The following is a 60,948-nucleotide window of genomic DNA, read 5'->3' as shown; positions in this document are numbered from 1 at the left end:
CAACCCGTAGAAATTAATATAAAAGTAAAAGAGTTGACTCATGGTTTTTTTCTCGATGAAAATGAAAGTAGCTTTCCATCAAATAATCTTATTGGCTCCCCGCTTCACGAAAGTTAAGAAAAAATGAAACTATTAATATGACAAAATATACCTTTTAGATACTTTAAGATTCTAAAGGATCCTAAAATTCTCAAAGATTCTGTATAAATATATAATTTGTTTGTTTGAACCTTTATCTGCATCAGTCGGGCGATAATACAGACTGAGATAATATGACAAAACCAATTTTTAGACCGTTATCCGTTCAAGTTATACTACAAGTTATGTCACTGTGTCTTTTGTATGGTATGTATTAGATAACATTTTCCTCCTCCAGCTAATATCTATTTTATTATTCCTTACTTAACATTCCACGTTAACTCATGTTTTAAAAAACTAACGTTAGGCATTTACTATCGTTATTTTGGTGAACATTTATAGGTCTCGTTTTATGTTAATTTGTTGCTAAAATCTATTTTTTTCAAATTGTTACGGCCTTTAGGCTTAGATCTTTATGAATGTCGGGAAAAAACCTACGAAATACGAGCGCTAGGCAAGGAAAGTGGAAAATTTTTGAGAAAATTCAAATTAATAAATTGGAGTATCTTTACATGAAAATTAAAGAATTTCTATGATTTTTTCATATACAATATTTTTTTCTATATCACGAAAAGTTATTAACTCTTTGAAAATTTTCGAGAGATGTACGTATGACCAATTTTGATTATCGAAACAATTAAATTAAAAAAATATTCGGTTACAAGTTTGAATAGAGAGCTAATATGATCAACGTCGTATTTCAGTCTGTTCGTTTCGAAAACCCTGTGGTTAAAGGGAATAATAAATACAAAAATTTAGAATTTACAACAAAAATCTTTAAGTTTGATAAGTCATGCATGTACTAGTGTATACATTTTATCCGGAGAAACCCGAATCGTATAGTGTTATGTCAAACTGATCATAAAAAACATTTTTGATCTTTTGTGTGCCTCTATAAAAGCTATCACCAAAGCAATACTAGTACTTCACACATGCATCTTTCACTAATTATAATTAATTAACAATTTTCAATTGCCAATGAGTACATGACTAATTAATTAGTGAAAGACACCTGTATACATCACCGTTCATCATTTAGAATTCTCCATGCACGCTGTTTATAAATGCACTTTTTAATGGCAGTTGTTTATCTCTGATTATTTTGGTATATTGCAAATGGAAGCAGATTGAACAAATTCTATCAAATGAAAATTTACATCCAGTGAATATTTTCTCCTTAAAATCATATTCCTACGAAATCCACTTTATTTTTAAAAACAATTTATTAATGTTAATTTTCTAGGAGGTATGAACGATTTTTCAAGGGCTTTCGTTTGCAATACGTTTTTCCATCAATTACATTTAGGCATACCAAGACAATCATACAACGGACCTATAGAAAGCAATTTCAGCTTGTGATGGCAGAGCCAAATATATTTTTATTTCGGGTGAGGGTGGGGACGGCACTTCCTTGATAAGAAAAAAAAAGTCATTAGACTTCATATAGTGTACATGTAGCTATGTTTTCTATAGTATTCTATATATCGGCAAAGCCCTCCCTATAACTAAATAGTTTTTATTTAAAATTCTCAGAAGCTGAAAAAGGGGGGGGGGGTTAAACCATCCATTCGTCGGGTACCTGTAATAACATGTACTTTCCTTCGTTGCAGTGTCTGTTGGTCAGGGCTTTGTAATTTCTTCAACTTCCTCTAGAGCGGAATTAACGGAAAATTATGAAATGACGTCACTTCCCCCTCAGCCAAAGGATAACACCAGTGTCATGGAAAATAACAACAAAAGAAATCCAAACATATCAACATCAGTATCAAACAGCAGCATACCTACTCAGGTTAGAACAAGTCAAATAAACAATGGCGATCTTCATCCGGATCAAAAGCCTCTTAAAATTCTAACAACGGAAGTACAAAATGTACAAGTTCAAAATATCCATAAAATCTTACTTCATCTGAATTTGATGTACGAAATTGTCCAGAATATACTTAATGCGAGCTATATTGAAAAACAAAATACGAGACCGGGTGAGGATGTTTTAGAATTCGAAAGAAATGACGTAATATCCAGCACTATTTCCAATGAAACGCGAATAGCTGACGACCCACAAGAAGACAAAGAAAGGCGGGTTATTAGATCTACGTCGCATGTACACGAATCAATACTATTCCCTTCTGTGACACCAACTTCCACGAGTAATTTTTCGTCAATGGAAAGTAGTGGAACACTAGAAAACTTAAAACCTATTCAAAATTCCAACTTATCATCACTTAGATCTGATGACATTTCTGCTCAAACTGTGACGGAAGTACACTCTACTTCCGAAAACCATTTAGATTTGAGGACAAACAGAACAGAAGACCTGCGGTCCAATCCAACTGCTGCGACGAATGTTACTAATTCGCAGACGGATAATTTTGGCCTTTGTCATCTGCTAACTTTGGCTACACTATCCAATTTTAAAAATGAAAGTGAAACTAGGATTTATGGTTTGAAAGCTAATTCGTGTCATCCCAGAGTCTTAGACCAAGCCTATTTGAATGATTCAATCCAACGTCTACTAGAAAGTCTAATTGACATTGAATATCAAGCTGATATTTTACGAAAAAATATAGTAAGTATTATGTGTAGTCTTTTATAACAATCTCTAATTGGTAAACTTAATATTATTCTAAACTGGCAAAGTTTGATACATATGTACATATAACTGCACATCAACACTTAAAACTAAACAGTCCAAGCATTCCAAAGCATGATAGCTCAATTACTGCGTAATGTAAATCAAATTAAAAAAAAATTCAATGATTTTCTTTATTGATGAATTTAAATTTCTATATATATATTTACAGGTTGACAAGCATAAATTGGACACAGATTCTGCATTATTGAATTATGTCAATGATCATGGCTGTGTATCGAAGTTTCCACTAGATAGCGAGGTAATTTCAACATCATTACTACTACAATGTATCGAGAACTATTTTCTGTGTGCAATCTTTCAAACCCACTGGCGGATCTCCCGCCGCTTTTGTGTCCAAAATATACATAAGATTTAAGAAATTAATTTTTTTGGTAAAGCGAAAATCTGTCCCTCTAAAATAATCATATGCCAATTGAGTTTCGCTTATTTTATTGGATGCATTCAATGACAATTTAATTTGAAACGAAAGTGAATATTTTTTTTTCTATTTTGGTTGAAGGACTTCTTTTTGTTGTATAATTTAATTCTTTTATTCTATATAACATTCCATATTTCACTGGGTTTTTTTTTCTCCACAGTAATTAATGTTTCATCACATGCATTTAATGTTTCTTTTTTTACCCTTTCCAGATAACCGCTGAAAATGGAACCCAGGAAATATACGAGTCTCTTGTCCAAATTTATGCACTTCTCGACATGACAAGCAAAGAATTCGAAGATATTGCAAATGGCGTCCAATCCATACAATTTAAGGATGTACAAAAAGAGATTGAAAAGTTACAGCAGCAGATACTGAAAGCACTTTGTAATGCAGATTTACTGTTGAGAAGCAAGGGCGTTCCCATGCCGGATTTTCCAATATATATAAAAAGAGAAGGGAGTAGCATGTTTAATTCAAGATTATTTTTTGAGATGAATTTATACGCGAACTTGAATAGAATACACGATTATTTACAAGAAGTCAAAGTCGCAGGGACACAGACTCTGTCATCACTTTTAATTGATTTTTAATTTTGAGCAGTGATTGTTGAATTATAACGGGTTGGCGTGAATTGTATTTTGGATGTGATTAATTTTTTTGGCATTATTTTATTAAGCAATGTTAGACGCTTTATATATATCATAAATTTTGTCTCAGGGATGAATATGATGTTGGCATTATTTTATGCATTTTTCTCGTAAAATTTAAAATGGCATTATTTTTTCAGCTTTTTTCTCACAGACTAGTACATAGTGCTAAGTTGTAATTTTTTTTTATTTTATGTTATAAGATTTAATATAACACCTTTACATGTTAGTTATATAAATATATTTTGTACAAGTTTTTTTTACAAAGAGAATTAAATCATTTATGATGTGCATGCTAGTGAAATTGATATCTAGATTGTTTTAAATAATTGTTTTAATTGCCTGAAAGACCTGTTCAGTTGATAATATTATCAGAACAAATATTGATTTTATTTTTTATCTGAACATGCCTGAATAATCATATTGTTTATATTGATTTCATTTTTGCATTTGATCATGCATGAATATACATATTGTTTATATCTGATAATGAATATTTATATTATTTACATGTATATCTGATTAGGAACCTTTATTTTTTTTTACGAGATCAGTCATCATCATGAGTCTATTTTGAAAGATTTTTTTTGATACGTATATATTTTTTTAATACTTTTTAACTCATTATATCGCTCGTCTTTTTTGACGGCAAACAAGTGAAACATGCAGGTAGCTTTATACAGATTATTTTTTATGCCTTTGTATTTTTATAAAATGATTTTTAAATAAATTTTTATGCATTAATACTCTTTCCTAATACTTTACAATTGTAAAAAACACCAACTTTCAAAACCAGGCGATGCCTATTATAGTTACAGATCAATGTAATTAATTAATTAGACCTTTTCTCGTGAAAGTAGCGACAAGTCATTACAAAGAGCGAGATGAAAGGTTTCATTTTAATAAGATTGAGTGACAAATTTACCGTTTCAGAAGAGAAAAAAAACCTATTTAGAGACTTTCTTCTCAATTTCTTAACTTTTGTCATATACTGTTTCTCACAATATGTTTAAAATTGTGTTATGATGGCCGCGCTTGATTTGTCTACACCATACTACACCCGATGTACACGATTTACACCTTATAATCAAGTGAAATTGGGTGAAGTGTAGCAAATTCAACATGGACATCAACATTTCAACCAGCTGAGGGGATCCTATTTGCAGAAGATTTTTTAATAAAATATTTGTCGCGATTGTGAACATTTTTTAAAATCCATTTAAAAACAAAATTTATGAAAAGACAAATATTTTTTTATAAAACATTTTCTGAGGCTCACAGCTACCCATAATTACCCCTATATCTAAATAACTAGCTTTATTAAAAAAATATGTAGAGACTTTATCACCCAAACTTGCTTATTCTTTTATTTTACAAATTATGAAATTTTTCATTTTCTATAAAATGCACAAAATACGGTCCACTAAACTACTAAAAACAATTCATCACAATCAACCTATATCACATACTTGATAGTAAACTCAAATACAGAAAAAGAAATTCAGCAGTTTTACCGTCTCGGTATCTGTCAAACATATTGAATTTTCGGTGCAATTCCCTACACATGCACTACACAGGGTGTAGATGGTGTACACCTAAAGTGTACACTTTTGCACTTGATTATGGAAAAGTGTACACCGGGTGTAAGGTGTAGACAAATCAAGCGCGCAATAAAGAACTGCGAACGATAGTATTGTTCTCCCGCCTTCCTCCATGTCAAATTTCAAAAGTTAACATACTTGATGAATTTTTGATATTTTTTATACATAATTATATGGATTTTCAGAAAACATTACTTATCAGGGGCGGATACAGGATTTGTGGTTAGGGGGGGGGGGGGGGCATGAATCTTTTTAAAAGTGGTCCGAATGTTTGAATAATAACTGTATTGAATGTTTCTCAATTCTCATTGTATTGTAACAGATGCCACTACAATAAACGATTTAATTACTCACTAATATGGTATTTTCATAAAACATTACTTATTAAAAGAGTAAAACCAGGCAGAATAAAATGTGGCATTATAAATATTAGTTTTATTTGGCAAAACAAAGAGAGATAACTCTAACATTTTGGTAAAACTTGTGTTTTTCACTATAGAAATCAACGGAAAACGGAAAATATTTTTAAAACATCTTCCCCCCGTGTCACAAAAATTCCTTTTTACAGGTTATATGGTATGATATTTCGCAAATTCATACCAAAGCTTTTTGTGTGACACGAGGGGAACAAATGATTATTGACAAAAAACGATAAAAATGTTTATTTTCCACCAATTTCAAAGCGATTTACAACTGAAACATTATATTTCATTGATATATTCATGTTTTATTTATTTGCCTAAGACAAAAGAAAAGATATAAGGAACATTTAATCATATCCAAGACTATTTCAAAATATGGTGATGCCTGAAACTCCGATTTCAATGGAAAATACCGTCTACCCCCCCCCCTTTTTTTTCAAGAGCTGGAATTATGGATAATTTACTGTTTAGCGCTGGTATTAAGACAATTCATCAATTACCATTGAACTGTTCTTTGTATTAAGCAAAGATTGTACGGCCAAACTGCTATTCATTTTGAATTAAATGGTTCCAAAATGTAGGCGGGAATCGAGAGTTAGCGTGCGTATTTCTTTACGAGGGACACTCACAAGTTAAATACAGTACTGATCTATTTTATGAAGGGGATTTCCAAGTCTTATTAAATCTTTTGATTTATTTTTGAATTTATTTAAAACAATTTATCCCGCGAGAAAGGAGGAAAAAAATCTAGAACAGTTGATCAATGAAATGAGGGGCGCTTAATTTGATTTATTTTTAAATTAGAACATTTTACTTTGAGAGAAAGGGAAAAAAAGAACATTTGATCAACGATATGTATGGCGCTTTGATTTGTTTTTAGATTAGAACATTTTACTCTGTGAGAAAGGAAGAAAAAAATCTAGAACAATTGATTAATGAAATGTAGGGCGGTTTAATTTATTTTTAAATTAGAAACATTTAATCTGTGAAAAAGGAAGAAAAAAATCTAGAACATTTGATCAACGATATGTATGGCGCTTGTTTATATATGCACTTAAAATCCCTGATTATGAACTTTGAAGAAAAATATTTATAACATCTTTACAGGGCATTTAAGTCTTGAGTTAGTTAAGAGGATTAAGGGGCAAATTAATGTACTAAATACCTCGAGTGTTGGTCTAAGGAGTATTTATAAATACACGTATATATTTCTTTGTAGAGCAAAACATTTAAAAGGCCGGGATAGAGGTCGGGCTTTTAATATTGAGTATATAATTCAGAACATGTGTCGGTACGGAAAACGATAAGGTTACAGCAAAAAATGGCCAATCATTTAAGGCCTCTTTAGTGACGTAATTTTATAAAATTGTTTAAATATGTTAAAGAGAAATATGTGTGTATCAAAATAATTTATGAATCGGTGATTTGTTGACTTCTTCAAACGCAAAGCAATTTCTTCCGTTGGTAAAAAAAAATACGGGATATATTTTTCTTTCTAATTAAACAACTATTTGATAAGGGAAAAAAATTATCCATAGTTTGAAAACATGAGCAGCAAAGAATATCAATGCATGGATCCGGCATACAGACACTTGGTGAAATTACAGGGGATGGCGAAAAAAGAACAGGTTTCACAGGAACTGAAGGCGGAAATTGATAAAATCATTAAATTATTGGAGGTAAGTACGTATCTGTGTTGTGTGAAAAAAAATAATGTAATAAAATGAAAATAAAAGACAACAGCAAAAAAAAAAATAATAATGCATAAAAAAGCAACAAAATCTGAAGTTCCAGAATTTACAAATTTTGAAGCAACCCGTACCGGCCTTAAATATTAATTCTACCACGATTATTGAAAACATCAAAGGAAACCGCCGGACATTATTCTCCAATAAATCACGAACGTCATCAAAAAATTATCAGATCAGAAACACGTATCAAATTAAAACAATTCAAATGCATGCTTGGCTGTAGAATGAAATACTTGTTTAGACCGCATCGATGTGTCGTCTTTGTGAGAAATAAACACTGTAAATTTCATAAAGTTGCTGATGAAGTCTGTTTTTATAGCTAAGCGGGGCTATTCCACGGACCTCCCTACACATTAAACAACGTGATTTTAGCAGTAACACAGGAACATGATTTTGTTATTGTATATTCGTTTTAACTGATCAATACATATAACGAACAAATTTGTAATTTAAAAAAGGCTATTTTTAATGTAACGAAAGCTCAGATCGTCTGCATTCCATACACAGGTAAGCAAACAAATTTTACCTCTAGTGTTAAATGGAACAGCGTAATCGAGACATGGTGACCTAATTCGTTTCTCTATAGAGGAAACGATCAGCCGTATTTATCGATCTTGGTAGAATAGAAATAAAGTCCTTGTTGTCGTGAATGATGCAGAATAACCTCCTCGGTCTCGAAATGTTGTTTGAATATATAAAAGCCTCGGCTAACACCTCGGCTTTTATCTTTCAAACAACATTTCTCGACCTCGGAGGTTATTCTGCAACATTCACGAAAACGCGGACTTTATTTCTTAAACAATGTCCAATTCATAAAAATACATTACTTCATTAAGTCCCTAAGTCGTTGAAATAATTTTATTTGAATTTTCAGGCACGCATGGACTATTGTGAAAGCCAAACTTCACCAGCGAGCGAGGAGCTTCAATATTTGATAAACAAGACAAAAAGTCATCCGTGGAATAAAGCTTATCTCCAAGGGCAGGTATCCTACCAACCCAGTACAGCAATGCTTTCTGGAAATTTAGAAGGTACCTGTACTAGTATCTGTTATGTATGCGTGTATGTACTTTGTTTTTCAATCCGAATGCCTTATCTTGTTCTGATATGTTCAAAATTAAATACAGTCTTTATAGAACAATAAACTTGTAGACAAGATTAAATTATTTTGAAGTAGTTCTTGGCCTTATAGAGGACGTTCTTACAGAGACATGGCTTTTCTACATGACCAAAAAAAACATAAACATCATGAAACAAATTTTAATATTGTAACTTTTACACACACAAAATGAAGATAAGAAAAGACATTTTTTATCTGTGAGAATATAGAAAGGACTTTTAAAAGTGACTATAAATAAATTTAATTGTCAGTTGCCTTCATTGCAATTTTTCTGTTCGTATTGTCGATCTTTTTAATGCTCCCTCATGACAATTAATGGCAAAATTTACTCAAATGCAAGTCATTCTCCAAGGTCAAGGTCAAAAGATCAAAATTATTGTCACCAAAGGAAAGGATTTCACTCAATATGTGAAATGGAGAAGCTTTTGTATTAATTGTTCAAAAGTATTATAAAAGTGGGTCAAACTATAAGGCCAAGGTAAAAAATATTCATACCCAAGGAAAAGTCTTATCACAATTACTACAACAATGTGAAATATGGAAACCCTAGCACCAGTATTTTAAAAATTATAGCTGGGGTTAAGGTTTGGTCATGTTTAGAAAAAAGTAGGTCAAACTTTCAGAAAGGTCAAGAGGTATTTTTGTCACAAGGAATACACATGTGAAATATGAAAGTCATAGCTCCAAGCAAACAAAATCTGTGGACAAGGTTGAAGTATCTTGGACAAACAGCTAGATAGACGGACGGGGAAAAACTGTAAATTATGAACCTTGAATCTTCCATCACGGGGGGGGGGGGGTGTTAAAAAGGTGCAACAGCATGAAGCTTCGAAAATTATTAATTTATTACTTTGAGCTCTATTCGGTATTTCTTTTAAAGATGCAGATGGGAGGGGACTAGCTAAGTTTTTGGAACTTGTGTCCAATCCCTTTCACATATGTTGTCAATAAAATATGTTCAAAACAAAGATGCAGATACAATTGCAATGTATATACATGTACATGTATACATATAAGCGATTATAAACTTTTGAAAGCTCTAAATCTCGATCACTTCAGTTGATACCTGATATATCCAATCTTGGCCCATTCGATTTATGTTTATTTCTGTTTATTTCATGGGATAAATTCTAACTGTCCGAAACAGTGCATACAAAATTTGAGAGAAATGTGAAAATGCCACAATACGTGGAAATGTAAATACAGTGTACACAAATTTTAGACAAGGTGAACAACGACTACTGGTTGTTTCAGTTGAGATTTTCCACTTCATTTTGGGAATTGGGCATGGGCTCATGAAATTAACATTTATCAGTAATGTGATGAAAGGCCTTGCAACTTTATTGCAAAGGAGTAGTATATACTGGTACACATGCATGTAATTATTACATGTAGTAAGTGCTCATGAATCCGAGATAAGAATCGATAATACAACAGGTCACTCGCTTGAAACTGGAAATATATATCAAAAATGGTTTCCATATGCTTAGCATTTTTCTTGACAATGTGTTTGTCAAAAAGTCTCGCACACACCGAGATTGAAACTGAATTAAGTGAAATATGGAAAGAAATTCGCGAGCTGCAAAGGCAAAACCGAGAACTGGGAAGTATTGCAAGGCGCCAAGAAAATGATGTTTGCGAGCTACGAAAGGAAAACCAAGAATTGGGAACTATGTTAACACGCCAGGAAAATGAGATTCACCAACTACGAATTGAGAATCAATCCTTGAGAGATGACTTGGACAAACTGAAAGCATCTAATCAGCAGAAATTGAGCGGTAAAATTTCATCTATTCTTTACAGATTTAGAAGTAATGCCTATTTGTGCGCATAGGAAATATATCGAATAATAACAGTAAAATTTTCTTATGCAAAAATTTGAATTAAATATAATTACTTAGTTATATATCATTATATTTTTGTAGAACCGTCATACGTTTACAACTTTGAGACAAGAAGAATGATCGGTACTAACACAGTGGCATTCTACGCTTACATGGCGAAATCAGAACGAAATCCAAGCAATCACCATATGATCATCTTTGATGTCATCAAGACGAACCTTGGTGGGGGATTTAACGGAAACAGTGGGATGTTCATAGCTCCTACTGCCGGTGTGTACGTATTCACATTGACTATCTATACGGGCGACCATGGTAGATGTAAATTTGGTATTTACGTCAACAGCGAAATGATGAGTTACACTTTTGGAGAAACAGATGATGTTGCTGGGGATTATGATTCAGATTCGGGGACAATGGTTGCAGTTTTAAATGCCCATGATAATGTTTATATCCGGACGCTCATGGCTTGCACTACATATGTAATTAGCAATGACTACACATTAACTACGTTTGCTGGCTGGAAACTCGATTAATACTGTTATCTGTGATAAGAAACAAAAAGTATCCTATGTTTAAAAACAATAGCAATACAACAGTACACTTTATTTCGATCCGTATATAGACGGGCTTTTACATGTAACACATAAATTTTGATAAATATGTTGTAACTAGAAAAATAAGGACTGAAAATAAGAGTAAGACATATAAATTTAAAAATACTACACATTTTCAAATTATACATGCATAGTACGCTCGCGTATATTTGTAGCTGGCAACAGTCCATTCATGTACATAAATACGTCAATAGAGAAGGAAGCATGACTTTTCAGTGTTAAAATTTTATATTAAATTTTATATTAACAAGTACTTGAACTATATAAATTTTACATGAAGTAAAAAATTCGAATGCAGTTGTAATAAAAATATAATAATTTACCTTAATTTGAAAAACATTTTGATGGTTTGGTTTCGTTTTGTTTTGGTATGTTTCGTTTTGATTCGTTCGTTTCGTTTCGTTTTTATTTCGTTTCATTTCGATAGATTTTGTTTCGTCTCAGTTCGTTTCTATTTCGTTTCGCATTTTACAGGTACCCTATTTGCTAGCGCTAGCAACTACGTTAGTCCACGCATGCTCGGCTTCACGGTTGTGCATTCTGGGAAAACTATGAAAACTACTATAGATAGACCGTACGATAACAATTTCATTGTACATATCATTAAATAATTTTGTTTATTTGTTGTATATCTTACACTTTAAAAATAACTACATAATTGTAATACTTCAAATTTTCCCTTTTTTTGACGGAAAAGTCCGAGTCATTATCTGATTGTTCTAAACAAAGACAAGGGAGGTTTTATTTACGTCTAAGCACAAGATGGACTCTACACGTGTATTTTCAAGACCTTACCACAGTAAAAATATATTCTATAAGCTCGCAATCATGACAATGTAGGCCAAGCAAAAAATTCCATAAACAAGGATTTACACTAAAAATTACGAACAAATCCATTATTTATTTAAAAAAAAAAAAAAAAAAAAAATCTGTGTATGGCTTTTAACCTAACAGTTCTTGACAAAGATGATCCAAAGGGCCAAGCTACTTCACTTATGATTATGATTCAGATTCGGGGACAATGGTTGCAGTTTTAAATGCCCATGATAATGTTTATATCCGGACGCTCATGGCTTGCACTACATATGTAATTAGCAATGACTACACATTAACTACGTTTGCTGGCTGGAAACTCGATTTATACTGTTATCTGTGATAAGAAACAAAAAGTATCCTATGTTTAAAAACAATAGCAATACAACAGTACACTTTATTTCGATCCGTATATAGACGGGCTTTTACATGTAACACATAAATTTTGATAAATATGTTGTAACTAGAAAAATAAGGACTGAAAATAAGAGTTATAAATTTAAAAATACTACACATTTTCAAATTATACATGCATAGTACGCTCGCGTATATTTGTAGCTGGCAACAGTCCATTCATGTACATAAATACGTCAATAGAGAAGGAAGCATGACTTTTCAGTGTTAAAATTTTATATTAAATTTTATATTAACAAGTACTTGAACTATATAAATTTTACATGAAGTAAAAAATTCGAATGCAGTTGTAATAAAAATATAATAATTTACCTTAATTTGAAAAACATTTTGATGGTTTGGTTTCGTTTTGTTTTGGTATGTTTCGTTTTGATTCGATCGTTTCGTTTCGTTTTTATTTCGTTTCGTTTCGATAGATTTTGTTTCGTCTCAGTTCGTTTCTATTTCGTTTCGCATTTTACAGGTACCCTATTTGCTAGCGCTAGCAACTACGTTAGTCCACGCATGCTCGGCTTCACGGTTGTGCATTCTGGGAAAACTATGAAAACTACTATAGATAGACCGTACGATAACAATTTCATTGTACATATCATTAAATAATTTTGTTTATTTATTGTATATCTTACACTTTAAAAATAACTACATAATTGTAATACTTCAAATTTTCCCTTTTTTTGACGGAAAAGTCCGAGTCATTATCTGATTGTTCTAAACAAAGACAAGGGAGGTTTTATTTACGTCTAAGCACAAGATGGATTCTACACGTGTATTTTCAAGACCTTACCACAGTAAAAATATATTCTATAAGCTCGCAATCATGACAATGTAGGCCAAGCAAAAAATTCCATAAACAAGGATTTACACTAAAAATTACGAACAAATCTATTATTTATTTAAAAAAAAAAAAAAAAAAAATCTGTGTATGGCTTTTAACCTAACAGTTCTTGACAAAGATGATCCAAAGGGCGAAGCTACTTCACTTCTCCTCATTCGGAACTTTCTGGAAACTCCAATGTGTCAACACAAAAATTTCACTCCCCCCCCCCCCTCGTTCCTTTACCTACGTGTCTGTAAAATACATATCACAAAAAAATATAACTTTATCACACCCCAGCCTCAATAAACATTAAAAAATTCGGCAAAATAAATCACTTGATCACGGACCCTCCTTTTTGTGTTTAAAAATTGCAACGGAGCTAGCTCACCTATCTTTTTTAAAATATACTATATCGCTAAACTACGGCGCCGCTGGAGGGCCAGGTAAAAAATATTTTTATTTGTTCGGACAAATTAGAAAATCGTTCGGACGAATTAGTTATTTGTTCGGACGAATTAGATATTTGTTCGGACAAATAAGTTATTTGTTCGGACAAATTAGATATTTGTTCGGACGAATTAGAAATTCGTTCGGACGAATTAGTTATTTGTTCGGACAAATTAGAACAAATAAGTTATTTGTTCGGACAAATTAGATATTTGTTCGGACGAATTAGATATTCGCGTTTACAAAAGAACTTACGACTACAAATTAAAAACTTGCATTAATTTAATTATAAAATTTTGGCAAAATTAATGAAATCTGTTTAATGACTCGCATAAAAATATTTTCACGAATTATTGTGAACAACTATCAGGACACCGCGAATAATGTGCGGTTTGCACCAAGACGTTTCATTTTATTTTGATTCTTTGCAAAATAACTTTAATGAACAACATTTCAATATATTTTGAAGATAAGTCGTTTTTATGTTGATCTCTTTCTTATGATTTTTATGTACATATTCATTATCAATCATGACATGTGAATGATTTTTGAAATACATTTCTGATACATATGTCGCCGATTTGTAGCTGAAATATTGCCGATTTTTTCAATCAATCTGGTACATATGCGGTGTATAAAAATTAAAAGGTCCTCATTGAGTTTTTAATTAAATATTCCTGTTTGTGAATTTAGAAAACTTCACAAAAATGAACCTGTTCGCCCAGGTTGTTCATATGACTCGCGAATGGTCAACCGATCATTGGTATATTCCCTAGATTGATTTTCATAATTATAGCCCCCTCCCGTTATTGGAGAGGTACATGTAGTCCAACAAACTATTTAATTTCACTTTCAGCATTTCTTAATTTTGTTTATACGCTTTTACAGTTGCCCAAAGTTGACAGTCCTATTTCGTGGGGTGGGGGTGGGGGGGGGCTTACTTTTTCAATGCCAATTTTTTCCCGTACCAATTGCCTGCAGTAAAAACCTTAAGTGGATCTCATCTTTTCAAAGAAGCGGTAACTGACCACTGGAACCCCAGTGTTAGTCAGAAAAAAATATACTTTCAGAATGGCAGACTTTATATAGATCCATTATTTCCGAATATTTACAATCAACATACCCGACTTTAACATCACACACTGTGTATGTCATGGTCCAAAGAGCTATTTATGTATTAAAAAAAGGATAAATCCTCCTGAATAGATAAAGTGTATATCTCTCTTTACAGGATAATTTGTGCAAACATCTAATTTGCCCGACAATTTGTCCGAACGAATATCTAATTCGTCCGAACAAATAACTAATTCGTCCGAACGAATTTCTAATTCGTCCGTACAAATAACTAATTTGTCCGAACAGATATCTAATTTGTCCGAACAAATAACTTATTTGTCCGAACAAATTTCTAATTCGTCCGAACGAATTTCTAATTTGTCCGAACGAATTTCTAATTCGTCCGAATGTCTTTTCCCGAACAAATAACTAATTCGTCCGAACGAATAAAATTCGTCCGAACGAATATCTAAGTCCCACACTTTTACATTTCTAATTTGTAAAGGATTTCTAATTTGTCTGAATTTCTAATTTGTCCGAACGAATTTCTAATTTGTCCGAACGAATTTCTAATTTGTCCGATCCACAAATAACAATTTGTCCGACAATATAGTCCGAGATAACTAATTCGTCCGAACGAATTTCTAATTCGTCCGAACGAATTTCTAATTCGTCCGAACGAATTTCTTATTTGTCCGAACAAATAAAAATATTTTTTTACCTGGCCCTCCAGCGGCGCCGTACTAAACAACCGACGTCATAAAATCTCGAACACGGGGACCCACGCGTTTACGAAAGAACTTACGACTACGACCAAAAACTTGCATTAATTAATTATAAAATTTGGCAAAATTAATGAATCTGTTTAATGGCTCGCATAAAAATATTTCACGACATTCTATACTCTATCTTATCATACAGATTTAATATTAATGCACTCAGTCTATATTAATCAGAATGATTTAAGTTGACTTTGATTCATTTTTTTTAGTTTGCAAAAAAAAGTGTAAACCAGGTACGCTTTCTTTAATGGTGTATTCAGAATTTTATTTAGATAAAAAATATTTTTAAAAACCCGGATTTTTAGCCTAGTGGCGATGACAGGCCGTTATTTCGGATAAAATAATGCGAGAAAAAAATCATTCATTACACACTCTTGTGGGATAGTAAAATTCCACCCCGTGGACAAGCAGAGCCTCGTCTTAGTTCGTGAATCTTTTCCCCTTGGTGGAATTTCATTATCCCACACTTTTACATTGTAAAGGATTCTATTAATTTCGCGGGTTCTATTATCCACACATGACATATAGGAGATAAAACTGCTTCCGTCGGGTGATATAACTGTTTCCGGTGTGATGTTTTGTGTTTATATATATATATATATATATATATATATATATATATATATATATATATATATATATATATATATATATACCTTTTATTTTATTTTTTACTTGCATAATTCTTGTACTGTCCTCCGTGATGAAACCTGTGGTTAAGCTCAGTAAAATTCCGCTACAGTCGAACACCAAACCGAATGCAAATTAGATTTAGATCAGCCCAATTTGTGATCTAAGTGGTCTAACATCTAATCGACAGATAATTAAAAAAAATATGTTTGTTTATTTTAAAAGTCTATGTCCCTGTCTGTCCTCCTTAATATATTATTACTTTCTTTGTTATTGTCTGTTTTTTCCACTCATTTTCATTTTAATTGTACCATACTTGGTATTGTATATATAGCTTTTGCACCTCTGACCAGTTTGTTTGAAATGTATATATGTTATTAATGTACTTCATGTATCAACATTTTGGTTTGGGAGAATAAACTGAACTTGAACTTGGGTATTACCAATACTGACTTTTTGGCATTGACCTTGAAATTTAGGCTTCTTGTAAAAACCCTTTGTCATAACCTTTGAATACTTAAATTTCCTGACTTGGAGTTTGACTTGCAATTAAAAAAAAATACATTGTAATCTTTGCCATGATGTGCCATACGGAGACATCGGTGTTTCACAAACACATCTTGTTTTTAGCCCAGTTTCTGAAATCTCTGGTGAGCATTGGAAACATAAGTCGTGTTCTGGAGTTGGGACTTTTTACCGGATGTTCGGCCTTGGCACTTGCGGAAGCACTTCCGGAAGGCGGGAAGGTTGTTTCTTGTGAAGTGGACCCGTATATTGCAGAACTTGCAGGATCACTTTTGGGAAAATCATCTGCGGGAAAGAAAGTAGATATAATGCTTGGTGAGAATTTTAAGACTCCACAGAACTAATAATTTTCTATCATAATAACAATATAGTACCATTAAAGTGATATTCAAGTGCCAAAGGGATCAGTTTTGTTTACACACTTTATGTGATCAACATGGTTTTTTTAAATGCGTGTGTGTGTGTGGGGGGGGGGGGGTTCCGCCGCATGCTAACTTAATCTATACATTTATGAGAAAATGCATTAATTTATCGCACTTTAACTGCAGAATTGTAGCTACATGTATATGCTTTAAATCCGAAGATTTAAAACAGACCTTTATCTGTCAAACTTTTTACAAGCAGAGAGCTACAGTTCTGTAGCTCAACCGCACTTAAGCATACAACTGAGACAAGGGGTTAAAAAACTTTAAATAAATAAGATTCTATAAACCCCATGACTAAAAACTGTTCCATATTAGTACTTAAAGATGTATCTGAATAAATAAATCATTTTTACTACAGGCCCTGCGAAGGATTCTTTGAAGAAACTTTGTGACAAAAATATGGAGTTTGATTTGATTTTCCTAGATGCTGACAAATCCAGCAACAGTACATATTACAAGGTTTGTAAAGTTATTGTGAAATGCTTCATTAATTATAAAAGCTTGACATGGGGAAACGAACTTAGTCTATGACACGTCTTTCATTAAGAGATATTTTCATGAAATACATAATTATACAAGTACTACTTTAATAGAAAACACATTTTTCACCCTATGATGGCACCTTATCATTGAACAAAGTATTTATCCGCGACATCACGGATTTTTGTCAATCCACTTTTAGATATGTTTTGTTAATCCACTTTTAGATATGTTTTGTTAATCCTCTTTTAGATATGTTTTGTTAATCCACTTTTAGATATGTTTTGTTAATCCACTTTTAGATATGTTTTGTTAATCCTCTTTTAGATATGTTTTTTAAATCCTCTTTTAGATATGTTTTGTTAATCCTCTTTTAAATATGTTTTGTTTATCCACTTTTAGATATGTTTTGTTAATCCTCTTTTAGATATGTTTTGTTAATCCTCTTTTGCAGCTGATTTTCGAATACGGGCTTCTAGCTGAAAGTGGAACCATACTAGTGGACAATAGTCTTTTCTTTGGAGATCCCTACTCTAACGAGGATTATATGGGGAGAGGCCATGGCACGGGTCAATTCAATGAAATGGTCAAACAGGATGAAAAAGTCCACCAGGTAAAATACATGTACTAGTATGCTCAAAAGGCACGTAGCAACGATTTTAGATTTAGGTGCTGCGACGGTTTCTAATGTGGGTGAATGCAACTAACCATCCATTCTTTCCGAAATAAATAAAACGTAGACTATCCAAACTCCAAAATAGTAATTCGTACGGGGAAGGGGATAAGACACCTCTCTGGCTATAAATTCTGCCTGTGTTCGACCGTACAAAAAGGGAGGGGGCCTGAAACTTTTGAAAGCTTATATTAATTACACTGTAAATGAAAATTAAAGGTCGTGCTGTTTGTCGTAATCTTACTATGTAAAAACTGAATTTTGGACTTGTTAACATTTACCTTCAAAAGGTATAATTTAGCCAGAGATTATCAGGTAGGTTGTCAATTACATGTATCGGCTATCATTTGCATGTATCATATGATAAAGCATTATTAATAATATTGACAGTACTATTGCTTTGGTATATTTTTTTTCTTCTAAAAATTGAAACTTCGTGAAAAAGCCTGCAAATAGTTATAGATATTTCGCACTATATTAAAATGTTGAATGTCTTACATATGACGATGATATAACTTTGTACTGAATAGGTTTTGCTGCCGATACGAGACGGTCTTCTCTTAATCAGGAGAAAAGATGACATGCAAGCATCAGGGGGACGCAGGGGGACAAAGGGAGACACCACGGGGAGACACCACGGAAACGAACCATTAGCCATGGTCTGTTCGTAATATTAATTGTGATTCCTCTGGATAACGGGAAGCTAAATACTGTTGTTATTGAAATATACATTATATGTATCCGTGTCATCCCTTTATTACCTGCCGTGAGTTCGTTCTCGAATATCCTCGAATGGCTCGTACCTCGCAAACTAAGTGAACGGTGTTCCGCCATTTTGCAGATGCAGTAATGCGATCTTATTTGAATTTCCCCTAAATATCATAATTTTGAAATCTAAGTTACTTTGTGGCTCACCAAATAGTATGAATTTGCTATCAAAGACTACTACATGTATATAACATATGGTTGTAATTAAAACCAATATATATACAATGAAAAATTAGACACGTTTTAAAAAAACCTCAAGAACTTTATGCAGAGTGATATATCTGAAATGAGTGACAAGACAACCATGCAACCGGCGCAACCATGTATTCTTCCACCTACCATATCCGAGGTTTGAATGGAGCAGCTAAGAATTGATGATTGATGATTGTGTAGTCATATACTTTTTGCTTTTAAATTACTCTTTTTGTATATTTAATATTGACTTTTTTTATAAAAAAAAAATCATCATAAACTACACCAGCCTTTTTGTTTATACATGTACATTTAATCGTTTAATAATCAATGTTGATTTGAATGTGACTCAAAATGTAAACTAAATACACATGTTCTGTTGTTCAATATCTGTTTGAGTAATAAACATGATTAAACAATTAAGATATCAAAGTGGCTATGATATTGATGTTCAATTCTGATGTAGATAAAGATTTTTTTTTATGTTATTTTATTTAACATTTTATGCTTTGCTAAAAGAGATAAATACACAATTTTTTAAAAAAAGATACAAAGAGGCCTATGGGCTACAACGCTCACCTAAGGACTTTGGCCCTGCAATTCACCAATTCCCCCTTGCAATACAGTCATACATTTGATATACCCATATAATTGTTGTCCTGCCCTACCCCTGGGGGTTATGGTTTGAATAATTAAGAATATCTACACTACCCCAGGACGCCCCCACATTAATTGATTCCCTTTTTTGTGGTCAGTCTCAACCCCTGGGGTCATTATTTGAACAATTTAAAATCTACACTACCCCAGGATGCTTCGGTTTTTCTGACAAAATGGTTTTTGAGAGGATGATTTTTAAAGATTTCTTTCCTAATTAGATATATTTCGATTTAAAACTTGGATACCCTTTTATAATTTAATTTCTTTTGTATTCTAGCCTCTCATTGGTTGATATCCTAAAAGGCACGCAAGTTATACTGTATACTTGTAATCTGATTTGGCATGGGGACATACCCCCTTGACAAACAGCTGAATTATTTGTATACATGCAATCCCCTCATTTATAGTCCCTGGGATCCATAGAAAATTCCAGATTTAATAAATGTACTTTTAACTTCAAACAGTAGCTTGATTTTACCTCATGTAAACAAACATCATGGCTGCTAGGTCTGCGTATCTATTATTACCTCCCTTTGCTTCCCATCACTTCCGTTAGTGTGGTTGTATTATTGAGCGGTAAATTTGACCTCATAAAAAGCAACACAATTTTACATTGACAGTTGTTTAATTATTCAAAAATTAAATTATAAGGAATTACGCTTATTCTTGGCCAAATTATCGAGTATAATTTGGTTTGGGTCAGTTTACGCTATATAATCCGCAAAGAATTATTCATTCATTTAGTGATCCCGCCTCAACCCTGATGGTCACGATTTGAACAATTAAGATTCTTCACTACCCCAGGATGCTTCCACATAAGTTTCAGCTTTTCTGACTCTGAGTTAGTGGTTCTTGACAAGAAGATTAGCTAATTACTTCAACCTAATTTTTGTCTTTTCTTGATTACTAGTATCTCCCCCGTACGTATAAGGGGGATTGGTCTTTCATTTTAACAATTTAAATTACCCAAAGATGCATTGTATCAATTATGGTTAAAATTGGTCCATTTGTTCTTTAAAAGAAGATGAAAATGAAAAAGTTTACAGACAGACGGAATACGGATGGTTAGAAAAGTGCACTTGAGAGCTTCATGAGCTTTCAGCTCAAGTGAGCTAAAAATTGATTTGAATTCGTCTTTTCACGTAATTGCTTTTCTTGGGCATTTTAATCAGCCTTGCTGTTCTAAAGGAGAAATGCTCGTACACTATACAGTAATCAAAATTAAAACCTATGTAAAATATAATTGACAAGTTATAAACTGACTTTTTATCAAACTTCAGGTCAGATTCAAGACTTTTATAGAAACCTAAACACTGAATTAGTTTAAAATCCATACCCCATATAAATTACAAGCAGGTTACATGTTGCATCGTTTAATTAAAAGTGGACAGTAAGAGGGGGAAAATTCAATTTAAGAAACAGTAATATCTGACAAAAAATTGACCAAAAAAAGGACACAAAAATTCTATTTTGGGGCTGGGGGATACGTCCTGATAAGTCTTTGTTTAAAAAAATTCTATATAGGTAGTTGGCAATAAAAAAAATTCTTAAGTTGAGTGAGGAAGCCAAGCTGAAAAATGTAAAGGGGGGTGGTACTGTGTTTATGTAAGAGTTAAGTTCTCTTGATATTCTAAAAATATATATCGCACGGATGTGACAGAGTCATAATCTTCAGCATGTCCGGAAAGCCAGATGAGGATAATTTGAACCACAATTATGACCCCGCATACCGACACCTCGTAAAAGCAAGAGAAATCGCCCAAAAAGAAAATGTATCATCGGAGTTGCGGTCGGAAATTAACAGAGCAATCGAGCTGTATCAAGTAAGTCACAAAGGATAAATCCTTTCAGACCTTTAATTTGTAAACAATCTAGGGCAAAATATCGACCTTATGGTGAACTGTTTGGGTATCTTATCCTCTCTGTATATCGATAAAAATTAAATATCAAGGCATTACAGTATGGTCCGCGACTGTGCTCTAAATTAGTTTAAAAAATCTCGCCTTGAATTACATTTATTTACGGAGTGTACAATGTAAGGAAATTAAACATATTAGCCAAGACTGTCTCAAAAGTAATTAATGATCATTCAAGGATTGCAAACAAAAAATACATGATAAATGGTCGAAAAAGTATGCAATATGGCTGACATAACTTACATAAGGAAACTTCGGAGGAATTTATTTGACAAGAGAGTGTTTTTGGATAACGATAATATTTAATAGTAGAAGGCGGCGTCATATTTTGTACATTTGTAAAATTAGCAGTTTCTCGTAACGATTGAATTCGATCACAACCGCCAATTCAAAGAATGTAGGAGCTGAAGTATGGATAATACCCCTCCCCCCCTCATTTTTAATGAAAAAAAATGTATGCCTCAAACACATCATATGCAAGCAGATTGCAAAAATGATTTAAAAGAAAAAGTACAATTTAAGTTTGTGTTTGATTTTATATTTTTGATATTATACTCTTACATTTTTTTTCATTAAAAAAAAGGGGGGGGGGGGGGGGGTATTATCCATACTTCAGGTGCCTGTGGTAGGAGCTGAGATGCCTATCAGTGCAAAAATGATTTAAAAGCTTTAAGTTTGATAAATACTTATTGTCAACGCTGAATACATATTACATGTACAGCATGATGCACGTGTTTTGGAAACACGTTCCCCATGTGACAACTCTTAATAGATTTGCTGGACCAAGATTGAATTAAAGTTTCTTAAATGCAAGTCAAGGTCACAAGTCAAGGTTTAAAGACCGAAAATGTTGGTACATGTACCCACAGTGACGTAGCATCGTTTTTGAAAGTGTGGGGGGGGGGCAGCCAGAGAAAAAAGGTAATTTACCTGAAAAAACAAAACAAAAACTAAATATTGCCTAAACTCAAAAATCACATATCGGGGGGGGGGGGGGGGGGGGGGGGCTAATTTATTCTTCAGTGTCAATTTTTTCAGTATCAATTTTTTTAACAAACAAAAACTATATTACCCTAATTTCATTTTACTGTTGCAAAAACTGAGGGGACCTTCCAATGAACAGCGTCAATAGTAAAAGTTATGTTTGGAAAAAAGTGCCCCCCTTGCTACGTGGCTTTGTTCAATAAGGGGTTTAATCTGTTACAAGGTAAAAAACGTCTGATAGATGAGAGCCCTAACATAAATCAGAGTAAAATTATGTCCAAGGTCAAAGATTGTCACAAGCAGGTCAATTATCAAGGTCAAAGGAGAACTCAACGTATTGTAACTATTAATTATGAAAGCCTGTGCACCGGTCGTTCAAAAGTTAAAGCCAATGTTAAAGTTTATTTTACTGCAAGTCAAACGCCTAAGGTCAAGGTCAAGAGGTCATAAATATACTCAACAAAAAAAGAAACGCATATTCAGATTAAACATGATAATCTATGTTTTCAGTTTAATCCTATTTTTTTAAAAGTGATTTTAGAGGGTTTTAATAAAAATTAAACATATCCTGTGTTGTAAGTAGAAAAGTGAAGTTTTTGTCATTGTCGACGCCTCCAAATTCAAGGGGCATAACGCCTTAACCAATTCATATATCCTTTGCGACGTCTGAGCGCTGGTGTATTTCCAATGTACGGATGTCGTGCACGAATACCAGCTCCTTTCAGTCTCTTGCGAACAATTTGTGCACTTTTACGCTGATTTTTTCATTCAGCAATTGTAGCAGCAGTTTTTACAGCAAGTTATGAATCGCGTGAGGTGCTGAAAGGGGGGGGGGGGTCTGACGGTCTTGCCTGGGTGTGGTTACCTGAGGACGGCCAATTCTTGGTCTTCCGACGTTAGTTTAACGGTTGCAAAGCCCATTCATGTATTCCAAATGCAGTTGCAACTTTCTGTTGCGTAGCTCCATTTAGTATCATCGTTAGCCTGGTTGTGTTCATCTTTGTTTCGGCGTGGCATTGCAGCATCAACACTGCAATCAAATCTTAAATATGGGTTTAATAGGAGTGTTAATGGTTTCTCTAAATCCAAAATATCAACGTAGAAATCCGATTTAGAAGAAATCTTGAAAAACACTACTTTTATAAACACGTTTAATCAAGGGAGATAATTCAACACTTGGGTTTTAAAACCGCATGTTGTCCTTTAATAAGGTCACAGGTATCCAATGATGTACAAAATAGTTGTTCCATATATATTTTAAAAATTTCTTTGACGAGTAAATCAATATGCGTTTCTTTTTTTGTTGAGTATATTTGTATTCAAGGTAAAGTTCAAGGAATTCACATTTAAAAAATACATGTACAAAACTTTCAAATGAATGGAATTCCAACAGTTAAGAAATAATTATGGTTAGGTAAATTAAAGTTACATGTACATTAAACTTCAAGGTCAAAAGTGTTTAATAAAGAAAATGCTGGTACTCAAATGAAGGTAATGTCACTGGAAATGCACGTTTAAAATGAAACCTTTCTATTATCACCGTATTTACAAATGTTTAGCCAAGCTACAAGTTCGAGATACAAGTTTTTCAAAAGTGGACCAAACTTCAAGTTCAAAAAGTCAAATTTGGTATTACTCAAAGAAAATATTTGCCACAAGATAAAAAGAGACAAATTAAAGCTCACAGATAGTCGGACAAACATATCAGAAACTATGTTACATGTATGTCCTCACTTTTTTTTGCCCCTGTATTATGCGGGGGCATAAAACAGACATAATGTACCACTGATTTATTGGTCTATATCAATGCACTTATACACAGAACAGCAGAAAAAATCACTGTGTACATTCAGCTTTTCTTGTAGCAAAGACATACTTACTGCGAAAATCAAACAACTCAGCCCAGTCCTGCCCTGGATACCCTGATCAATGAAACCCTCTGTTATTCATGGAGGGACACCCATGAAAGGGGAGAGATTTCTTATGTGGCAACTCCTAGGATGCTTTCGGGCAATAAGGAGGGTAAATTTAAACAAAAAGTTTTGTTTATCACGCTTATTGACTTAAATTGTATCATTCATTTTGATAATTAAATGTTTTATTGTATATATCATTATAACGCCCTCAATTTGATCACATGACCGACTTTATGTCATACCTCAATGAAACTCTAAAAATGATCTTAATTGTACACTGTAGTTCAGCTGATAAAATCCATAACCAGTGCGAGCAAGGCCCGCATGGCTTTAGAAATCGGCCTATTTACCGGATGTGCGTCACTTGGGATGGCGGAGGCGCTTCAGAAGGACGGTAGAGTGGTCTCGCTTGAGATTGACAAAGGCATTGGAGATCTGGCCAGGTCCTTCCTTGACAAATCACCAGCAGGGCATAAAGTAGAAATAATTGTAGGTCTGTAAACAAAAAACTTTCTTATATTTATATCCCAAACCATTTGGTTGTACGTACGAAAAAGGATACTCTCAACGAAAAGGGGTACTTTCAACATTCATGAAGTGTCTCATACAGAAATAACTGATGGCACTCCAGCCCTTTATTTGGGCTTATTTCTTCCATTTTTACTATGCCTTCCTTTTTGACCATCTTGAACCCTGTTTCCATTTTCTAGATAAGCTGTTATACCATGTATACATGTATATATAGTTAATGCATTCGGTTAAGGAGGGTAGGGTGTCAAGAAATTGACCATCAGATATAATATCTTCTAATTTTTTTAGTTGTGATGTATACATGTATCTGTAGCTATTAACTCTCATTTGGCAAAGAAAAAATTCATACATTCTATTCTTCAAATTTGATCATTTTTGTACATCTTTATATGAAGCTCTTCTTTTAAAGGAGATCAAAATGGTTTAAAAATGACCACAGCCAACCAACCCTATTAATGAAAAAGTAAAAAGAAGGCGTAGAGCTAGGAATTTTGGTACCTTAGTGTCACCCCAATGGGCCCAGAACATTTGTAAATCTTAGCATGTGACATACCTATACTATCTTCAGCATAGCCTTCTAGTTGCGAGGTTTATAGTGCAAGCTTAGACATAAGACTTGCGGTATACATTGTACCTAACATGAAACTTTAAAATTTGAAAAATGAATCGTAATGAAGGAATATAATCATCTTTAATCCATTATATCTATATTAATTTAAAGATCTACATTCACTGTGTTTGTATTCATAGTATATAAAATTATTAATTATTTTGCATCTCCTGTTCATTTTCATCGTACATGTACATTTAGGGCCTGCTTTAGAGAGTATGGGAAAGTTAGCGGAGAAGAAAATGAAGTTTGACATTATTTTCATGGACGCCAACAAAGATGGCTACGTTTCTTACTATAAGGTCGGTTATTGCTTTATTTGTTATTGATGCTTGAAACCCTCATAAAAAAATGATATATTAATATTTTTTGTAATTACCTTGATTTATAATTATTAGTACATATATATACACTTTATAGATTACTAGTTACTCCGTTTTTCATTTCAAATGAATATATTTGATAAAAACACAAAATAACCAATGAAAACGATTCATCAATAATTTCAATTAAAAAAAAATCAATATTAATATTTAAGTTTTACGAGGAATTATTAATTAAAATTGAATCAACGTGTCGACACGTCATTCATATTCAAAAAATTATAATACGTTACGCATGGAAGTGATTTGGATATTTTGCAGACTATTTTTGAAAAGGATTTGTTGGCTTCCGGTGGAACTCTTATTGTTGACAACGTTCTAAAAAGCGGCGATCCATACTCAGGGGAGAAATATGAATCGAATTCCTGGGCAATATCAGAGTTTAATGAAGTGGTTCTCCAAGACGATCGAGTACATAAGGTAAATAACTAGTCGGGGAAAGGGGGGGGGGGGTAGGTCATAAATGGGGGTTGGGGTGGAGTTTGGCGGTTCGAGCGTTTTTCTTGAAAATGTAGGCATAATGCATTTAAATCTTCCTCTAAAAAAGATTTAAGCCATGATTAATGTTGCTGATATGTGAGTATTCTTAGATAGTGGCAATTCAATTTTTATCAACCATGGCCCCCTGAGGTAGGGCAGTGATTACAATAAGAGATCATTACAAATATAAGGAAAATTGAAAGTAAGTATTTAATCATAGCAATATACGTATAAATATTGATTTATTTAGTTGCATTGATTCTTTTTTTCTACATTTTGCATCCATGGGCTAAGATGGAACTTAAAATCTTGAAAAATCTTTGAAACATTTTTCTCTGGAGAACAGTAGGGGCTATCTGCTTTGGTGAACATGGGCCTCTCGTTTACAAGAACTTCGAACGATAGTATATTTGTTCTGATGTCGACTTCCAAGTCAACTTTCAAAAGTTCACCATATATATACAAATATGATTTAATAGTATAGATAACTATGTAATAAACATTTCAATTTACATTTTGTATATGTGAAAAAAAGAGAGCTTACTCAATAGTTTTGAAAAATAATTCAAAAACGTGTGATTTTCATCATGAAAGTGATCGGGAAATCGAAATTACTTCTAAAACGCACCGGGTATTTTGGATTTTTATCACCAATTCATACCAAATTTGTAACTAAGAGCATTTAATTTCTTGACTTTTCTTTTGAAATTATTAATCAATTATAACTATAAATGAATCATCTGATAGTTTGCATTCATACATGTTTTAAAGGCAAAATTGTCATGTACATGTAATGGCATGCGTATTTAACAGAATGAGTATCAAACATGGGCGGGAATATAGCGCTAGCGTGGATCATAGTTCTTTACACATGTATCATGGATATTGTTGCTTTTTAAGGTGATGCTACCTGTGAGAGACGGTATTTATCTGATCAGAAGAAAAGAGGACACAGGGGCTTGACTACCTTAATACCATACCAAGGCCTGACTTATCCTAATACCATAGCAGCTTCATTACATTACTACAAATAAATGCCATTCAAATTTACTCAGTTTTTCAGATTTGTGGTTTTTTTTATTCCATTATATTCTAGCACTTCCTCAAACAATAACCCCCAACAAATATTTTCGCGTTGCAGTAGGTGTTGGCAAAAAAAGATTCCTCATTGCTTAATGGTCCTGAGTGCCGAACGTAGGTCAACACTTACAGCCATTCACCATGTGCAGCAAAAGTGGCGTCTCCATATTAGTGAAAAATTCCCGAGGGACGTTAAACAATAAACAAAACATATTTTTTCAACAACAAAAAATTAATAAATATAGGACTTGGAGACATTTTTTGCAGTATCACATGGCCTCATTTTGAACTCGCAAACAACTAAAAGTCTGAATCCCATGGGAGAATGGTGCGATATTTTTACTTTTAGTCTTAACAATTATTCCACCGTTCTCCAGTGGAAGATAAGTGTCAGATGGGATATTTTCTCCCATCGGAATTTTTTTCTCCTACAAATTTATTCGAATCCCACGGATACGGACCTGTGAGACATTTTCTTTCATACACTGTCAAACGTGTAATATTTCTCATACATTATACTTTTATGTAAATTAGTTGAATCTCATTCGTCGAGATGCATTTGTTAAAAAATTCTATTACCCGCTGAATTATAGAGACACGCCCTCCAGCGTAGCAACGGTCAACATTGCTTGACGACGGGTAATATTTCAGAATTTATATTACGCTCAAGGTTTACTGTTATATATGCATTTGTGTATAATAATTACAATTATTAAAGTATATTGTCTGTTGTTGAGAATGGTTTTCTTGGGGTGAAAATGTTCAATGTTACACTTAAACTACAGGCAATATTTGTATGAGATTATGATTCTGTTATCCCCCTCATCAGAATCAATGTGATATTATATCCCATGTTTAACAATGTGTGGAAGAAAATGTCCCACTGGTCAATATCGTGGGATTTATCCATTTGAAAAAAAAATTGTAGGGAGAAAAAAATCCCAGAGCGAGTATCCCATCTTTCGGTTTAAGAAAACGCGGTGATTCTTGATCTTGTTTTAGACCATCAAATAAAATGTGATAAATTGAGTGAGTGTGTATTATTAAAGTTCCTGTCATTTTATGAAAAGTTTTGAATATATAAATATCTCTATTTGTAAGGATGATAAACCAAGATAAATTTAGCAACAAGGAAAACCCAAGGGGCTAACACCAAAAAGTAATAGGGATTGGGTCAAAATGAAAGAATCTTTTCATTTTATCGTCGTGTTAATTAATTACATTAGCGGATTCTGGCAGAAAAATGCGTGAGCTGGCGTTAAGTCCTTCCGGCTACACAAATAAGACGCCATCTTGATAATGAGTAACTAGAGGTCAAAGGTCACACCACACTTTATATAAAACTTCCAATTTATTAATTTTTTGATACCAAAATTACCACATGAAATAAAAAAAAAAAGATTATTAAATAAAATGAACTGGCTACAAATACTAGATATGCAACTGTAAAATTTATTTTGATGAAATTTTTCTTACGCTCATGTTTTACGTCTCTGTTATAAATGGCGGACCTCGGGGGCACGGGGTGATTAGTAGCTCCTATACTTCAAATGAACTCTATGTATCTTTTTGTTGTTACAGAAGGTAATATTCATTAAAAGGAGCATACACTCGGTAAGACTTTGATATTATTTTTTTATGAATTATTTAATATAACTTTTTTAAGGTATCTAACATTAAATTTATTTTGAAATTATAAGATAAGAACCTGCAAAAAGAGTTTATGAAAAATCGAAAGCTAAATAAAAAATTATTATACGTTTACATTTTAACAAAAATGATAAATAGTATAGAATAGTGTGTGTGTGTGTGTGTGTGTGTGTGTAAATATGTATTATATTTTTGTTTTAGAATCATAGCTTTAAGCGTTTTAACACCTAAAAATTCAAAAATCCACACGAAGAAATCGAAAGACACAAAAAATTTCATCCAATTGCGGGTTTATTCGAAAGTATGCATCTTCCAGTTCATTTTAATCTTGGTAGCAGACATAACCTATCATATTGATCGTGTTTTGGCTTAAATGTTCCATGCCAAATATTAGGCCATTGTTTCAAATTACCGGTAGTTTTTACTTAAGCCATCGTAAAAATAATTTTTGTTTGCCCTTTCCCGACACGGAGCGCAAAATTTTGTGCGCAATAAATATACAGTATTTTTAGTGGGTGGTACTGTAGCTTTCCGGTCTGTCAAAAACCTTCAACATGTATGTTGACAAAATTTAGAGAGAGGGGTAAAAATAATATAAAAATCGTTTATAAATCTATAGGGGGTTATAGCCTGTCAGTCGGGAGAGGGCAAACAATTCTTTTTTTTTAAATATGGCCTTTTATACGGATAACTCCGATTACTGATCAATACAAGGTGGGGGAGGAGGATGTCAATCAGCAAGGAATGCTTACTTCTCCTATGCACCTTACCCCCTCCAGATTTCCGGGTCACATTTTTTTAAAAATCAGGGGCCAGTTTCACAAAGCTGTCTTATGACTAAGATCTGTCTTAAGACCGAAAATTATCTTAAGATTGCACCATAGCTGTTTCACAAAACTGTCATATCTTATGATAATCTTAAGATCTTTCAAAATCTTAAGACAACTAGATACATGTCTTAAGTCTAAAGTATAACTGGTGACAGTATATATTTTGGCTAAAAGCCTAAGGATATTTAAAGATAAACGGTTTTTAGTGATAGAACAATCCTTTGGACTATATTAGGCCAGACGGAACGATGACCCCCCCCCCCCCCTCCGCAAAAATAATTTGTCAATAAATAAACTATAGAAAACCTAAAATGTACTACATAAATGTTTTTCTATTTCATTCATTTCAATGCATTTTTTTCGCTTGTGTCCCCTCCCAACTGAAATCGCTACCCCCCCCCCCCCCCCATGCTTCTTAAGGCCATGCATGTACATTTATGTAAATACCGTACTCTGACATATATAACTTTATTCAAAATTGTTCATTTGAATTCCATACGCCGCACGAATATCACAATAAATGATACCCCCCGCCTCCCATATGGTTATAACTGGTGAAAAAGTCCATGTTTTCCTGTGGCCGGGAAACCCAAAATATGTGTCGGATCAAAAAGTAAAATAGGAGGTGCACAATGGCAATGTGTAATATTCTGTGAAAGTTGCATCAAATTTCATGCAGTGGTATGAGAGGAGTTGCGGATAAGAGATGGGTACCCCAAAGCGTAACAGACGGACGGACGGACAGACAGACGTACAGACGGACGGAATTAACGATTACTATATACCCTCCCGCTTTTCAAGCTGGGGGTATAATAACTATGACCAAGGATTGCTAATTTAAGCAGTTTTCAAAATGACGAAAGTAATTCCAGCTCCTGTGTTCGAGATTCGTGTAGTTTATTTATTGACAAGGTACCCTAATGTCTTTTTAGTAAACAGAAATACGAAGTATACGCATTTCTAGGGATTAGATAAGTCCATGAAAGTAAAGAAAATACTTATATATAACTACACTTCATTTTTAGACGTTTTACTTTATTTTGTAAATGTAACACTATGGTGATTTTTTTTTAGAAATTAGAAAGTAAACATTTCTTTCAGTCGTGCAAAATTAGATAAAATCAATAATCAAATTTATTCTTGGGGTATCCCTCATTAATCTACCGGAATGTGTAATGTGTATGAAAATCATGCTGTAACATTTGATGCTGTATGTACATGCTTTCTTCCTTCTTTTTTTAATCGTATTGAAATTATAAAATTTTGATTGGAAAATGTTTTTTTTGTTTCTTTTCTTCATCTGTTAGCAATAATATTTTGTTGCAGTAGTTGAAGCGTTTTAAAGACACCTACATCGAATTTTATGAACGAACTTTTATCACGATTTTGTGTTTCAAGAGGATTCATTGCCATAATCATTCATTAATTGCAAAGGTTCGGATACTCTAGTAGCTTTAAATAAAAAAGCATCTCATAAATTTCGTCAGTAACTACAGTGTACTATTTTTTGAGCAAGAAGACAATTAAACATATCATATTCAATTATTTTTTAAGGTGATGAAACTAATTCAAATTTAATTTTTTGACCCAACCCCCGACATACACAAACATACCCTGATTACATTAAAGTTGATGCAATAAAATGTTTATGTCTTTTTTCCTAGGGTTTATCTGCAAAATTAAGGAAAGGCATCTGAACTTCGTGCATACATATATTTAACAAAAAATCCCTGTGAAATTGAGGAATGAAATTCGTCTTAAGATTTGTCATAAGATTTCTAATACTTAAGATAGTTTTGTGAAACAGCAGTGACAAATCTTATGATTGTCATAAGTCAGATCTTAAGATGATCGTAAGATCTATCTTAGGACAAATCTTACGATAGTTTTGTGAAACCCAGCCCAGATCACGAAGATCGCTACACATCTGATTTTTTAAACAGATTGTCCCCGGTCCTTGTTTTTGCAGATGCACTATTTAACGATTTTTTTTCCACAGGTATATTTATATTCTCCATTTTATTTCATGTATATTTAATTACATTACGCTAAAATATTTGACTTATTAGTAGATTTATTGCTAAATAGAATGTAAAATTTAAGGACTGGTCATTTTGATCATCAGATGAATCAAACAATAAAATAAACGCCTGAATTGGTATATACATTTATACATTTGAACCCATGAACCGGTAGGTTATACATGATGCATGCGAAAAATAATTTAGACTATTAAAATATTGGATGTTCAGGTTCTAACTTTCTAACCATCCTTATTAATTTTTACAACTTTTGAGGTCATACGCAGTTTGTAATTTGAACTTTATTGGATTCTTCCCTGGAGTTGAAGTGTTCCACTAAATGAAGGACCTATGTGCAATACTTTTAATGTCTATATATGGATTTGTACACATCTTCCAAAACAGTTTTTGATAATAAAAAGATATGTTATTTATGTTTTATGATTTTTGTAAATTTTTCTTAGAATAATGCAAAATTTTTCACAATTTGATACCTTTTCAAAACCCCTGGTAACGCATGCTGATTTTTTGTCTAGGAACATGTAATGGTATTATAAGTTTGAATATGAATATATTGAAAAATTATCAGTAGGTACCTTGCGTATGTCCTTAAGGACTTTAAATCCCAATACTCTGAATGAAAATATATGCGGTAAAACATCTTCAATTAATTGATATAAAATTACTAAAATAAGATTTGTTATTTTCAGGATTTTAAATAAATGCATACATGTATTTTTGTCATCTGTCCTTAAACAATTCCTTAAATATTTTTCATAGATTCTCATATTTGTCATCTTTTACAAGTGAAATTCACTCATAATTTTTACTAACTTTGCTTTTCCTTCCAGATCACCACACAAAATGCACAGAGTGTTGTGTCTCCTGGCCATTTTTACTCTGGCTTACTGCGCTGACAACTGGACTCCGCCCCCAGGTACCTCTCTCTCTCTCTCACGATAAAGGAATGAAATTTTAAATGGAATTCAGTATAATTAATAATTTTACAATTGCTGTACGTGCTGTAGTATCAGGTCTGGGGGCCATAAAACTTAGACGAGCTCACTTTTGATCTCAGTCTCTCTTTTCCACTATATATTCCTTTAGAAAAAATGAGACTGAGATCAAAAGTGAGCTCGTCTAAGTTTTATGGCCCCCAGGCCAGGACTAACTATATGTACATGTAGTAAGCCTTTTGGGTACATGTAAGCAGTTAAGGTAGGTCCGTACTTTCAGAATTTTCTGTCAAACTGTTTATTTTTTGATTTGAAAATCTTGATTAAGTCATAATCTAACTAAAATATCCATAAAAAACATATCTTTGCAGGTTAATTTTCATGCAACATGTCTCGGAGTATACACCTCTAAAAATTCAACAGCCAAAATTCAACATATAGAAGTGTAACATCATATTTTATTTAGCTATGTACCAAATCACATCCAATTATTGTAAAAACAAAGGAAAATCATAAATATTCATTTGTCAAGAAAATATTTGAAACTTCTATTTGAAAACACTAAAAATTAATGTTGATGGTGTCAAAATCTTTCATAGAAAAAAGCTCAAAATATCTTTATTTTAAATATTTCTCAAAATCTTTTATGTTTATATGCTATTTTTTCTTCACAATTATTTAGAATTATATCTTAGGTTAGCAGAAAAACATACTTTATTATGGTTGACCAGAAAATTTTTACAAAAGAGACTTTTGAACACCTATACCCCCATTTTTTGGAATATCTATTTTTTCAATCGTTCTTCGCAAAACTTATAAAAAAGTAAATTTAAAAAGATGATATAGGCTAAAAATTAAAGATAAATAGATCTCAAGTTAGTTTGTTTAAAAAAAATTAAAAGCTTTAGGTCCATAACGGCAATTAAGAATTCTCTGTCTGTATATGTACTAAATTACATATAGATCCTATGGACAGAGTGCAAAGTGGTTATTCCTATAAATAATGTACATTAAATGCTTTTATGTGCACAATGACACTATAATAAACAAATATATACTTGCTAAATCATTTTTAATCATCTAAAAAGATTTTATTTCAATAGACAAGGATAATCAAAATTTTATATCGGTGTGTAAAATTAAAACCGGATCCGTAAAAGGGTGGACCTGCCTTAAGGTAGGTCCGTACTTTCAGAATTTTCTGTCAAACTGTTTATTTTTTGATTTGAAAATCTTGATTAAGTCATAATCTAACTAAAATATCCATAAAAAACATATCTTTGCAGGTTAATTTTCATGCAACATGTCTCGGAGTATACACCTCTAAAAATTCAACAGCCAAAATTCAACATATAGAAGTGTAACATCATATTTTATTTAGCTATGTACCAAATCACATCCAATTATTGTAAAAACAAAGGAAAATCATAAATATTCATTTGTCAAGAAAATATTTGAAACTTCTATTTGAAAACACTAAAAATTAATGTTGATGGTGTCAAAATCTTTCATAGAAAAAAGCTCAAAATATCTTTATTTTAAATATTTCTCAAAATCTTTTATGTTTATATACTATTTTTTCTTCACAATTATTTATAATTATATCTTAGGTTAGCAGAAAAACATACTTTATTATGGTTGACCAGAAAATTTTTACAAAAGAGACTTTTGAACACCTATACCCCCATTTTTTGGAATATCTATTTTTTCAATCGTTCTTCGCAAAACTTATAAAAAAGTAAATTTAAAAAGATGATATAGGCTAAAAATTAAAGATAAATAGATCTCAAGTTAGTTTGTTTAAAAAAAATTAAAAGCTTTAGGTCCATAACGGCAATTAAGAATTCTCTGTCTGTGTATGTACTAAATTACATATAGATCCTATGGACAGAGTGCAAAGTGGTTATTCCTATAAATAATGTACATTAAATGCTTTGTGTGCACAATGACACTATAATAAACAAATATATACTTGCTAAATCATTTTTAATCATCTAAAAAGATTTTATTTCAATAGACAAGGATAATCAAAATTTTATATCGGTGTGTAAAATTAAAACCGGATCCGTAAAAGGGTGGACCTGCCTTAAGTTGACGCCTTGTTAAGTACTTTAAAAGTAGTTTTATTTTGCGGGTGCTAATCCAGTATCTTTGCGGGGGGAAGGGGGGGTATTACATTATAGAAATGTAAAACCAAAACGTAAAAAAAAAAAATTAAGCGGTCAATGACATATACTGTATTAGCGCAGATATTTCTTGATGCGAGAAATTTATATTGCTATTAATTGTGTCTGTAGAATTATCAATTGATGGTAAATCATTCTCTTCTTTTATCATTTTTATTTTGTTAAAAGATATTAATGAAAAGAGAATTTAGTATTAAAATAGTCGATCTTTATTTATAACTAAATAAATTTTCGACTACCGATCCAAGTAACAAACATGTAACAATAAATGCAATGGTTAAGTCATTATAAATGATACATAAATATACTTTCATTGCAGTATGCTTACTTCCAAAGCAACGAGGACCGTGCTCTGCGCAGATTAATAACTTCTTTTATAACCCCGTTTCCGGGCGATGCGACAGTTTTATGTTCTCCGGATGTGGCGGTAACGAGAATCGTTTCCGGACGGAAGAATCCTGTAATCGGCACTGTGTTTGCCATATTCCACCGGAAGCCGGTCCCTGTCGATCAGCAATGGAGAAATGGTTCTATAACCCTACCACTGGTTGCTGCGAACAATTTACTTATGGCGGTTGCCAGGGAAACAGCAACAACTTTCAAACTTATGAGGAATGTCGCTCCACATGCGTTGGATCCGCACCTGGAATGGTAAAACCACGAGGGAGTAACTGGGGTAGCGGAAGTGAAATTCACTTTGAAACGAATAATTTTTACAATCCGCAAAAATATGGAAATAAGTTCACCGGATCGAAGTCATTGTGGATCCATGGGGAACGCAATAATGTCATGAGAGGGACCCAACAAGCAAACCAGATTTTACGATTCGTAACACCTGACCTTCGTAAGAAAGAGCATTGGCATTTCGTCGCAAAGCAAGGCACAAAAGACAATTTTCCACAAAGACTTCAAATCACAGGCTTATCCTCAAATAGTCAAACAATACCAGTCGGCGGATCCAGAATGGTATTATCCGGAAGTAGTTCGATGCCAAGTGGATCAGCTGGTGGACAGTTCATATCCTCCGGAGGGAGTTTCTCAGAAAGCGTTCCAGTGGGTGGATCCCAGTTGGTAATGAGTGGAAAAACTTCCATTCCCACGGGCTCAGCTAGAACTTCTGGTGGAGCATTTTCATTTGGAACATCCGGAGGTAGTTTAAGTCAGAGTGGAGGAAGCCCCATGGGCGGATCCAAACTTGTTCTTAGTGGAAGTCGTTCAGTTCCAGCAGGCGGAAGTGGAAGTATATCATCCATGCTCGGAACTTCCGGCGGAAATGGCCTATCAGGCTTTGGTGGATCATCTTTGAAAATTTCTGGTCATTCGGCAGGAGGAATGGGAGATGACCATCTCTCGGGTAGTACGTTTGAATCCGCACATTCAGGCGCGCGACACCCCGTGGGTATGGGCTCTGGTTTTGTCGGGGGTATGACAAATGCGCTATCCCAAGGACAGGGCAAGATGAGCGGACAGCCTTCAGGTGGTGGCTTCATGTCAAGGACCAGCATGCATTCAAACAGTAATTCCGCTCCTTTCCCCAAAAGCCAAACGTCCTTAACTTTACCTGTGGAGGATGTTGTAGGAGGGAGTGCAGCTATTGGCAAATTGATGAATATGATGCAGGGCGGTGGTGGCGGACCCATGGGTGGCGGAAGAACAGGTCGAGGTTTGGTAGGAGGCGGATCTAATAGGGGTGGAGAAAATTTCGTCTCAGCTAACAGTAATGCATGGCACCCGATGGCAGGAAAGAAGAAATAAATATCCTGAACAATTCTTGACGGGGAATTTAATTTTGTGATATTTTGGATTAATTCAAAAGTTAGTGTACATGATCATGCATAATGCAATTTGAGAATAACTTTTATTAAGCGATTTTTCTACAAAATTCAAATAAAAGTTGAAATCCACATGACAGGCATTAAATGTGTGTTTTCCTGTTCTTCATTAGTATTCTTTTTAGAAAAACAACTGACCCTCGATCATTGTCAACTTAAACGAATAAAATTTTATTGAATTTTTTTAATTATAGGAAATGTTTGAGCATATTTCAAGACATCTTTCCAGGACAAGGGTTTCTGATCCTTTCCGCACCATGTGAACTCGAGACCAAATTGACTTACCTTTACCCGGTCAAAAATTAGCTCTCTGATTGGTTTCGTAAAAGTTTGCTTGAGCCAATCAAAAACGTTGTTTTAGCTAGCCTTAAATTGTCTTGCGTTATCTGTTTCATTAGCTTTCTCTGATTGGGCATGGCAGAGGTCAAGGATTTATGTTGAGCGGAGTAGAGCGGAACAGAAGCATTGACTTGGGAAGCTGATTTAAGGAAATTCATATTATTACAATGTACTTTTCCAGCTTCTGCGGTTGTTTAATTTAGTTCGTTTTTGAAGGGGAATGGGAGGCGGGAGGGTAAAATATGATAGCAATTTACACAAAAAGTCTATGACAAGTGAAGAAAAGAATAATATGAAATCTTTTAAAAAGACCCATTCCTTTGTCAGGAGGACGGGGACTGATTAAAGGATTTAACTTTACCGATACAATACAATGGGAGGAGTGACCATATACAATATACTACAACAACCAGAAGTCTCTGTCGAGACTGAAGCTCTACTGGTTTGAACTTATAGCAAAGGAAGAGAAGAGTACCACATACTTTACAACAGCAATATATATGATCGTTGATAAAGTCTCTGTTCTTAGTGTAGTCTACTTGTGTGCCAAGTTATATTGAAATCAGACCAAAACTGTAGGAGGAGTAGCATTTTGGAGAGGAATTATGTATCTTAGTGTATTCTACTTGTGTGCAAAGTTATATTGCAATTAACAATTTTAAGCTACATATAAATTCAATGTAAAATCTTCTTTTTTTTTTTTAAATAGTGCCCCCTAACTTAGATGCATGGACTACATGTATATTGTAAATGCCTGTTCCCTTCCCTGTCAATACACCTGTATATCGTGAGTTCAACCTATCTGATCTATAAAAATAACACTATGGTCACAAAGTGTTGGTAATAATCGACTGCGTGCTCGTCAATGACCCGCAGATACATTTATTGCTGTTAATTATTCGGAAAATTTGACCTATGTGTGATGAACATGCTACAACTGTTTTTTAAGAAGGAATTAATTATCAAAAAAGATGTGTTGAATCATTTATTTTTTGAAAATTTGTATATCAGAGCATGGACTACATGTATATTGTAAATGTTTCCCTTCCCTGTCAATACACCTGTACCTATCAATTATAAAAATAACACGAAATTTTCATTTAAATAAAAAAAATACGTAATACGTGTTATTATTATAGGTATTACGTATCTTTTTTATTTACCGAAAATTTCGGCAAAATTGATAGGTACGCGAACTCCTTTGATCAGAGAAAATAAAATCTCATCACAACATTCATTATTGGCCATGTATTCGTTTGGCATTTGAAAATCGTTAACTGGCGAAAGACACATGCTTACTCCCGATTTTATACTAAATGACTAAGACCAAACTATTTCTTAAATTTTGCTGAATTTTCACTGTGTTGTAGAATTCAGATTCAAATATTGGAATTATTGCCAGATTACTAGAATTTTAAATAAAGGGTCTGCATATTCGTTTCTTTCTTTAATGTGCTTTGTAGATGTATGTTTTGTTCACTGTCAAGCGTAGAAAACCCTTTTTTTAAACTCGCTGTTATATGTTCATTTAATCTGTATTAATTAATATCAGTGCATTTTCCAGTCTTTTTTTTTTAATTTTATTTTTTTTGTTTACATGTTTAAAGAATAATACACACTTTTAAAACTACAATTCTCTAATAAACACTAAACTATTGAATTTCCAAGAAAAAAAATAATGAAAATGGATAACAAATTCTTTCCAAATCAAACAAGTAATAATGCACAATATAAGTATACATATATATGACAATTTAATCGCCAAACTCCATATTATTTAAAGATCTCTATTATATCAGCGATTATACAAACGGGCATGAGCGTGAAAACTTTTATGCAGTCATTCTCATATAAAAAATATAAGTCTATGTAAGTATGCCAAAGCTGGTTCATAAAACTGTCAATGGCGCTTCACATAGAGGCAACAACTGACTACCAGAAACCCGACGGTCAGTGCGGAAGGGACGAAGGTGGCAATCACCAACAGAAAAGACAATATGGGCAAAAAGGTAAGGTAAAACACTCCCTTATTTTAAAATCCATATTCAGCTTTTGTTGTATTTAGGATATATACAGTAAAACACGAATAACGAAGTTCCAGGGATTCACGATTTTGCTTCGTTATAAGCGTGTAATTCGTTATATCTGTTAAGTTTATGAAATAATTTAAAGCCATGGGAAAGGAGTGAGAATCACTTTGCAATAAGCGTCAATTTATTATAAGCGTCTTTACTATGAGCGTGTTTTACGGTACATATAATTCGATTCTGTATCAAGTGAGAAAGGGTTCCTTAGTAAATATCAGGAAAAGTAGAAATTGGTATTGGATAGGAAAGAAATCAAGGACAGAACCTATGATTACATTGTTATAACAAACAAAAGCACACTGTATCAAAGTAGATTATAAGATTTAGTCCATTATTTCTAACAGTAATTTTGATCATGTTAAGAAACAAAAAATAAAACCCTTTATAATAAAGGCAGTGCAATATGGAGTTTTATCATAAAGTACAAGTGCTTCCGAGTGTGGGTGTGTATAATGTACAAAACAACTCGATAAGCTTATGAATTCCGGAAAATTTTAGTCGTAATGAATAAAAGAAAAATTCTGAATTTCATTTTGAATTCGCTATAGATATGAAAGTGAAAACAATAGTTTTTCGAAACTTTTTTATGTTGTCTTTCATCACCCCTGCAGAAATTATCGACTTTATCACGTGTCATATACATTCATGGTATTGTGATCGACATGTGGAACGTTTCCGGCCGATTTGATGCTTTGCATCAGTATATATTATCTTGTTCAGATATGCAATAGCAAATTTTAAAATTTTAAGGAGCAAATGCACTTTAGGTTCTATAACCCTTGCAATTTTTGCCTGTTTTTTTAAATCTGAAAATTGCACCTTGCTTGTAAGTAGTGAATGCAACAAACAAAGTTTGAAACAAAGACAGAATCTTATATTGCTATTTATAAACACGCCTGTCCTTCTACAATCTCTTATAAGCTGTCAATATTCATAGAACATGGACATAGTTGACATCGATATATCAAAAGGCCTGTTTTCTGCATATCATACGATGACCTTTATCTTTGATTTGCAATGCATTCGTTATCTATATATAGAAACCTCGTGTGTCTTTGTTTTTTCATTAAATTGAACGGATTGAAAATAATTTTAAAAACACATTTTGGAAAAGAATGAAGTGGAGTTGCTAAATACTAGCGATGAGTATTGCTTGAAATCTCTGATATATAAATAAATTGTATTCAAGGAAAGCCTAAAAATATTAACAATATAGATCATGATTTAATTAATGTGTTGTTTGTAATTGTTCATTCAAAGTTCTTGTTTAAATTTGTTTTCAGTTACATGGTATACATTTCTTGTTATAATAAGTTTATCCTTTTTTATTAAAATATAAACCATGCATTTAGACGTGTAGAAAAATAAATTCATATTTTCTTAACACTATAATAACCCGTTTTCTCCAGGATTTTATTGCTTTTAATTGCCATTTGATAAATTTCCCGCTTAAAATAACTCATACTTTTTGTCGACTACTCCGCAAGGTCATATAATCCGAGATCATGTGCTCAGTTTAATGATACGCATGCGTCACCTTGTACGATTCAAGGTCATACTCAATGTCAAATCCACATTATTCTGAATTTTCTCTGCTTTCTGTACACACGCTTTAGTCTTGAAGAACATAATTATCTGAAATTGAAGCTTACACTTGAACAAAATTTTACGAACAAAATAATATGCATTCTGCAGTTATTGTTCATGTAACATCTTACAAGGTAAATATAATATTTATGTCCAAAGTTCATTTAATTGATTGAAGGATTCGACTTCAAAAAATCAAATAAAAAGTTACATTTCACCTCAGTTGATTAAACCCCTAGTTGATCGTGTTTGACCAAATTATAATTCTCTCTTTGTATTTTTCTGTGACAGATGTGGGAACATGCAGCATATATTCTGTTTAGCTTGGTTATCTATGCAGAATGCCAGAGAATGGACAGATGTGAGTAATGGGGTTAATATAATTTGTGGTTAACACGACCAATGTGGTTAGTGGGTGTATCCATTACAGCAGAATAACATTACATGTACAATGTATACAATTACTTTTGGGGGTCAATACCATGATTTAGCAACCCCGAAGGAGCAGAAAAATATTCACCAAGTCCAAAGGGAGAGGTGAACATTTGTAGTTCAAAAGGGGTTTTATTACATATATACAATGTACATGTATGGTTCTATAATAAAATGATACAAATTGTAAAGCAATCTATGTCCTCTTTTAAGGGTGTTAGGGTGTATAAAGTGGGTATAAGCCTTTCAATGAACACATTCACACAAAATCAAACATAAGAATTCACTTTCAGGGAAAAAAGTGTGAGGGTAGAGGACAGGTCTTTTACCCCCCCCCCCCGCCCCCCGAAAAAAAAATTCAACAGCCTTTTGCATCAGTTTGTAATTTCCTGATTTATTTTAAGCCTCATGTAGAAAAATAAATTCCTGTGTCCACTTGAAAGATCACGTGCAGATGAACATTAAATTTGAACATAAAATATTGGATTTCAGCCAATCAGAGAAGAAGGATTTATACAATCATAAATAACATCTATTCTAGACCAATGATAATTAAGAGGTCTTTTTAAATGGAGTAATAAACGATACCTACATTATATTAATTTATACGTTTTGCTTCTTTCAGTATGTACCACAGACCCACAGACTGCTCAATATTGTATGGGAATGGACACCTATAAATATTTTTTCGACCAACGCACAGGACAGTAAGTATAAAATGTCAACTTGATGTGTGAATTATTGCTGATTAACAATAATAAATGTGCAAATTATGTAATTAACAGGTGATAAACAACGATTTTTCGAATTCAAATAGTTGCTTTAACAATCACAGGTGACATAAATCAAGAAGTGCGCATTCTATTCTTTGTTAACAATGTTTTACGATGAAAATAAAAGATAACATTTTTCTTCCAGATGCGTGTATAAATTAGGTTGTGCCTTCTCAGGATTTGCTACAATGACACAATGCAAGAAAGAGTGTGTTTGTAGACAGCCAATATCAGAAGGAACACAAGTGGGTGGACCAAATTGTGAGCAAGAGGTTATGCGATGGATGGCCGTTGGTGAGGTCTGCGTTCAAAAGCCCTACACTGGTTGTGGTGGGAACGGCAATAATTTTATGACTCAGGGCGAGTGTCAAGCTGCATGTAATCCCAGGGAGATAGAGTCGATAATAGGCTTCGATTTTCCTTCCATCAATGAAGGAATGCCTTTTGCACTTCCACCAGGATCTTTTGGAAGCGGTATGGCACATCCAGGGACACCGTTTCATGGCGGCCCAGGTAGTCAAGGCCCGGCACCAAGGAAACCCAATAAGCCACCTAGAAAGAGTAAGAAAAACCCTCCACTGAAAGGCAAAGGAAGGCCACCAAAGAACAATGCTGGTAAAGGCAAGCGACCCCCTAATCGTCGACCTCCTACTCCACCTCAGGGACGAAATAACCCGCCATCTCATAATGGTAATTGGCCACCACATCCAAGAGGTAGTCCTCCACAATCCAACGGTCAATGGGGTCCACCAAATGGTGGATGGCGTCCTCAAACAAATGGACAACGACCTCCACCTGGACCTCAAAGGCCGTGGAATTCCCAAGGCAATGAACAAAGGAGACCACCTTATCTTCAAAGGAACGGCCCACCACCACCCTGGGCAAGAAATAGACAGCCTAATAATGGACAACAATGGAATGGTCCTAACTCGAATCCGAACTTTCAACCACCTCCTAACGGTCCCAACTCAAACTTTCCAAACGGCGGACAACGACAACCAAATGGTCCAAACTCAAATTTCCAGCCACCTCGTCAACCAAATTACCCTCCGCGGCAGCCAAACTCTCAACAACCCAAAAATCCCCCACGTCAACCCAACTCCCAACCACCTCGTCAACCAAACTCTCAGCCACCGCGTCAGCCAAATTCTCAACCACCGCGTCAACCAAACTCTCAGCCACCGCGTCAACCAAACGCTCAACCACCGCGTCAACCAAACTCAGAACCAAATATGTCTCCAAATGCACAACCTAGCGTAGCAACACAAATACCCCCAGGTACTTCACCATTTCCAAATTATCCGTCGACCACGATTGGTTGGAACAATCCATTTTCATTTTTTTACTACTAAGCCCATTGCAGTGCATAATTGTGATGTTAATTGCTTTCAATGAAAGTGATCTCAAAACTGTGAACTATGTGTTAAGTTAAATACATTAATTTATACCATCGGGTGGAAAACCATGATATCCCCATCAAAATCATTTTATTGGTATTTAGTACCATTCTCAGTTAACCTTGGACTTCAGTAAGGCGTGACATTCTCGATGTTACATAAATAGCGTCTGAAATTTACACAGCTTTCATTCACTGTTGAAATATACATGGGATAGAAATTCGGGAAATTTTCATGGAATGTAGCAAATAACCATAACAGCGTCTCGTCCGGCAAAGAGGTGGGGCTTAAATAGTTTCATCGTTGTCAACAACAATTTTAAGTTCCTGATGTCATTAATTTCTTAACCAATGAGAATCTATTAGCCATTTGACAGACGCCAATTACGTAGCGCCGAGAATGCCATGCCTTACTGAAAGTCCAAGGTTAACTGACAATTGTACTTTGACAATTTTCTAAAAACGAAGTGATTTCCCACTGACTGAAATATAAAACATGGCAAAAGACATTTTAAATAATTGATGCACATTATATTTATAAAGGACACGCAGAACTATTTATACCTTGACAATTGAAATTATAGCTGTAAAAGTTATCTTTCTTTGCAGAAGTTCATTCTACCTTAACTACAACTACTTAAATTTAAGCTGTTTTTACTTCGAAATTTTAGCACAATATTTACTTTATTCCTAAAAGTGCACAAAGGAAGGAAATGTGTATGAAAAGTTTTATTCGTGCATAATAAATGGAATAAATCCATGAATTAAGGTCACTGGTTACCTTGACCTCAAACTATTTATAACAGGAAACAGGTACAATATAAGAACAGCACAAGGTATTTTTCAAAAAAATATTTTGACAAAAATGTATGATCCACAGATAAAAAAGAATTTTGTTACGTTGTTGATTGTTGTAACAAAAAATAAAGATCTGAAAAAAATTGTCCTTGTTTGATTCTCATATTTTCAATGGGAAAAAAACCCAAACATGTTTGTGAAAAATCACTACCATTAAGAGGGCTGAGTAGTTTTGACCATTTTTCGACTATATTGATCTCCTTTAGAAGAAGAGCTCCATTTAAAGATATACAAAAGTGATGAAATTCAAAAAACTAAAATGTTTGAAGTTTTTCTTTGCCAAATGATAGTTGACAGCTAAAGATTATATCATTGCTAAAAAATTAAGTTATATGTATCTGATGGTTAATTTGTTGACCCCCTAGCCTCCTTAATTTTCATTGGCAGGTTAAACTTGGAGATTCAACCACGTTTAAAAAACATCAACTTTGGCCATCTAGGGTCCGCCGTTATAAAACATACTTAATTCTGAGAATGCTCTCAAGTACAAGAATTTACTCAAATCCAAAATTCTCAGACTCAGCGGCCCTCATAAAAAAGTTGAGAAAAATAAAAATTTCTTAAACTCTGTTTTATTCTCAAATTCTCAGCTGAGTAATTCTCAAGACTTGAGTTGAGATTTTTTTTGAGAATTCTCAAAGTTTTATGACAACGGACCCTAATTTCTTTAAACAATAAAATGCTTTCTTTGTTTGTTGTTACTGGAATGAACGGAAGCAGCTGTTGCAGAAAAAATACATAACCCGCGTAAGCGGGTTATGTAAATTTTTTCTGCAATAGCTGCGACCGTTCATTCCAGTAATAACAAACAAAGAAAGACATTTTATTGTTTATATTTATATCTGTTTAAATAATCAATTAAAGTAGGATTAAAAAGATTGATTATTGTATTAATGATGCGAACGTCTTTATATGTTCCATTGATGGAACAGCCACTGATTAAGAAATCTGTACAGGCGACATGCCTATCGTAGTTTATGCAGGGATGAACGCAATGGGGTTTCTTAAGAAATAAAGGAGAAAATATTCAGTGGATGTAAATATTTGATAATATTGCCACTGTAATAAGTGCTTTGACAACACTAGAAATAAACACTATAACTATCATCTCAGGGATTAATATTAAAACGGCATGCATGAAAATGCCTGCATGGGTGTATGAATATTTAAAGTACATACAGATTCTCTAAAACAGTGATTTAAACATAAGAAATTTGTAGAGTCAAAGGTCATAGGGAAGGTCAAGTAAAACAAAATTGAATGCATATATCGCTGCATCATGATCAGCTAACTTACATAAAGATCTATAGAAAGTTTCTTTGAAAATGAAGAAAACCAAAAATAAGAAAAGTGTTGCCAAGGTAAAAGGGAAGTTTAAGGTGAAAATACTGAATCAGATGTAAATAAAGAGCTCTCTTCAATATGAATTAGCATATGGAGTTTGATAAATATATCTTTTTATTACACACTTAGTAATAAATACAGGTTTTTTGCATATGCGATATGGCTGACGTCACAATAGCCGTATCAATCCTGCAGGGCTGATATGGATTTGCGGGGCTGATATCCGTATCAGCCCTGCAAATCCATATCAGCCCTGCAGGGCTGATACGGCTATTGTGACGTCAATATAACACCCTTAGTAAATAAAACCACAATAACAGTACTTGTACTCATACACAATTTTTGATGAGTTCATATTCTCTTAATTTTAACTTTTTGAAATTAAAGTTAATATTAATTTACAAATACATGTATATACTATAGAATATTTTCAAATTACGGATCAAGTGCATTGAAATAGAAATAGAAACAAACCCAAATCTTATGAGACATTAGACTATGTACATGTATGTAAGAAGTCCATGCATGATTATTTACTTATTTTCTTCTCAACTGTATTTTATTACTAAGTATGTAATAAATATAATAAAACATACCCTTTTTCCACATCACATTGGCCCTCGACTTCAGCCCTCGGGCCTTCGGCCCTCTGGCTGATATTGGTGTCTCGGGCTGATACAGGATGTGAATGGAAAAGGGTATGTATTATTCTCTATATAGTTTCTTTAGAAATAAGCTTGACATTAATTTGAAGTCAAAGAAAAGAGCAAGGTCAATAATTTGGACTTATTCAAAAAATGACTGATATTCTTTGAAACTGAGCTTTATACGTAATATTTAAAAAAAAAAAAAAAACAGCGGTCAGGGTTTAAGGAAATACGTATAAGGGTAAAAAAAAATCAATGTAGTTGCATTGTCCTCAACAATATGTATTAGCATTAAAGTTTGATATAAAAAAAGGAAATTGAAGTTTTTTTTATTATTATTATTTTAATGAACATAATACAAATTAAATTTACTTAAAGGTTTAATTACATTGATTAACAGATAGAAAGTATCACTTGATAACAAATACTTAAAAAAAGATATTTATCCAGGAAAGAAAAATTCTTTCTAAAAAATGCATAAAAATTATGTATTTATTATTTTTAAAAATACACCTTGTAATTAATTCCGTACTTTAAGAGAAAGCCATCATTGCATTAACAATGTATGTTTACATGTATCATTGAAGTGCAAGTTGGACATCGATAGCCTCTGGAAAGTTTTTTTTCCCTATCTATGTTGTCCAAATGTTAAGATTTGAAACCGAAAGTACATCGCAAATGGTGGATTTTATTGGGGCTGTGTCTTTATACATGTCATGCATTCAATAACAGCCTTTCAGAGAATATTCACATCTAACTTGCCCTTCATTGATAAACAAATATTATTTCTGCAATTATGGGTTTTTTTCACCAAAAGTACAGAATTAAACAGATGTATTTCTTTTTAAATATGCAATTTTTTGAAAATATTTTTTTTTTCAAAAAATATTTTTTTTAAATATTTGCTTTGAAGTGATACTTCCTATCTGTTAATCAATGATATATTAATAAACTGTAAAAGTTTTAACTATGACTCGCATAGTTTTTAAGCTATTTTAAAAATAAATGTTTGGACATCTTGACCTTTGGCAAAACTTTAACGAGGAAATACAATAGTACAGACTATCAATTGTCTTCCACGTAGTAAATAATTTAAATTATTCATGCATTACACATTTATTGCAATTAGTTGTATTTCAATGAAGATTCTATCGGTGGAGTAATTTACCTGAACTTTTATTAGTTAGGAATGCAAGTCTGAGCGACATTAGTACAGTAATGGACTTTGCGATGGTCTGGATAAAGATTTGTTTTTTAATACTTTTTCTTCATGTTGCGTTGTTCCAAACTTTACACACTTTACAAGTGGATCCTTTACCGGAAAGTAAGTACATGTATATTCAATCTATTTACATATTTTTAAGGACAGATGATACAAACAAACTTTTGTCAAAATTTTTGAAAATAACAACTTGGGTCATGTTTCAAAAAATGAAATGAATAAGTTTCACCGCATAGTTTTTTAAATATTTAATTCAAAGTTGCACAAAAATAGAATTTGAAGTGAAAAATATTTGTATAGATTAATAAGAATGGTTTCAGAAGGGTAGAGTTTTGAACATTACAGAAGGTTTACAATTTCTTTATACTCTAGGAATTCATTATTTACATTTGTTTGTATCATCCGTCCTTAAATAAAATAGAAATTAAAACATTTTGATCATTGTCTTTTTTACATCTGTAAAGTAAGGGAAAATGAACGTGTATTTTCTTGAACTTAGATTTTTGAGATGTTAAAAAAATTCTATTTCAACTTCTTTTATGTCCGATTCTTAAATCTTTTCTTTTAGACAAATATTAATGTAAAAAACCACAGTTTCTTTTAACTACTGAAAAATAAATTTATTTTCACTCATTGATTTGATATTTATTTATTTCTGGATTATTTTTTATTATAAATAAATAATTTATGAAGTATAAAACAACTGCATACTGTGTTCTTTTTTTTTTTAAATATTAGTCGGTTCTTCCTTATCAGATTACTTTATTCTTTAATTTAAGTTTATGCAGTACAAATTATTTTTTCGCCGAAAAGATTAGGAAAAAAACCTGTTTTAAATTGCATCGGCCAAAAATATATTTGAATCACAGTAACTTAATATCTTTAGCACTCTACATTCAAGAACAGATTCCGTTCAAGATACTTCATCTCTGATAATAAATATTTTTTCATAATTACATGTAGGCTGCCTCGATATGAAGCCTGAATCCGACTCCTTATGTGGTCCAGGAAAAAAGCTTTACTACTTTAACAGGAAGAAGGGACGCTGTTCCAGCTTCATGCATCATGGCTGCCGAAAATCTAAGAACGTATTCCGAACCCGAAGTGAATGTCAGCGCACATGCGCGTGTAATCTTAGCCTTAATCACGGCAGTTGGTGTAAAAGTCGAAAAGAATATGAAATAAGGTATTACTTTGAGAAGAAAAGTGGACTATGTCGCCCGTTCTGGTATAGCAGATGCGGGGGAAACCACAACCGCTTCGCCACCGTTGAATACTGCGTACGAGTTTGCAAAGGAAGGTAGGGGCTGATGAAGAAGACCAAAAAGAAGCTGAAGCATATGCAAACAACTGAATAGAAAAAAATTCTACCTAGAGAATTTAGCAAATGAATATACTAAAGAAATACATGTGTATGATTGTTTGATTGTTTTAGGCCGAATCGGCACTATCGGCGATAAAACGAAATGTGTGGCCAGTTTTGAAAGACCTGGATTTCTCTTGTGGCCCCCAGTGAGCCTACTCTTTTTCAAAATCTGGAGAAACTATCACGGAATAGATGAAGATTTTTCCCCACTACTCGTAGTGTGCGAGACACAATTATAGACATGCAAGCAAGTTTGCAAATGGCAATTTACCTATACTGTAGTTTTGCGTGGGAAAAAATGCAAACAAGTGCATGTGCAATGGTCATCATTTCAGTTTATATTTATTCAGCAAAGTAATGTGTTAGAATACCAATTAGCTAAGTTTGCAAGTAGAATTAAAACATGTTCATGGTTGAACTTTATGTGCTACAGTGACGTAAAAAAGCATGGTAAAATATCTACTGTCATACACATACTTGCACGCCATCATGTTAAATATTGGTATTTTATGACAATGCTTGGAATCTTTAAGAACAAATGTCACGTGTAGATTCATTAATATACAGAATATTTATGGTGTAGACACTGTCGAAAAACGTTGACGAAAATAAAAATAAGAGATAAAGAAATGACTTTCGTTTTGTTTTTAATATATTTTTATGAGAATATAGCGGGTTATACGTAGATTTCGAACAAAAATAGTTCAAAATTAAAGCCGTTTCTATATATAAATACGTAGTATGTATTATTAACTCTGGCATTGGAATTGGGTTCTTGGTCAAGATATATGTGTAGGCGCATAAGTTATGGGCTGTTTAAATAACAATTGTTTAAATAATTTAATTAAAAAACTAAAATTAAAAAAGGAGAGTCAACATGCCGTGACCAGTACTACTAAAATGTCTAAAACTATGTCAAAAGTATTATAAGCTTGCGTAAGTTTTATATAAGACTGTACATTGTAAAGTAGTGACTATTCCATACTATACAGAAATAGAATTTTTAAATTAAAATCGCTTCAAAAAAAAAAGTTAAGCAACACGTTGTACATTCGTAAAATTTTCTATATTCGATCAAATTCATCCCTTTCAAGCTAATTTCACAAAAAAAGATTTATTACTCTCAATTTGTTTTCTTAAATTGAAAAGTAATTATTATTAAGAAAGATGTGATGTTAACGTTTTCAATTGCTTTTGACCAAGTTGTTGATATTGACAGGTGCCTAATTAAGATTATAATCAATTCCACAATCCATTTAATGTGAGGTCTGATGAATATCTTTGAACTTTGCATCAAAGATGCAAATTGATGAATTGTCAGTTGTGTTAACGTTGATTTGAAATTAAGTTTAAAGGAATGAGAAAAACGGTGAACATTTGTCAAACTTATTGATCTGATTAAGTTGTGTTTATGTTTACATACCAAAACTTCAAAGAAACATCTACTATAAGTACAAGCGTCTATCTATACCAAACAAAATCTTTTAAAAATTAAATTAAACAGAAAATTTAATAGAAGTCATATCAAGGAAAAACAAACAAACAAACAAAACCAGAGGTCTCTGATGAGACTGTATCTCTACTGGTCTGTACATGTATAAAAGGAAAAGTAGCACTTGGATTTAACTTTTCAACAGGAAGAAATAAAAAGAATTATGTATCTTTGTGTAGTCTAATTGTATGCCAAATTATATTGAAATTAGACCAAAATTGTAGAAGGAGTTAATTTTAAAGGAATTTCACAAATTTCTGTTTTTAGTAACCATGGTTAACCTGTTCATCAAAATCAAAAACGAATACTAAAATCGGTACTCGGTTACTCGGATGTATATTTTTGAATATTTCTAATCTTATTTATTAATGCATTAAACAATCTGTTTAAAAACTTAAAATGCTCATTTCACTTGTACATACAGTAATTAGGGTTTATTTTAAGACCGTTATCGCCTGTGGCAACGTGTTTATACAGTAATTATTGACCAAGTACCTGGGCTACCTGGCTTTTCTAACCTTACTGCCTTCTTCCCTTTTTTTTTGTTTGGCTTTAATTATTTGTTTTCATCAACATCGTTAAGATCCATTATGTTTAAATAAATTAGATAATTAAAAAATTGTCAATTACAGAAGCCGTAAATTCTCGAAAGACAGATATTACACGTGCGATTGTTGATATATTTGTGTTTGATTACATGCCAATAAAACTGGTTGAAGGCAAAGGCTTTAAAAAAAACTGATGTCCATCGTTGCATCAAACTACAAAATACCGTCCCGTAATACTATATAAATCTAGGATCGAACAAGTGTACTAAAATCGTCAATCCGCTCTGTTAGGAGAACTTGATCAAGTTCAAGTTGATACTGTTCGTAGCTCTGAGGACTGATACCTGGTCATCAAACGCGACAAAGAGTTACATTACAATTACGGAGCAGATTATTTTTTTTAAACAAAAACAACTTGAACAACTTATGATTTTATTTCTTGTGTTTATCTGATAAATAAAGTGAATTTAAAAATTGTTATAATATTAAACTTCGTCGGGCACGAAGTGCTCATCATTACAACAGAAATAAACGGATAAGCCTCCTATCAGTGCATCTGGTTTTATTTCTACAAGAGTTTACAATGTTTTACAGTCTTCAATTTACTTGTTTAAATTTATTTACACTTTTACCGAGTACCCGGGTACTCGATCGGAAAAACGTCCGAGTAACCGAGTATTGAAAATTGACCGATTTGACATCCCTAGTTTTTAGTAACTATGGCAACACTGTTCATCGAAATCAAAAACTGATGCAATAAATTATATATCTTAGTGTAGTCTACTTCTGTGTCAAGTTATATTGAAATCCTACCAACACTATAGGAAGAGTAGCGTTTTCAAGGAATTTCACAGAAATTTCTATTTTTAGTAACCATGGTAACATCGTTCATCGAAATCAAAAATCCATGCACTAAATTATGTATCTTAGTGTAGTCTACTTGTGTGCCAAGTTATCAAAACTGTATGAGGAATAGCATTTTGAAAAATTGTTTACAGACAGACGGACAGGCAGACGGACAGACAGCTAGACGAACAGACGACGGACACCTTACTATCGAATAAGCTCTTCTGGTCTCTGACCAGTAGAGTTAAAAATCAAATTTACATTATACAAGTCATTCAATTAAGACCAAATTTTGCATTTCAACAATCAGTTCAAGCCTTGGTGAACTGGTGACCTTGAATTTGACCTTATTTTTGTAATTTTAGGGGAGGACAAAAATAATAATAACCTTTCTTTTGTGTTACTGTATTTCCTCGATTACACTTCATAGATATATGAATATTTCAGTTCGAGAACATTGGTAATTTCTTTATATATTTCACTGAAAGGTGTAAAAAAGGAAAAAAAAAACGCCCATATATTTGCTAGCTTTTTTCAAATAATTTTTATACTCTGATAGGCTTATAAATGTGCGGCACATGAGACATAACCTAAAGACAAAAACACAGATTTACTTATAAGTTTTATCGAACGTACAGGACCACTTTTGAATTTTTTTTTATGTTTGTATACACTCAAAAGCATAATAATCAATATTTTTTTTATATTAACAAAGAAAAATTTACATTACTTATTTTTTCTAATTTTTATTTCATTTTCTCTTTCATATGAAGTAACTTGTGTTGTAGACATTTCTGGATATTTTTTTAATACTAGCCTTTCACCAAAATATACTGTATAAATAATCACCAATTTGTCATTCACATATCAGTTTATTAGTTTTTATTTAAGGTAATATATACAAGTCATGTACAAACATGATACATGAATATTCTCCATCGTGATGGTTACAACAGCAGCTTAATTTAAAAGTACAACGGTGATCATAGTTATTTCGTGACATTTGACCTGGACAATAACAGAAACACACTTACATCATATAAACCCCAGTAAAAGGTTTAAGAAGTCTGTTATATACAGTCAATAAAAACAAGACATTATTATTTTGTTTATACAAATTATGTCATGGCCATTTAATAATATATTAAATATAACACAATGTATGCGCACTCATGATGATAATATGGCAGCATAGGTAAATGAATATAGATAATGAGCAAGAGAAATACCATATGAAAAAACAGTACCCCCCGGAAGCATTCTTTGCAAAATTATGCCTAACAAAGTCAATAGCCACACGCATTGAAGGTCCGCAAAGCACATCAACATTGAAGGTCCGCAAAGCACATCGACATTGAGATGAAGGTCCGCAAAGCACATCATCAAGCTGGTGGATCCTATTCGGGATTCGATCCATGCCATCACGCTGAAACGAGAAATTAAAATAAAACGAAAAAACAACCGAAGAAAAAAAAAAACAGTTATAATGAAAATGTATTAGAAAAATGTTAGAGGTGCTAAAGGGGAATAAAATATAAAATTAAGGGGCGGGAGGGTGGGTTTTAAAAAAATTTTGCTACTTCCTCCAAATTACAGATTAAAAAGGAATATTCTATATAACATGCGCATACAAGAAATATCAAGAATTGTTTGAGCCCACATGATTTTTTGAAGTTCAACTTTTAAGAAACGAGCCCGATGATTTATGAAGTTCAACGTTAAGAAACTAAGAGCTGTCTATCTTTGTATGTATAAATTGAAGCTGCACGAAATAACCAGGTTTATCCATATTGGATAAACCCCATTATAGGATTCAACAGCAAGAAACTTACATTATATAAAATTGATTTCGTTTAACTCCCATAGTTATATACATAAAGAAACAATACTTGTACATGTATATACAAATTATACACAATAAATACAAAATCCTGATCAATCAAAGTATGTTCACTAAGCTTTCATAAACTATTCTAAAGCTTGTATTTATGGTAAGTTATCTGTAAAACCATATGAAAAATCCCAAGTTGTGCACGTACGATGTGTAATTAAAAAGTTTGAGGACTGACCAATAAAATTGAAATGACCTGGGTACAATTACATGAATTTAATTTACACTCGTTCAATCAACATTACCTATCGACCACTGTCCACATAACCTCGTAACCGCCCACTAAATATCCCACATCATTTTTTTGTTTTATCTTTTATTAGGACAATTCTCAGGTAAGCTTGGACTTTCAGTAATGCGTTGCATTCTCGAGTTACATAATTAGCTTCTGAAATTTATACAGCTTTCACTCACTGTTGAATACATATGGGATAGAAATTCGGGCAAATGCCAATTAGTAAATCGAATAACATTGTCTCGTCCGGCAAAGTGGTGGTGCCTAAGTAGTCTCATCATTGTCAACAACAATTTAAAGTTCCTGATGTTATTAATTTCTTAACCAATGGGAATCTATTCGCCATTTGACAGACGCTAATTACGTAGCGCCGAGAATGCCACGCCTTACTGAAAGTCCAAGGTTACCTGAGAATTGTTCTAAGTTTATATGATTAATGCTTACAATATACAAACACGTATAACAAAGTCAATATATACAATTAATTTGGGATAAAACAAAACAATCTGCAAAATTTTAATAATATACAACTTGAAAAATATAATTGTAAAAAAGAAGGAAACTCAATATTAGTTAATATGTGATTTGTTAAAATAATTTAATCTGACCTGTACATTGTACGTTAACTAAAAAGTGCACATCAAAATTGTGACAGATTAACAATTACATGTAAAAACTGAAATGTTCCCCCCTAATAAAAGTTTCGGGGTGCATAGTTTTTGCCTGTCTGTCTCTTCGTCTGTTTGTCCGTGAAAACCTTGATGTTACTAATAAAATTTGATTGAATGAAGTTCTGACTTTCAAATTTCAAAATAGTATGTTTTTCTTGTGACAATACTTTTTTTTTAATACCAACAAAGATGATCTTTTGACCTTGGAAAATGAGTTACTTTTGCATAAACAATTAAAACTTTAACTTGGTCATAACGTTTGATATGGCTAATATTTATTCTATTTTAAAATCACAGGAAACGTTCAAAAATATTTTAACCTAAGAAAAGATCTTGTCACAATGAATACACGTATAAAGTATGAAAGCCCTACCCCTAGCATCAACTATGTAACCAAGGTTGAGGTTTGGTAAATTTTGCAAAAATGGGTCAAAATGCAAGGTCAAAAGGTCAGATAATCAGTATGTTGAAACCTAAAGATTGGTTTTGCTGGGGAATACACAAAGTATTTTTAAAAATTGGAGAAACAGACAGCAAGATTTCGACAGATAATCTAAATTATTATTTGATAATAATTAAAAAAGGGCAAAAAATACAAACCCCTTGTCTTTGTTTCAGTGGCCATTAAACTAGAAAGTGAACGAAAAGTTTAAAGAGAAAAGATACATTGTACCTAATTAAATTCTATTTGATCCTTAAACGTCTTCAAAAATCTTAAAACTTTTCTAAATGTTATAGAATAAAATCAAACAAGCAATCAAAGCACATATTCTATTTATACAAACAAGTGCTTAAGCATATGCCAATATTTACATATATACAGGAAACCTCATTTTTCTTTTTTTTTTTTCCCCTACTTACGATTGTATTCAGTTAATACAATATCTAAGAACATGAATTATTTTATGCCAATTTTCTTGCCAAATGTTACATATGCGTGTTTCTGTTGATGTTTTTGTTTGTTTGTTTGTTGTTGATGTGTTTTTTGTTTTTGTTTTTGTCTATTCGTTTCATTTTGCAAACATAAACGAATTGCACTACTGTCGTCATTTATGGATAAGAAACAAGAATCTCTTATTTTTTATTTAAATTTTTTATTTTTATTTTTTTTATAATTATTTGTAAAACAGATATTATATTGTTTACTGATTTTTCTTACCTTCAAATAAGAGGTTTGACAAGACAGTTTTAAGTTAATTTTATTTAAAATAAATATGTATTTGAGAGTTTTTTTCTTTTAAATATTTATTTATCCAATGCATGCAGACGGTAAATATCTTATTCAATTTTTCTACGATATGATATACTGAAGATTTTTTTGTATTCGGTTGTACATTTAAATTTTTATCACGTAAAAGTAACTAATTTATATATAAATAAAATTCAAACAAAATTCCATAAGATTTTTAACCTTAAGTATGTTAATTTTTCTTATTTATAATTTATGTAAGAATATTAAAGGCCATTTAAAAATAATTTTAAAATTTCAAATACAATTTGTTATAAATCGAGTTAATAATAAATAAAAAGAAAATGATAGAACTATTAAATTTTTTTCTTCGTCTGTAAGAATATATTTCTGAAATAAAAGCATTAAGGGAGCATCCCGACCTCATCTAACAAAAATCTCCAAACAATGGGTTTGATCAATGTCGTCATCACGGGAAGCTCTACCTTAATTTGTTTCATCTGTCCCAACAATTTGAGGTAATGCGGTTCATAATTTAGCTGCAAAAACAGAACTGTCATTTGTACCTGTATTGCACAGAAAGTGATTTTGATGAGATATTTACAAAAAAGATACTCTATGTACAAGTGAAATAAAAATTAAGGCTCACCCTACCTTTGATCATTCATAGAAAGCTTTTTGCTTTAATGCTTATGATTTGACATACAAAACAGTTGTTTGAAGCATATGAATTTTCAGAAGAATCTAATTTAAGAGATAATACTTTTTCTGTTTGAATGAGAAATAAGAAATTGCCAAGTTACTTGACAATTAAAATCTGAATAAAAGGCAATTTAGCTAGTAAGAGTTATCTCTCTTATCGGAGGGAGAATGAACCTTAATACAGCTTGAATTACAGTTAAGAAATTTCAAACTTTTGCTAAAGGACATAACTAAAATCACTACATTTTTTCACAAAAATATTCACAACTCAGCAATGTTTAACTACAGTGAAGTTAGATAATATTTTTGTCAGTAAATTACGATATATAACACTAAAAAATACAACTGTGCTATTTTGTCTGTACAAAAGGGTTTTCTTTAACTGCTTGGGAAACTTGGTATTCTTATCAAACAATAGTTCATATACCTTTTGGGTGATGAACATGATGTAACAAGACCATCTTTAAAAAGAAATTGTTTGCCCTCTCTTTGGATAAAAAACTGTCGGTTTGTGGGTAGATAGGTAAGGAAAAACCACCCTTTCAAAAGATGAAAACGAGGTTTATTAAAATGAATTTTTTTAGAGTCAAAAAATGGTAACGGACAAACAAGCAACTTTATAAAGATGACCCATATCTGAAGAAATCGAATGACAAGATAAAAGTAATAGCAAATCAAACAAGTTACACTTTCACCTGTAAATGAGCACAGTCACAAACACATGGATTAGATACTCAATACATCATGTACATAATTATGAAGTATATATTAAACTCGATACAATATAATATATTAAAGCTTTAAATACAATTTGCAAAAGCAGAACCTATATTATATGAAAATACATCATACATTGTACGATAAATTCTAAACTAGTTCAAATCTGTTTAAAACACACTCTAGGATTGTAATTTTGTTAAACAACACCCAAGCTTGTATAAAAATAATGTTTTCCGATTAAATATTGAAATTTTATATTTAAATTGCAACAATTCTGCATATTCGACAAAATGGTAATGAACATCATATATCAGAAGTAAAATATCATAGCACCTCAATCAAAAGTAAATGTTAAAGAAAGGGGGAGGAGGGATATATCACAGACAATATTATCAGTTTTGACGTTTCCCCAGCATTCAATGCGTATGTAAACCATTCAATAAACATTTAAGGAGGAATAAAAGTTTTCTGTTTGGCTAAACCCAAATATATGCAAAGCACAATTCAGTTCCTCCTCAGGCTCATAATTACTGACTTGAGTGACCGAGGAAAATTTTTGTGAAACCTGGTCGTTAATCACGTAATTCTAGGTCGATGAACAAACTATCGCAAAAAAAGGAATGCTCCAAAATGGTTTTTTATTGCACAAATTCATAAACCGAGTTGTTCTGCAACCAAGTTCTGACATTTTCTAAAAAGTAACTTTTCAAAAAAAGTACTGAACATTATTTCACTAACACTTTATTCTTGATCGCACTGCTCCTCTCTCTTAAGCCGAATATTTCTTATGATCCTGTTCTTTCATGACTGGTTCGTAAATTTTAAGGTCTTATATAGAGAGTGTCTATTGTTCATATGAATCATATCCTATTATGTTTAATACATAATGAAATATGTTTAAATTGAAATATTCTCCTTCTAAATCAGTGAATGCTGATGATAGCTTCGTGAAGAATGGGCAATGACAAACATTCATTTATCCATGAAATGCGCCCTATATGCATTCTTCATGATCACAGAAGTTTTCATGGTATATCCTGCGAATACAAAAGTACACATGATCCAGTTCAGTTTTCACAGACTTTTTGATATGTTCAGCGCGCACAAATACACGACAAATTGTTGAAACAGGTGATAAAAGTTAATTTTAGTTGCCTTTTGGTCGCATATCAACTGTGTATCAACTGACTGACGTGGCACTGCAGGAACTATCGGCGTTCTCAAAACAAAGTCTTAATTTCAGTTTATGTTCCATTTCCAGACATTCAATTCCTTCTTGGAGTCTAAAGCACATATATTTATTTTGTGTTTGTGCCCACTGTCCTAAATACACAAAAGCTGGCGAGATGACATCCACATTATTTTCCTCTTGCTGCATCAGGAATATCAATGCTCCACTTTCGCCATTTTTCCCAAAAGTTGTTCCCTCCGTAGATTCAATCAGATCAACGCGTCTCGTTCCAACTGAAAAAGCGTTATCGTCAGCTAAAATTTCGTCATCTGGAGGTGTAATATATTGGACTCCGAAATATTGCCCCTTTTGTTCATTAGCTTCGCTGTCCCATTTTAGAACTGTTTTTCCTGTGTGGCGATTTATCGTGTCTCTAAAAGCCACAATTTCAATTTGCTTGTTATGAGGACCGCGCACATTCTTGTCACAGTGGATCGATGTTCTGTTATGGACAATTCCACAAGTTATATCTACGATTGCATCAAATGGATTTTCCTTTTGTCTACCAAAGGGGTACATATTAATCCCCAACTCCTCTCTTTCACAAGAACAAGTAAATGAATCTCTACATTTACTACACTTCGAGAAAAACACGCGCATTTCTTTCTCAGGCGCCACGTGTTCACAGGTTATGAAATAAAGAGTGTTAACTCGGCGTGGTACTTCGCCATTTGCATCTACTCTTTCTGCAAATACAGTGATTATACCACTTCGGGATCCCTCGCCCCTTATCATATCGCCAGTCCGGTAGTGAAATGAGGGCTCTTTCCATTCCAAAAGACATGATCTATCAACTTCGTAATGATCACGAACAGCTCTCTTGATGCGCAAAAGCAGACAATCATCATCAATCCATGCAGAATCAACATAAACAGTAAATTGTTTGTCCTCTATTCCAAATGACCTTAATCCATGAATCCTGCATGGAATATGTAGAACATTTTGTTAATTATAATGGATACACTTGTACAAAATATCTAGTGCAAGTATATGTCTGCTCTTTTACGTTTTCTTGATCAACAAAGAATTTGTGTTAACGAGTCGTTATTTGATTTAACAACGCGGCAGCGTGTTGTGTAAAATTGCGTTATCGCTACGGCGTATTTTGTGACAGCGTGACAGCGTCTTGTGTGAAATTGTGTAAGTGCGACGGTGTGAGGCTTGAAAGCGTATACATGTATCAGCGCGACAATGTGTTGTGTAAAGTTGCATTAGTGCGACGGCGTGTTGCTTGAAAGCGTACATGGTATAAGCGCGACGGCGTGTTGTGTTGTGTTTGTGTTGTGTGTTGCTTGAAAGCGTGTTAGCGCGACGGCGCATTTTGTGAAGTTTTGTTAACACAACAGCGTGTTATTTGAAAACGTGTTCGTGTGATGGCCATTTGCTAAATGCTCAACATTGCGTTCAGAGGAATATCCCATTGTGCTAACACGCTTTCACACAACGCGGCGTCGCGCTTACACACAACACGCCTTTGCGCTGACACAACTTTACACCCTCGCGCTGAACATTACATAACACGCAGTCGCGCAATCACAACTTTACACCACACGCCGTCGCACTAGCACAATATTGCACAACACGCCGTCGCGCTAACGCAGTTTTTCACAACACGCTGTCACACGACTTGCTTACACATCTTGGCACTCTACACGGAACAGCGTTGTGTGTTAGTGCGACGTCGTGTATTTTTGAACGCCCTATTGAGCTTTAATTTGCAAATGGCACTATCCCGACGCTAAATACATCAAGACATTGATATACCGAAAAAGTAAAGTTAGTCACTCTTTATTTTTATTTTTTTTAATTATTATTAAAAAATTTAAACAAAATTATTTTTGTGTAGATTTTTTTCTTCATCTAATTTATTAATTCATACCTGGATAGCCGTATTTGAACATCGTAATGAACTTCATCATGAACTTCGGAGCTTTTTCGAATTTTTCGTAGCGCTGGAATCAAATGGTTTTGGAGAAAACTGCGAATGTTGCTCACATCTTGAATAATATCATAAAAAGACTGTTTGATGCACTCTTGCAACTCTCTGACTTGTTCTAAGAGACTACAGATGATTTCATCCATCCACGAGGTGTACTTTCTTCTTAAT

At 33.0% G+C, this 60,948-nt stretch overlaps 6 protein-coding genes across 6 annotated transcripts in view; 5 read left to right on the top strand and 1 right to left on the bottom strand.

Annotated features, from left to right (window-relative positions):
* Positions 1-207: 207 nt before the first annotated feature.
* Positions 208-4,533, top strand: LOC134239203 (uncharacterized). The gene is made up of 4 exons (XM_062721372.1): positions 208-345; positions 1,749-2,704; positions 2,940-3,029; positions 3,422-4,533. Exons 1-4 carry the CDS (start codon positions 273-275, stop codon positions 3,800-3,802), a joined length of 1,500 nt encoding a protein of 499 aa, XP_062577356.1. The 5' UTR covers positions 208-272; the 3' UTR covers positions 3,803-4,533.
* A 2,839-nt stretch (positions 4,534-7,372) lies between these two features.
* LOC134239201 (O-methyltransferase MdmC-like) lies at positions 7,373-18,966 on the top strand. Its single transcript, XM_062721371.1, has 6 exons — positions 7,373-7,561; positions 8,508-8,664; positions 16,801-17,010; positions 17,479-17,579; positions 18,055-18,213; positions 18,804-18,966. The coding sequence occupies exons 1-6, from the start codon at positions 7,430-7,432 to the stop codon at positions 18,942-18,944; spliced, it is 900 nt and encodes a 299-aa protein (XP_062577355.1). The 5' UTR covers positions 7,373-7,429; the 3' UTR covers positions 18,945-18,966.
* Positions 18,967-21,530: 2,564 nt separating this feature from the next.
* Positions 21,531-27,760, top strand: LOC134239189 (probable caffeoyl-CoA O-methyltransferase 1). The gene is made up of 6 exons (XM_062721362.1): positions 21,531-21,713; positions 24,656-24,812; positions 24,990-25,199; positions 26,049-26,149; positions 26,492-26,650; positions 27,611-27,760. Exons 1-6 carry the CDS (start codon positions 21,567-21,569, stop codon positions 27,671-27,673), a joined length of 837 nt encoding a protein of 278 aa, XP_062577346.1. The 5' UTR covers positions 21,531-21,566; the 3' UTR covers positions 27,674-27,760.
* Positions 27,761-29,191: 1,431 nt separating this feature from the next.
* On the top strand, positions 29,192-37,353 carry LOC134239188 (uncharacterized). Its single transcript, XM_062721361.1, has 3 exons — positions 29,192-29,404; positions 33,143-33,228; positions 35,753-37,353. The coding sequence occupies exons 2-3, from the start codon at positions 33,156-33,158 to the stop codon at positions 37,186-37,188; spliced, it is 1,509 nt and encodes a 502-aa protein (XP_062577345.1). The 5' UTR covers positions 29,192-29,404; positions 33,143-33,155; the 3' UTR covers positions 37,189-37,353.
* Positions 37,354-39,525: 2,172 nt separating this feature from the next.
* LOC134239200 (proline-rich protein HaeIII subfamily 1-like) lies at positions 39,526-44,769 on the top strand. The gene is made up of 4 exons (XM_062721370.1): positions 39,526-39,613; positions 41,570-41,639; positions 42,336-42,417; positions 42,629-44,769. The coding sequence occupies exons 1-4, from the start codon at positions 39,602-39,604 to the stop codon at positions 43,833-43,835; spliced, it is 1,371 nt and encodes a 456-aa protein (XP_062577354.1). The 5' UTR covers positions 39,526-39,601; the 3' UTR covers positions 43,836-44,769.
* Positions 44,770-58,414: 13,645 nt separating this feature from the next.
* The window catches only part of LOC134239187 (uncharacterized), a 3,819-nt gene continuing 1,285 nt past the window's right edge, over positions 58,415-60,948 (bottom strand). The window contains exons 2-3 of the mRNA XM_062721360.1: positions 60,721-60,948; positions 58,415-59,760 (exon numbers count right to left, since the gene is read on the bottom strand). The exon at positions 60,721-60,948 is cut by the window's right edge and continues 542 nt beyond it. Coding sequence (XP_062577344.1) covers positions 58,791-59,760; positions 60,721-60,948 — 1,198 coding nt within the window. The 3' untranslated portion in view covers positions 58,415-58,790. The remainder of the gene's footprint in view (positions 59,761-60,720) is intronic.

The sequence above is a fragment of the Saccostrea cucullata genome, unplaced genomic scaffold (assembly GCF_032062105.1).
Source record: "Saccostrea cucullata isolate Sc308-1 unplaced genomic scaffold, CSIRO_AGI_Scuc_v1 ctg169, whole genome shotgun sequence".
NCBI classification, from domain to species: domain Eukaryota; kingdom Metazoa; phylum Mollusca; class Bivalvia; order Ostreida; family Ostreidae; genus Saccostrea; species Saccostrea cuccullata.
Note: the sequence above shows the minus strand (reverse complement) of the source record. Positions and strands in the feature narration are given on the sequence as shown.

Coding starts and splice junctions, on each gene's coding strand:
- LOC134239203 (XM_062721372.1), top strand. CDS start 273: ATGACAAAACCAATTTTTAGACCGTTATCCGTTCAAGTTATACTACAA. Junction 346..1,748: donor GTCACTGTGTCTTTTGTATG/GTATGTATTAGA, acceptor CCTTCGTTGCAG/TGTCTGTTGGTCAGGGCTTT. Junction 2,705..2,939: donor ATATTTTACGAAAAAATATA/GTAAGTATTATG, acceptor ATATATTTACAG/GTTGACAAGCATAAATTGGA.
- LOC134239201 (XM_062721371.1), top strand. CDS start 7,430: ATGAGCAGCAAAGAATATCAATGCATGGATCCGGCATACAGACACTTG. Junction 7,562..8,507: donor AAATCATTAAATTATTGGAG/GTAAGTACGTAT, acceptor TTGAATTTTCAG/GCACGCATGGACTATTGTGA. Junction 18,214..18,803: donor AGGATGAAAAAGTCCACCAG/GTAAAATACATG, acceptor TGTACTGAATAG/GTTTTGCTGCCGATACGAGA.
- LOC134239189 (XM_062721362.1), top strand. CDS start 21,567: ATGTCCGGAAAGCCAGATGAGGATAATTTGAACCACAATTATGACCCC. Junction 21,714..24,655: donor GAGCAATCGAGCTGTATCAA/GTAAGTCACAAA, acceptor CTTTTCTTGTAG/CAAAGACATACTTACTGCGA. Junction 24,813..24,989: donor GCTTTCGGGCAATAAGGAGG/GTAAATTTAAAC, acceptor TGTACACTGTAG/TTCAGCTGATAAAATCCATA.
- LOC134239188 (XM_062721361.1), top strand. CDS start 33,156: ATGCACAGAGTGTTGTGTCTCCTGGCCATTTTTACTCTGGCTTACTGC. Junction 33,229..35,752: donor CAACTGGACTCCGCCCCCAG/GTACCTCTCTCT, acceptor CTTTCATTGCAG/TATGCTTACTTCCAAAGCAA.
- LOC134239200 (XM_062721370.1), top strand. Junction 41,640..42,335: donor ATGCCAGAGAATGGACAGAT/GTGAGTAATGGG, acceptor TGCTTCTTTCAG/TATGTACCACAGACCCACAG. Junction 42,418..42,628: donor TTCGACCAACGCACAGGACA/GTAAGTATAAAA, acceptor TTTTTCTTCCAG/ATGCGTGTATAAATTAGGTT.